Raw genomic sequence first — 72,089 nt, forward strand, 5'->3', positions numbered from 1 at the left:
ATTTCTTCTTTTAATCTTGGGTTTATTTGAATTATGTTCTTTTTACCATAATTTATCTTAAACTTTAATTGTGTTTAAGGGTTTTGATCAAGATTAGTGATTAGTCATGTTTAAGATATATTGTGTAATACTTAATTAAAATATTGCACTAAATAAAGAAAATAAGAAAATAAGAAAATATCTAATGATGTGATTTTTCATCTTTAAACTTGCATTAGTTTGTAAGAGGTCAAAAGGTTTAGGAATGTATCTTTCTGTAATGAAGTGTCTTTTTATTCTTAAAATTTCATTGGTTTTTAAAAGGTTATCAAAATGTCTACGAATGTTTATTTTCATATTAAAATTTTTATAGATTTGTAAAGGGTTATCGAAATATTTAAAGATGCGTCTTTTTATCCTAAAATTTCATAAGTTTATAAGGTTGCCTTGTCATTCATTTTCGTATCGATTTTTATATTTCAAGATCAATTTTTTGATATATGTACAAAAATTAGTGCAGTGCAATATTTTAAAATATTATAAATGTGTTTTTCGAAATATATACTATAAATGTACCTTCAAAATATAATTACCTCAAATGTTGAAAGTCATCACTATTCAAAGTGAGCCTTGAAATAATATAAATAGTAATTTTCCAAAAGACTTTTAAGTGTAAATCTTTCACATTATTATTTAAATGGCTTAAAAAGAAAAAAAAAGTGTGTGCAATTACCTACTTACAGATATTTGTAAGGTATCTAAATGAAACGACTTTCCAGAAGTATTTTAAATCGAAACACTGCAAACTGTAATATATTATTTTTTCTATTTTTTTTTTTTTGAAATTTTGAACTTTGAAACTAGTTCAATAAATTCATATATTACTTAGTCTTCTTTTCATTTTCTGCACAAAAATTCCAGATTTTTGTTTTTTGTGATCTTGAATCAACTCTCATAAGATGACCTATAATTTATCAAAATTAATACAGTGATTAGTATCCTTACCATATAACATTAGCTTCCTTCATATATAATTATAACTTCTTTCATAATGATGTTTAGGGTTTCCGTCAATAAAATAAATATATTTGACACATTTGATAATCCATGTAACTGAACATACATTTGAACTATTACAATATTGTCTAAATTACTAAAATTGTGTTATTATTTCAATTTAATTTTATCTTATGTATGAAAATCTTATAGAAAATCTTGAAGCCCATTTTATCAGATAATTGATCAAAATATGATCAAAATATTATTTAGTATTTTTACATTATGTTTTCGAGATTGGATTCTACATAACACAAATTTTTCAAAATAATGAAAATGCTTGATGGAAATTTTCAGTACCATGTAAATACAGTTGTTCATTACATATAATTTTATGACTAAAATAAAGATGTCTACTGTAAATATAGCACAAACATAAAAAGTTATCAAAAATCCTTTTTTTTTTAATCCATGTAGAGTTGTAAGATGTTTTTTTTTTTGACTAAATAGAGTTGTAAGATGTTGAGTCCGCTGACTAAATCATGTTTCAACTTTCGAATGTTGGAAATAGTTTTGACCTTTCAGTTTGTTCTTTTATTTTGATCAGAGTACAACAACATAAAACTTTTAAAATATAAAACAGGAAAAAATGTTTTTGTTTTGTTATCATGATAGTACAATAGAATAATTAATCATAAAAACAAGACTATAGTTGCTCAAAAAAAAACAAGACTATAAGAAAATAGATTAAGAAATCTGTAGTATATAGAATATGTTTTTTTTTTGTTTTATTATTATCAAATACTGTGGAATAAAAAATTGCAAAAGGAAAAATATAAGAGAAAAGATTTGAAAGAATTTCTAGGTACATTAGGTATGGAAACAAATACAAAAGTTAGCATAGTAAAAAGATATTCAAAAGAAAAAAAATTCAGAGAAGGAAGGAACAAAAAAGAAACATTGAACTTGGCTTGGTGATGATACAGTCTTTAAGTTCATCCTCATCCTCGTAGCTCTCGGGGACTATATATATTCTCTCTGTTTCTGTTTTCTTCTCCAACATATCTTACTCTCTCTGATCAGGTTTCCCTTTTTAAAAGTTGCACCAGCTATAGTTAATTTTTGGCTGAGCTTAGTGCTTCCAGGTCGCATCTTTCTTTTCCTACCTCTAACTGGTTCTTTCTCAAAGAATTCTTCTTTCCTGGTACTGTAACTACCACCACTGGCTTTGGTCTCGCTTTAACACACAGTTCGGCAGTCTCCGCGTACGAACGTTGTGATTTTTTAGACTTTTTCCATAAGTGGGTTTAAGTGTAGGAATTCGCAAGTTCTTATGCGTAGACTGAAGGACCTGCGCAATAAACACGAGACCAAGATCAGTTATGATAGTACCAGTACCAGAGAAAAGAAGAGTCTTCTTCCAAAAAGAATCGCTTAGAGGTAGAGAAAGAAAGGTGTGACCTTGAAACAATAAACTCAGTCGGAAATTAATCAGATGAGTACCCGGTGAAATTGCATATGATTACTAGTACCATCACAGACCGGACGAGCTACAAAAGCAAGGCAAAACTTAAAAGTTATAAAAATATTTTTGAAAGAAAAATCATGTGCATTTTTTTTTTGATAACCGTAGTATGATCCCAAAGGCTTTCTAGGCCGAAGGACTAATCATAGCTATGAGTACCGCCCTGTGTTCGATTCCCCTTGGCCACTCGGAGCGTCTTAAGTGGTAAGAAAACACGGATCCTGCGGACCTCGTAGTGATTAGTCATTGAGCCTAGAAAACCTTTGTGATCACACTACGGTTATCAAAAAAAAAAAAAATTGCACATGATTTTTCTTTCAAAAATATTTTTATATGTTTTTTCTGTGTGTTTAGTATATTTTATTCTTAAATAAATAGTTTTGTTGTTATTTGTTATAATGCGTATATTTATATTTAATCTGGTATTTTATGGCTTCGACTGGTGACATGTTGTATTAGAGTTGATTTACAATAAAAGTTATAATCCGATGTAACTTACAGTAAAAAATATGTGGTAAAAACTGTAGTTTTATGTAGTGAGTTCGCAGTAAAAATATGAGTTATTATTTTTTTTTAAATAACTGACTGGTAACACTTTCGATGTATAAATTGTAGTATTTTTTATTTCACAAAATAACATTTATGGTAGATTTAACAAAATAGACTGAAAATATAATATATAATAAATATTAAAGAAATATACTTCGATATATATATATATATATATATATATATATATATATATATATATATATATATATATATATATATATATTATAGGAAAGGTATTTATATATTTTCATAATTTTGTATATAAAATTTTTAGCTACCAAATATAGTTAACAATTATTTTTTTTAAAATAATAATTAATTTCAAGTAAAAAAATCTAAAAAAAAAATTTAACTAACTAGTGAATAATTACATGATTTTTTACAATGGTTTGGTAAGTGAAGGAAAGTAAACGTGAGAAATGATTACCATGCAATTAATATAGTAAGGGCCTGACTGGTTTCCCCGCTACCACCCGCAAACGCAGCTTTTACGGTTGCTAGCGGTTGACAGCATTTCGAAACAATCATACAAACAGCTACAAATCGCTTCAAACCGTCCCGAACCTTTTAAAATCAAAAGCTGGTTCCAGCTAACGTTTGCGGTTGCAGGCGGTTGCGGGAGGATAATTTTTTTTCAAAAACCATATAAATAGAAAAATAAAAATATTCAATAAAAATTTTAAATTAGAATTATAAAATACTAAACTATATCTATTATATTTTAATTAATATTATAAAATTTTAAAATAAAAATATTTTCTATAATATTAAAAGTTTAAAACTATAACTTTCTAAATATAATTTTCATATTTATTATAATATTAAGATTTTTTTATATTTTTTATAATTATATAAAATATAAATATTGTTAATTTATTATTTAACCACTGCTGTATATGGTAGTTACCCAATCATAAGTATCCCGTAAACGTACGAATTTCTAACTGCATAACCAGTCGTACAAATCTCTTAAAACCGCTAGAAACTGCAACCACCCGCATCCGTAAACTCCCGCCACCGCAACCGCTGCGTTTGAACCAGTCAGACCTTAAATTGTTAAAAAAAATAAAAGTAACCGTAATAATCCGTAGAAAACAAAATAACTACCACATCAACTTCTAATACATACAAAATGGCTTGATGTTGATTAATGATTTGATTTACCAATTTTACAAAAGAGATAACTCAAAATTGTACCTCAATGATAACACTTGATAACTCAAACACAAACTCAAAAAATAAAAAAATAATCATGATTGGTAACATTTTTAAGTCATGGACATAAATCAAATTTAATCATTTGTAACTCATGTCACCAATCAAAGCCTATATTTTACTTTTTATGTTATACACTGGTAAAATATTTTTAACCAAGTGGACTTGGCCTAGCGGTAAAAGGCTCACAGCTGTGAGTACCGCCTTGGGTTCAATTCTCTTTGGCCACCCGGAGCACTTTAAGTAGTAAGAAAATGCGGATCATACGGACTTCGTAGTGATTAATCATTGGACCTAAAAAGCCTTTGGAGTCACACTACGGTTATCAAAAAAAAAAAGAAATTGCACATGATTTTTCTTTCAAAAATATTTTTATTTGTTTTTTCTGTGTGTCTAGTATATTTTATTCTTAAATAAATAGTTAGGTTGTTATTTTGTATAATGCGTATATTTATATTTAATCTGGTATTTTATATTTTACTTTTTATGCTATACACTGGTAAAATATTTTTAATTAGTTTATAAAAATCACCATTATTTTGTATGACATCTATGTTAAAGTATCTGAAGCTTAATATTTTCACTATGCATCATAACCATGTATAATGAACCTTTTAATTAAATTTGCTCTCTTTCACAACTTGAACAACACATCCATACGACTTTGAAGCTCATGTTACAAACAAAAATCTCACAATATATGGTCTCTATTTTCACAAATGACTGTTAAAAGTCCCAGATTTAATTCTCTGTCAATGCGATGGTACTACGGCTCTCCAAAAAAAATTCTAAGGGTTTTCTTGAGTTTGGGATAACGCTTGCGGTAGATCTAGTCACTATAAAAAGCTTACCCAAAACAATTTTTTTTTTCATGCAGTTATATATTTACCGTAGAAGGAAAGAAATGCAAGGATCTTCACATCAACTTCAACAACCGTTCAAGTTAATCTCTTTTCAGTTGACAGGCTCATGCGGGACAGATTCCTTTCTTTTCCGGCTTCATCTCACCGCCAACAGTCGCTGCTGCAATTCTACTTCCTACGCTTTCGCTTCCGGCCTCCTTAATCTCTCGCCATTTTTTTTTTTTTTTTTTTTCTCGCCAGGTATCCAGACCTCTTACTTAGTCCGACTATCCCACCGCGTCCAACCGGAACTGGCAAGGAAGGTCTTGGAGGCCAAACGGAAACCATGTTAAATCCGCTGTGGCTAGAGCTCGAACTCGTGATGGTGGGCACCTCAGCCGAGGTTCCTTTACCACCAGACCACGAGACCCGGTTTCTCTCGCCATATTCTTCTTCTCTCTTTTCTTTATTGGATTGTCTTTGTGTTTATTATATGCTCATAAGTTGTTTTTTTCAACACTGTAAAACATGAAAAAAGGTATGAAATTTAACATGTTACTAAAAAAAATATCTCACAATGAATAGTGTCAATGCGTTGAGCTTAGCACTTTTGCAATTTCACACTTTTGGGAAAGAAATATAATTTCCTTCTTGCAATTTCTTTATGATAATCCCGTCTCTCATTCTCATGATTCAAACATCCTCAAGCTGCGATTTAATTATCTTTGTCAATTCCATAACAAATTATTAGGTCTTTTTTTACTCAGGCCCACTACCGGATGTCTTGGTTATTTAGTTCGTTTCATCATAAAAAATAAATAGCATGTTCATCAAGCCCCAAACTCTTCAATTAGTAAAGCAAGATAATAAAATATGAGCAAGTTTCACTTACAAAAACTGTTCTTCATTATATATACGCAGATGTGCGAGGTGTATATGACAACTGAATTTTCAATGTGATACATCTACAGTCTCATAAGTCTCATGATATATCTTTTTTTTTTTTTTGTAAACTAAGTCTCATGATATATCACTAACAAACCAAACAACTCTGGAGGCTTTCTTGGCTGCTACAATGGCAAGTCTACAGTTACAAACGCAGATATATCTATGTTATTTTATCCAGCATTTCATCTCTTTTGTAACTCTTATTGGCATTACACATGGCAGATGTTTCAGCTTAAACCTCGCAAACATCCATTTTTAATATACTCAATAGGTTTTATAAAAAAAATGCAAACGCCTATAAAGAAAAAAATACATGTATCTGATTATGATTTTACTTTGCATATGAATGTATTTTAATTCACCCGAGCCCCTCTTCAACGTTAGATGCTTTGAGGTTGTAACAATTAGATCACATATGTGAATTAATGGTTAAAAGAATATAGACTAAAATGAACATGACTCGCTAAAGATGTCACTGAATATATACATGTTGATTGATTCTAGCACCTTAAACAGGTAAGTTTTGCAAATTGTAAATGAAATAAACTCTTGGTACAATTTTATGAGTTGAATGAAATGTGTGTGTGTGTATATATATATATATTTGTAACTCCTGTAAATTTCTTAGATTATGGGATATTCTTGCCTTCTTGGACAACAAATCTGAACGATAGCTTGGGCGTAGACAACATAAACATCAGACAGTTAATAGTTACTATTAAAAATATAATTAGCTGTTCTGAATCAATTATATAATGATGCTTTGAAACTGCTAACTTCTATTCTCATGATTTTTTTTTCACAACACTCCGAAGAGACTATGAGTAAGAAAAGATAATATGTTATCAGCAGTAAGTAATGATAAAATCAAAAGGCTGCAAACATCAACGACAAACACAACTTCACAACAAGCTTCCGGTCATTCCCTTGAAAAGTTAGGGCAAACGAACTAGATTAATCGAATACTTCAATAATTTTATTTTATCTGAGAGTTACCGTAAGCTATATACAGTTCACATGACTAAAGGAAAAAGAACACTTACACCATTTTTGTATCATAGAGTGCCTTAATTAGTAAGTTCTTCTGTCTATCTTAAATAAGTATAAAATACAAATCAGTAAATCTGAATTTATTATCTCACAAGAAAACCTAACTATCTTAATTCAATCTTATAGAAAATGGAATCTAAAACCGAATCAGCTTAGATATATCAAACGCTGGAACATACATAAAAATAAAAGGAACACCCACAGATTACCCAGCTATAAGCATTTACGCCAAAGGGCCATTGGAGACAACATCAGCCAAATCATTCTTCAAAACCTTGATCGTAGCAACATTTTCCTTTACAAAACATCAATGTGATGACTGCATCACAAGTACACCATGGCTTGATCCTATCCTGATTTGGGTTTCACATTCCAGATGAACCTACTCGCAAATAGGTAACTCAAAGAGGAATTTGGCATGTTGATGACTGCATTTTATTTGTTTTTGCTTGGAATCCTGCTGGAACTCTAGCACTGCCTGAAATCACCACTATTCCGGTTTGGCTTACCTTGAAAGATATCCCCCCATCATCTTTACTCCAAAAAGGAAATAAGCTGGATAGCCTCAGGTATAGGTGCTCCAATGCTCACAAATAGACCATGGCTTGATCCTATCTTTATGGGAGAAGCAAAAGTACATGTAGAGGTTAGACTAGATCGTCCTTTCCACAACGAGCTGCTCTTGAAGATGAGGATGGATCTGTATTTGTGGTCCCGGTTATATACTCTTGGCTCCCATATATAGGGATGTCAAATGGGCTTAATGATCATGGATTAGCCAAGACCAAATCCAAATGATCCGACCATATTAGACTCAAAAATTAAAGTTGTCTAATTGGACTAAAACCTATTAACACCAAAATTAGTGGACTAAAATCATCATTTGTACGTTAGCGTCCAATAAATCTAAATATAGGGTATTCTAAGTTTAGAAAAAGTTAGAAAACAAAAACATGTTTTTCTCCAATTTGCAAAAGCATGTTTTCCGTTAAAACCGTAAAATCATGTTTTTTCTGCCCAACCCACAAAATCATGTTTTTTACCAAAACTGCAAAATCATGTTTTCTCGCCAAACTCACAAAATCACGTTTTTCCGCCAAAACTGTAAAATTACGTCTTTCCGCCAAAACTATAAAATCATGTTTTCTCGCCAAAACCGTAAAATCACGTTTTTCACCCAAAACTGTAAAATCACATTTTCTCGCCAAAAATGCACCGTCAAATCATGTTTTCTCGTCAAAATTATAAAATCAAGTTTTCCGCCAAATTTGCTAAATCACGTTTTCCGCCAAAACCGCAAAATCATGTTTCCCACCAAAACCGCAAATCGTGTTTTCTGCCAAAACTTCAAAATCACGTTTCGTCAAAACCGCAAAATCACGCTTTCGGCAAATTTGCATAATCGTATTTTCTACCAAAATCGTAAAATCATATTTTTCACGCTGTATATCTATTTTTTATATGCTAAAGAATGATGTTACAATTGGGGTCCATAGATAATCCATTTTGAATAGTCCATTTTGGGATTGATGCAATTTGAGCTTTAAAAAATAATATCCAATAAATTTGGACCATGCCCATTAGACATGGACATGGACAGCTCAATTGACATCGTCCCTAGCTAACTGTCAACCACTCTATATCCTTTAGTTTGTGATGGTTTTAAGCAACGGCCACCACAAGATCTTTTGCACCATGTCAAGACTATTGGAGGAAGCAGCCACAACTTTGGCACCAGATTCATCCTCTGCCAATTCAGAATTAACAACAAGAGCATCTGATAATGAAGATGGTGATGCGAGTTAAAAACAAAAGGTGTGGTGTGATGTCAACAGAGAATGAGACGGGGAGAAAACATCATCTGATGCTAATTCCTCATCCATCAATGCTATATTTTCAAACATGTTTAAGCCTTTTACATCACCCAACGGCTTGCTATTACTCCCAAGACCACCTAGCCTAGATTCACAATTCATATCCACTACAGAGGTAGGGAGAGAGAGTGTACCAGTAACACTGAGGAGCAAAGGAACAGGTGGAACAAATGTTGACGAAGTGAAGGTTTCGATTAAACCAGCAATGGGGCTCAAAACTGCAGTTTTTGGAAAATGTAGTGTTTCAGATGTAGAAGCGGTAACAGATGTGGAGTAATGTGAACTTACAAGTGGGATAGCCTCAGTTTCCACTAAAGCAGGATGTCTCAAGGGGCTTTCGACATTGACCCCAGTGTTGTTTACAAGAGCTTGGGTTGGCATGTTTGATGGCACCAAGTCATTTCCTTCTTTATCTAACAAAATGCAGCCTTGAGAGTCTGAAGGTTTTTGTGCTTCAACTAGTGGAGCTGATTCAGAGTGAACATGATGTAGGTTAGGACTAGTAACATGAAGACATTCGGAGAGGATAGTGAGCTTCTGAAACTCATTAGTTTTTGAGGTCCTTGGATACTGGAACCGGAGGAAGTCCAAAACATCTTGTAGCTTTGTGTCCTAACTGTCCACACTTTGGAATCACAGTAGTGCTAAGAAGGGAAGAGGAGGATGAGGTAATACTAATACTGCCCCTGGTCATCATTCTCACTGGAAATGACCATAATACAGTTTTTTGAAACACAAACGACCGTAATACTTTATATTCGAAATATTTCAAATTTCCGAATTATCTAAACTGTTATCTGAAAATTTTGAAATTTCTAATGTTTAACCCGAATTAACTGAAATATCATAACCAAAACAGATCTGACATCCAAATCGAATATTAATCGGTTCAGTTTTTGTTACCGAACCAAAATTCAAAATAACCAAACCGGAAGAGTCAGACATGAATCAAACCAAGAATCGGATGGTCAGAGCTACTCGAGTTATTTTGGTGATGATTTTGATTCTTGGTTTTATTAAACCCTAAACAGAAATCGAAAATGGTGCAGCAATCAGCAAAGAAGGGTACCATACTGTCTCCCCCCATTTGATCAAATTTCGAACGAAATTGAATTCTCGAATTGGATCTGTTTATGTTTCATGAAACCTTAGAACCTTCATTTTCGTTCAGGTTGCGAAATCTCAGCAGCCTGCAACGGAGAAGAAGATGCTGCTAGTTTGTTCCGGTTATGTACGACTCTGTTTGAATCTCAATCCTACAAAATAGTTTTAGATCAATTATGTCCCACTATTGAAACCGAACCTCAGAGGTTTTATATGGTTTCTTTTTGGTTCTTATGTTCATAGAGAAACCTTCTGGGTTCTTATTTTCATGATGGGTTTGTAGATTAACGCTAAAGTTGTCACCTTTATATGCTTTTATCTAAAAACAATTGTAAATATCTTTCTGGATTCTTATTTTCATGATGGGTTTGTTGAAAAATGCTAAAAGTTGTCACCTTTAATCTGATCATGGACGGTGAACATTCAACCTTCTGTCGTTGCTCATTTGTATAAGATCAATCTTGTTTGTTCATCATGTCTGTTTTACTGTTTCCTAACTCCTACAAATTGTAAATATCTTTCAGCAGTTTCCGTCTTCGTCAGCAAACATGTCAGAACCTACATCAGAAAAGGAGGCATCATCATCATCATCATCAATGGTGCCAGACTGGACTCAGCTCCCTGAAGAGCTACTTCACATTATCACGGGGAAACTAGAGCATTGTTTCAACGTTATTCATGCTCGCTCTGTTTTCACCTCATGGCGATCCACATTTCCCTTTCCTCATTCCCTGCTACGCCCAAGGCACTCTCGAGAAGGTCCCTTTGTTTCTCTTTAGAGTCCAAACTACTCCTGCTGCTTCACCATCGGAGTATTTCTTGGGAGGAGTAGGCCGAGATGAGTGTGTGGATCATATGGAGCTTCAGTATCCTATTCAATTCTCGGTGAAGATCCCAGGATCTGAACCAACCGTGTTGAACATACGCAACAGCCAGGTCTTCCCTCTGGGCCACCAGTACAGGATCATGGGTTGGGATCCTGAATCTTGGACAACCAAGTACAAAGGCGTGGCTTTTCTTCCTCTAAACGAGGAGGGAGAATTTGTAGTGCTCCTCAATTACACTATGGATTTGTTAGTGCTAAGAAGTTCTGAGATGAGGTGGATGCGGCTTAAGGAAACCTCAGATGCTTCATGCTGCCATTTAGTTGCTTTTAGAGGGAGGTTTTATGCAATCTTTCTCAGCGGGGACCTTTACATTTTCGATCCTTATTCGCTGAAACGGACTCCCTTCTCGCCAACGCCGCCTCTGAGGTCAGGCAAATACCTAGTTCAATCTGGTGATGATGAACTTTTACTTGTTGAGAACTTTAACCCGTTTCCTGAAGCTGAGATACTAGATTTTAATCGGTTCACTTGTAGAGTGAGCAGGCTAGACAATGAAGCTGACAAGTGGGTCGAGATCACCGATTTGGGAGACCGTGTGTTGTTTATTAGAGACTCTGGAAATTTTTGCTGCTCGGCTAAGGAGCTTCCCGATGGATGTGGTGTGAGCGGGAACTCAATTGTGTTCACCAATATGGGCTCTATGACATTCGCCTATAAATATGGGGTGCATACGGGGAGGGAAGACGACGAGCTCAATATTTGGAGATTCTCAAGAGAGAATCGTGTGACAATCCTCAACACATCCCCCCATGGTGGCTTTCCAGGTGGAGCCTGAAACCATCTATCTTACTTTGGATAACTGAGAGACATCCGTTGGCATGTAAAGATTTTGTGATCGCTGATGTTATGTTACTACGCTGGAAACTAGATCATTTGTATTGTTTTTAATATATTGAACTTTGAAATGCTTGGAATCGCTTAACTAATTTGATGTATGATCACACCTCTCTATTCACCGTTGGGTTTCAGAGTGTTTACAACATGCTGCAACTAGTGTTCAAGATTTTCCTTTGCTACCAGCTTGTTCGTTTTCTATGGTTGATTGGGAGTGCAGATCATAACTCATCCATTTTAAGATATGTCCTATCAGCACGATCCTCGAAAGATATATGTTTTTTATACATTTTTATATTTTTATGCATAGTAAACCAAAATTATTATATGATTTAATTTTGAAATTTTAACCTGTTTTATTATTTTTGGGGGTGTAAATATTATTATTTTCCGGTTTGGTTCATGTTCTTGCAGATTTGATTTGGAATTGGATACCTATTTGAATTATTTTAAAAATTTTAAAATTCAAATATATTTTAGATTCTCAAATCTAAAAATTAAAAATAATATATAATATTAATTGAATAATGTGTGATAAATATCCAACTGGTTTAGATTGGTTGAAGAAACAATACGTATTTCAGATATTTCAAATATTTTGAGTATTTTTGGTTATTTATTTTTGTTTATTTATGTAATTTGGATAGTTCTATATTTTTCTTATATTTTAAATATTTTTGAATATTAAATTCAAACATAATTAATATATTTAAATATGTAATTGTGATTCAGATAAATATACATCAGTTTGGGTTAGGTTTGGTTTCAATTTTTCAAATAACTTTTTTTTTTGATTAACTTGGACATTTTATTAGTTTCTATTTAGTTTGGTATAATTTTTTGGGTTAGGTTTGATTCGATTAACGGATACATATATGAGCTTTTTGCAGAATTGACCTATAACTTAAAGTCAAACACAAAACTAACCTTCTTTTTTTTGAAAATTAGTTTTGCCCTATTCACCCCACAAGTTCATATAATTCACGAAAATGCCATCAAATTTCTTTTTTTTCTTTTCGAAAATGACATTTTTACTCTCTCACCCTCATCATCTTCAAGTAATTACAAGATTGTCATTGTCATCAATACCCTAACTACCATGAACAACCAATTTGAAGCTCTTAATGCTCCAAAAATCGAGTTATCCTTCTTCTTTTTCCATTCTTATGAACTAAACACAACATATCTCTCAATTTCTCTCCACACTGAGCTACAAAAACCCAAGATTTTGATTTTACATTTTTTATGGTTCATAAAGTCATAGAAGCTAACGATTATGGGTGGGTAACTTTCGTTTGAGATTCGGTGTGCTTGGAGAAGCCTTATGTGTGCTAAGGAAGTTATCTCACCAATTTAAGGTATGAAATCGAATTTTTTTCCAGATCTGTTCGTCAGACGACTTACATGGGAAGTCGTCTGGCAGTAGACGACTTACCTGGAAGTCGTCTGGTCAACGCAGAGGTTATTTTTGCAATTGACTTTGAAATCCGTTTTCTGAGACGACTGAAAGTTAAGTCGTCTGATTTTGTTTGGTTACAAAAAAATCTCCAAAGAACCTAGACGACTTACATTTCAGTGGTCATAGGTTAGTTTTGCATTTGACTGGATTATTTCGGAAGTTTGACTTTCCCGAACGACTTACATTTCAGTCGTCTGGTAAAAATTGAAATATCAATATTTTATTAACACTATACGACTTACAATTAAGTCGTTATAGGTTAGTTTTGCAATTGAAAAAAAAACTTCAATATTTAATTATACCCAGATGACTTATAATTCAGTCATCCGCCCGACGACTTACATATAAGTCGTCCATGATTTTATTCCGAGATTCTGGTCAAACCTCGTAAATCCTGGACGACTTACAAGTAAGTCGTCTGACGGAAGACTGAATTGTAAGTCGTCTATATATAATTAAATATTGAAGTTTTTTTTTCAATTGCAAAACTAACCTATGACGACTTAATTGTATGTCGTCTAGTTTAAAAAAAATATTGATATTTTAATTTTCACGAGACGACTAAAATGTAAGTAGTCCAGGAAAGTCAAACTTCTAAAATAATCTAGTCAAATGCAAAACTAACCTATGACGACTGAAATGTAAGTCGTCTAGCTTTTTTGGAGTTTTTTTTTTAACCAAACAAAAGTAGACGACTTATTTTTCAGTCGTCTCAAATAACAGATTTCAAAGTCAATTGCAAAAATAACCTCTGCGTTGACAAGACGACTCATATTTACAAAATATGTTCTCTCCCTCAGTTTTACTAAATTTGACTAAGTTTTTCAATGCAAACTTATAAAAAATATGATATGCTTTGACTAGTTACTATTGTTTGTTTCCATCTCTTAAGTATTATTGTTATATACAATAATGATGATTATTATTATGAGTTGGAAGAAGGGTTAAAATGCTTCTTAAAATATTGTATCAATATGAAGCTACCAACATTCTTGTTTATTAAGATGAGAAAAAGAACATTGGAGTTTATTATTTCATATGAGAGATCCAAAGATAAGAAAAATGCTACTGAGTTCTATTATTTCATTGATTTGTAAATGTGTAAACACATTGTTAGCATATTTATTACATCTTGGAAAATATTATTACTGATTTTACAAAAAATTCACAACTAAAAGAGTAGACATGCAATTCACAAAACAGACCACAAACAAAACTATTATAGATCATTCTTCTACAAAGACAAGCTTGTACTCCACTTGATATGGAAGAAAACTTTGTCAGAAGACTTCCAGGAGGTCCAGACGACTTTTAGGAAGTCTAGACGACTTTTAGGAAGTCTAGACGACTTCCAGACGACTTTACAGGAAGTCCAGACGACTTTGTCAGACAACTTTTAGGAAGTCCAGACGACTTTGTCAGAAGACTTCCATGAAGTCCACACGACTTCCAGACGACTAACAGGTAAGTCGTCCCAGAAGTCTTCCAGATCTGAAAAACCTGCATATCAAATCTAGATCTAAAAAACCTGCATATCTAAAAACGTTCAAATGGCTTAAAAACAAAAAAAATGAGTGGAAGATTAGATAAATCTACCTTTATAGAACACACAAAAATACATATATAAAAATAATAGATCTACCTTTAAATTAGTGGAAGATGAGTACCATCTGATTAAAAACCTACAAAAAAGATAGATTAGTAAGAAAGACATGAGACAAAATTGAAAAATTCATATAAAGTTTGGTGTTTTCAAGTCAAAGAGATTAGATTGGGTTTGGAGAGTTTTACTTTGGGAAAAAAGTAAGAACTTTATACAACAAGAAGTTACCAAATGAAAAAAAAATCAGACATAAAAACTTACCAAAACGCTCAGATCTATTATGAAAGGGAGACTTTGTCAGAAGACTTCCATGAAGTCCAGACGACTTCCAGGAAGTCCAGCCGACTTCCAGGAAGTCCAGACGACTTCCAGGAAGTCCAGACGACTTCCTGGAAGTCCAGACGACTTCCTAGAAGTCCAGACGAGGAAGTCGTCTGGAAGTCGTCTGGAAGACTTCCTGGAAGTCGTCTGGAAGACTTCCTGGAAGTCGTCTGGAAGACTTCCTGGAAGTCGTCTGGAAGACTTCCTGGAAGTCGTCTGGAAGACTTCCTGGAAGTCGTCTGGACTTCATGGAAGTCATCTGGACTTCAAATCCAGATCTGAAAAACCTGCATATCCAAAAACGTTCAAATGACTTAAAAATAGAGAAAATGAGTGGAAGATTAGATAAATCTACCTTTATAGAACACACAAAAATACATATATAAAATTAATAGATCTACCTTGAAATTAGTGGAAGATGAGTACTATTTGATTAAAAACCTGCAAAAGAGATAGATTAGTAAGAAATACATGAGATAAAACTGAAAAAATTATATAAAGTTTGGTATTTTCAAGTCAAAGAGATTAGAAAGAGGTTGGAGAGTTTTAGAATGATAAACATTACATTTTTGTTGCAGCCATTTGAGAGGAGGAGAGAGAATGTGTAAATTTTTCTTTATATAGAAAGACAAAAAAATCCAATTAGGTTAAATATTTTTGATTCAGACGACTTCCTAGACGACTTACTTGTAAGTTGTCCAGAAGAGTTTAATATTTTTAGCGGGGAATTAAAATATTTTTAGCGGAAAACTAAAATAGAAGACTTTCCAGACGACTTACAAGTAAGTCGTCTGGTTTAAATTATTTAAGCGGGAAAATAATTTTTAAAAAAATTTTAGGCGGGAATAATTGGACGACTTACATGTAAGTCGTCTGTTTTAATTTCTTCATCAGACGACTGAAAGGTAAGTCGTCTAGACCCTAAACATAACCCCTAAACTTAATTAACTAACTAAACACTTCATAAAATCAAATTAAACTTTAAAAGTGTTTACTATACACAAAAATAAACACGTATAGGTAAAAAAATAATTTTTCAAAAATACATTCAAGCTTTCCAAAATCTAACCCTAAGAATACATACAATACTACAACATATGTTGCCAAACCCTAGACCAAAGAATACCATGATTCACTACCTAAACTCATCTATGTTGAAAACAATTCAATGTTGTTATATTTTAATTTATATCACTTAAAACTGTCTATAATTACATGATTTTAATTTTTCGCTTATTAAAATATTTTAAAAAAAATTTATAAATTATTTTTAAGATCAGCTACACCAGAAGACTTACTTTGAAGTTGTCCAGACGACTTTCAACATCTCAGACGACTTATTAGGGCTATATTCGTAAAAATAGCTTTTGTTTTTTGTTTGGTCAAAAAGGACTGAGCTGTAATTTCACAAAGCTTTTAGGTTAGTTTTGCATTTGATTCAAGTTTGGATATATGTTTGGGGTTAAAATCAAGTTGTGGATTAGTTTTGGCAAATTTCCTTACATATATTTTGTGTAAACTTAAAAAGATATTATTTTTAGTTAACTGTTTCGAATAAATTAATTAAAAGATTGATTTTACAAAAGATAAAAAGATTTATAGCACAAACAGATAAATAGTACTGTAGACAAAAAGGTTAATTATATATTATGTTCTTGTTTCAATAAGATACATAAATGACACCCTTCCACTTCATCAAGAAGACCATCAACACTGATTTAACAATACAGACGGTTTACCGGACAAACCCTAGAAGACACCAAACCTGGTTAGGGTAACTGACTCTTTCTCCCCCTTTTTGTTTGGTAATAGTATAACTTAGCAACAAGAAAACAGAAACTTCGATTTGTTTCTCTGTTTGTTTCAGTTCCAGACTGTTGGCGATTAGTCTTCTTCTCTGTTCATATTTCCTTAGACCCAAACAGAGATGCTTAATTTTTCTTTGTTCAGGCTGTGAAATCGAAGCAATCAGTGAAAATGACAGAACCTGCGACATCAACCTCGTCTCTTCCCTCAGATAGTGTAATAACAACTCTTTTCTACTAAATTTTGACAGATTCTTGGTTATTGTTTGTTCTTTGCTGGAATGAAAATTAAATCTCTCTTTCAGGTTTCAAAACTGTCTCTGTCTCCATCAGCAAAAATGACGACAACGAACGAGATCACATTGTCCGTAGTACCGGACTGGTCTCTCCTTCCTGTAGAGCTACTCCACATCATCTCCAAGAATCTGGATGACTGTTTCGATGCTCTTCATGCTCGCTCTGTTTGCACCTTGTGGCGATCCATCTTTCCCTTTCCTTCTCACCTATCACGCCTAAGTTACTCTCTCCCCACGCTTGATAACAAAGGCTCGTGGAGCCTCGAAAGGATCCCTCTGTTCCTCTTTAGACCCCGAGCTCTCGCTGCTTCTGAGTATTTCTTGGGAGGGATAAGGCGATATGAGGAGCCAGAAGAGGAGGAGGAGCTTCCATCTCCTATCCAATGCTCGGTGAAAGTGAAGATTCCAGAATCTGATCCAAAGCTGATGAAGATGAATGATTGTCAGATCTTCCCTCTTGGCCATCAGTACAGAATGATTGGTTGCAATGCTAAAGAGTACAGAAACGTGGTTGTTCTTCCTCTAAACCAGGAGGGAGGAGGAGATTTTGTTGTTCTCCTTAACTTCACTAAAGTTTTGTTGGTGTATAGAAGCACTGAAATGAGGTGGAGGCGGTTACATACACAGCCATTCACAACAGCTACGTGCGAGGAGCTATTCACTTTCAGAGGCAAGTTTTATGCAATCTTTATTAGCGGAGATGTTTTCGCTTTCGATCCTCATTTCCTGGGACTGACTACCCTGAAGCCCTTGGAGCTACCCAACTGTGGTTCATGCAATGATCTGGTTCAATCCGGTGATGATGAGCTTTTCCTTGTTGAGAAAATCATCCCTCGTAATGACGATGTGTTAGACTTCAATCGGCTAGCGCTAAGAGTGTGTAGGCTAGATGTGGAGGCTGGTCAGTGGGTGGTGGTCACCGATATAGGAGACCGTGTGTTTATTATTGGAGAGTTTGGGAGTGTCTCGTGCTCAGCTAAAGAGTTTCCTGAGGGTTGTGGCGTGAGTGGGAACTCAATTTTGTATACTCATAAGCCGTGGAATGAAACATACTTCTACAAATATGGAGTAGACACAGGACGCGAGGAAGACGACCTCAACTGTTGGTGGTATTCAAGAGAGAATCTAGTCACTATCCTCAGCACTTATCCTGTGGTGGCTCTGCGTGTCGAGCGGTACGTTTACTTTTTTTATTTGCAACACATTTTTTTCTGTTGATAACAGAGTCGTGTGTGTTTTGACCAAATTTCTTCTTATACTAGCGAAGCAATGAACCGAACATAAAGGACATGGGGCTACGTCTGTGAGGACAACATTATCATTACTCATGGTTCGTTATGCAGATCCGCTCAAATTATTCTCTAGTTTTTTTTCTTACTTTGTTTTCATGTCTTGCAATGTTGGTGAAGACGCAAGTAATGTTAAATTCTGTTCTATAAGAATGTTAACTCAAGCATGGACTTGATTCCATTGTTAGTTCTTCTTTTGGTTTGCAGATGTAGAAATGTTTCTTGGCTTTTGGTAGATTTTGGTCATTGTGCACCTGTAGGTTTTTATGCTTTAATTTTTCCTTGGGATTGCTTATCGTAAACAATTTATGCCCTTTTTCAAAAAAAAAAAAAACAATTTCTTTAATACGTTCGAGTTTTAGTTAATATATACATTCATCATGAGGTAAATATACTATCTAAAAACACTATTATTTTTTTTTATAAAAATATAACTAAATTATTAATACAATTCCACATGTAGTACTGATTTTTTCTTAAAAAAACTACTACTTTTATTTCAAAAAATGTAAATTTTAAAATTCTCACACAAAAAATTGAAAAATATTAATTATTAATAATTTTTTTTTGTATTTAGTTATATCCACAACTTTTAATTGATAGAATTTTGATAAACACAATTATCTTTTTGAAATTAATAACTTACCACTAAATAGTGCATAGAAAATATAAATGTATTTTTTAAATATTTGTTATCTAAACGTGAATCAACGAGAAATAATTTTTTTATACTAATTAATTTTGCTAACCGTGATCTTACAATAACTCTTATATTGTCATGAATCATGAAGTGGACGGTGCATAACCTAGACCATACAAGTTCAACATTAGAGTCCATTGGGGGTTTACATCCATCCACATGGAAGACCTATTCAACTTTACTCTTTATGAATTTGACCATGTCATTACGTAGAGTATCTTTGTGATCAATTCTCCCTTTGACTCCACCTTGTATGAACCACAATATATAGTGGTGTAAGCAATAAGAAATATACAACATATTTCTCACAAATCTTCTCTCAAATCTTAACACGTTATCAGCACGAGACTCTCTCCACCTGAGCAATCCCATCCGCCGGCGATCATCTCTTTTCCGGCCATCTCTTTCGGCCCTCAGCCTTGCTCCGCCGGCCAAGTCTATCCCTCTCACGGTTTTCGGGCCAGCTCCTCCACCTCTCTCTCAACCACCTCAATCCGCGGATCACTCCCTCTCTCTCACGGTGGTCCATTCAGAATCCTTGTGGTGTAAAAGATAAACTAATCAAAACCTAAAGATCTAAGAACATCATATATCTGAATCTTGGATCTATATGAATCCTAAAACTTATAAAAAATCTATAGATCTAAAATTATCTCAAATATTAATCTTGAATCTAAGATCTATATGAATTTTGATTCTAAAATTATTTGAATCCTAAAAACTTATAAATCTCTAAAGATCTAAGTATCTCTAAAAAAAAAAAAACTTATAAAACTTATTAATCATCTAAAGATCTATATAAATCTTGATTCTAAGAACTATTTGAATCATAAAAAATATTAGAGAAAATCATAAAATCACAAGCCTTTAAATCGGCTCTCCTTTTTTTTCCTATTTGATCTGACCTTAAATCCGGATTGTCTAAAGGATCAAAACCCATAATCAAACCCTTTGATCATCCGCATCACCAGCTATTCTAGCAGGATGAATAAGCCGGCCATCAAAAACCTCACCATCAAAATCCTTAAATCTAAATATGTATCTTCATGGCCATTATACATATCAATCCCCTAAATCCTTCTTGCTTGGTTTTCTCAACCAGCAAATCCAAAATTCAAAACAATCAAAAACATCCTGAGCCATATTCGGCCAGATTCTTTGAAAATCAGTCAAACCAAATAAAATCGAAATAAATCCTAATCAATGCATATCTTTGACCATTGATGTTTGTTTTTGTAACTGATAAAATTTTAAATTTTTTTCTGATTTTATAAATGCATATTTAATTTTTATAAATGCATATTTGATTTTAATAGATGCATGCATATCTTTGACTAGGTAGTATTTTAAATATTATAACCTATAGTCTTGATTTAAATTAATATGTCATAAGATAAAATAAATTCTGGTTTGATATCATTTAATCACATTATTGTTTGTCAAAATTTATCTATATCTTAACCGGCCTTGAAATCGGTTCATTATAGTTTGAACAAATGATATAAATTTATCTTGATCTAATACCAACCTTAAAACCGAATTTTGTGATGATTAAATCATATACTGAACATTGATCACATAGTTGCTTGTTAAATTAATCTTGATCTAAAACCATCCTTGAAGACTGATTTTGTGATGATTGAATTATATACTGATCTTATATGCATACCTGATAGCATCTATTAGATTAGTAAATCATTAGATCAAACTTGGATTATTTTGAACCAACCTTTTTCCATGCATCCGATTGTCATTTTGTTAAAACCGATCATGCATGCTTGCATATCATTGACTATTCTGATCATGGTGCATTTAAATTAAAATTTAATTGATTCATATTGCTTGCATCTAATTGATTCATATTGCTTGCATCTAATTAGATTAAATCGGTTATTGTTTAAACTAAGCATGTTTGCTTTAATTGAAATAATAAACTTGCCTTGAAACCAAATTGATTGAAAATCTAATTGAATTTGGTTTAGACATATTCTGAAAATTATAAAAAAATTTTGTTTTGGTTTACCCTGTAAAAGGGGGAAGGAATCGGTTTTTGCTTTATGATCTTTGAAAACCAAATATCCTCATGCATTAGGAATCACATATAGATTGTTTAAGTCCAATGCTTAGTTGTGAACATGCATTCAACTATTTCTTGATCATGCATTTGCTTGATTTCATCCATCTTCCTTGATCTCATTTAATAAAATGATGATTGATCCTTATTCAAATTCTAAAGGGCCTTAATACCCTATATATATAATCAATCCAATTTGAATTATAATTAAAAGGATTACTAGATGCAATGATCAATTGATCATTCTCATACTAAGATTGCTTAAGAAAATAGATTATATGATTTGTGGGAAAGCCTTATTGAAATCATATACATTGATTTATTCTATTGCTTACATAGAATTCTGAGTGCTTGAATTACTCGTTAAATATTCAGATGTCGAGATTTGAACCCTCAGATTACTCTGCCCTAAATCTCTCTGGAGATAATTACCTAGAATGGGTAAAGAATACTCTTGTTGCCCTGAGATCCAGAGGACTCGGACAATGCATCAATGAGTACAATGATATCATTGACAGTGAAAGGCATAGAGCTATAACGATTATTCGTTATCATCTCACTGAGGAATTAAGAGACCTGTATCTCCATGTTGAGGATCCTTGTGACCTTTGGTTACAGTTAAGGAAAATGTTCAAACCGGTATCGTGGCAAAAGGCCAACCATGAATGGGAGATCCTCAGATTCCAGGATTTTGAATCCGTGGACAAATATAATTCTGCTCTGATGGATATTGCTTATAGTCTTGAACTATGTGGTGAAAGGATAACACATTATTCTTTATTATATAAGACCTACTCCACATTCCATCCAAAGGATGTGCTGTTGCTACACACGGCTAAGAAGTTCACCACTTATAATGACCTTTTGTCATATCTTTTGGCTTCTGAACAAAGAAAGCAGAAAATCAAAGATACCATCAACAGATTTGACAAGCTTCAGAAAAGATACATTGAGCTAAAGAATAATGAGATGAGGCCTCCTATAGCTGATGAAGCTGAAGTTGAGCGCCATATGGCAACACATGCATTGTGAAGGCCATATTATATAATTGTCTTTTGACATTCTCATTTTCATGTTTCCTGAGTTTATGTTTCATGAATTGCTTTGATACTTTGCTTTATACACGACTTCATTAATAAAATGAATTACTTTGAGTTCATCATTATCTTATTCAAACTGTTGTTTGATAAGAAACTATATCTATATGCCTTTATTGTGCCAAGATAAATATGATTGAGGATTAATACCCCAACTCACTTTTCCAAAGAGTTCAAAGAAGCCTTTGACAAATGGCACGACATGCTCTGCCATCCAGGCTCAGTTATAAAATACTCTTGAACTCAACTGGACATTCCTTGAAAGAAAGGAAAAGAAGCTCGACCAAGGCTTTGCCTAAATGGCATTATATTCACCCTATAAGGTCCATTGAATTAAGAAGAAAAATGGTTTCCAACAATGGACAAAAGGGAATAAGAGTACCTAAATTAAAATCGCCTAAGTGGTCGAGACTACATTCTCTATTGATCTAGTGATCAATATGATATTAGGCAAATAGCCAGGGCAATCATGTTTGATTAACCCACAAAATTTATCACTTAGATGGCATTACCATACTTAGCCATTCGGATTATGATGCAAATATTTAAAAGGCACAAATGTTATCCCATAAGATCTGACGTATGTGCAATATATCTATGCACAAGGGAATTTATTGTCCCAAGCACCACGAATTTGAGTATGTTCTTGAGGGGGAGTGAGGACAAATCCCATGATACATGACCATACTATAATCCGTGAAACATGGTCCACAACCATATTACATATTGGTTGAATTTGATATAAAGACCATTACCTATAAGGTTCAAATTCTAAAAGTCCATATGTTTGGGGACACCATGAGTTATAAAAGGATGAACCTGCATGAGGCCATAGTAATTACATCAGGCCATATAAGTGATCATAGATATTCCCACCTCAGACTGATACGAGTCATGAGTCCAGACATATATCATCTAAGATATTATGAAAGAATCCACCACAAATATATGTGCCATCTAAGATCATGTGATCTTAGAATCTCATAAAGAGGATTGGGAATATATGTTGGATATATATTATGAATATACTTTCTCCATAAGTTTAAAAGAAACCTTGAGCCAAAATGGGTGATCTAATTATAAACCAAGGAACAAGGATTACATAAGGTTTATGAATCCGAATATCCAACAATGAAAGGAGAAAAGTAATAAGCTGGTATAAAGAATGATAAAGAATGGTATCTACCATCTGGTATCAACCATCAATGTCTTGGCAAAGATCCTCGGACTAGAAAATAATTTATAGACGTCCATATGCTACAATGATAGCAAAATAAAATGCCAGACACATTGACCCGAGAGAAAGAATGACTATGTCATCCCAGCTTAGCACCACACGGTTTTGATGTCTTAAAGACACAACCAAGTTGCTACAAAGTCTATATAAGATAGACCAAATAAATGTTCCAAATAAAGTTCCATAAATTCTAAGGAACCTCGGAAAGAAAGAAAGGTGCATGAGATAAAATCCGAGTTTTATTAAAGGAAACCATTCCAGACATTGAGATATAAGGCTGGCCAGCTGAACAACTAGGTACCATACCATATAGCTTGGGACGCCAAGTTATAAGGTTATTAAGGTCCTAGATAATGAAATCTCAAATTGATTTATACCATGTCTGGAACTAAAAGGAACTATATATATATATATAAGTGTGTCGACACATACATTCATAGAAAATGCGCAAGTATGTAGCACATGAATACAAAGATATGTATCGAGGATCATAAACCCACACAAGAGTACTCATAATGAATAATGAAAGAAACGTGGGGTTTAAAGTGATATATAAAAGGCGTATTGTATTGGCCATGAATATGTAAACGCCATATGATGCCCAGTGAATATATAAATCCTGAAAGAAGGATAAATCGTGAGACAGACCGGGAAAGGTCTATATAATCCAATGTGGTGGATACTACTACATATTTCACTACATATGATGTCTGGAAGAAATTCAAAAGATGTAGTATGCTATATATGACTCACTGGATGATGATGATAATATTATTGGTACCAAAAGGTTTACCAAACGGTATTGAGCTCAGAATCAAAAGATGAGAAAAGAAGTTCTCTTGAACAGCATTTTCCTAAAGTTGTTCATGGACTGAATTAAATTACTACATGTAAGCAAGTGAAGAGTTCTATAAGAACAATTCAAATCAGTCCATAGAGGAATTTTAAATTCCTTGTGTTTTATACTAACCAGCCTAAGATAGGTTAAATGGTTATTCATTAAACCTTAGAAAAGGTTATAGACCATCACCACAAATTAGCCAAATTTTGGTAATACTTATGGTTGGTCGAATTCTCAGCATGAACCAACCAAGCTGTGGTATGAATGAATAAGCTATCATAAAGATAAGCTATAAGATCGAAGTTCATCTTTGAACAAAAGGTATAGGACCACATTATGCGTCCATATGCGACCCAACGGGTCCGACCATCATATATGAAGATAATGCAGCTTGCATTGCTCAACTCAAAGACGGGTATATCAAAGGTGACCGAACCAAACATATTCTACCCAAGTTCTTCTTTACCCATGAGTTGCAGAAAGCTGGAGAGGTCAACGTCCTTCAGATCCGGTCTAGTGAAAACTCAGCCGACCTCTTCACCAAATCATTGCCCTCTTGCACATTCAGGAAGTTCACGCAACAAGATTGGCACGCGTAGACTCAATGACCTTCAGTGATGTCCAAATCAGGGGGAGTAATGTGTGTTGTACTCTTTTTCCTTTCTCTGGTTTCCTTTTTTACCACATTGGGTTTTGAGTTTTCCGGGAGAGGTTTTAATGAGGCAACATTAGCATGTTACAACCCCTATATGGTTATGGCATCCAAGGGGGAGTGTTATGAATCATGAAGTGGATGGTCCATAACCTAAACCATACAAGTTCAAGACTAGAGTCCATTGGGGGTTTACATCCAGCCATATGGAAGACTCATTCAACCTTAGTCTTTATGAGTTTGACCATGTCATTATGTAGAGTATCTTTGTAATCAATTCTCCATTTTTCTCCACCTTGTATGAACTACTATATATAGTAGTGTAATCAATAAGAAATATACAACACATTTCTCACAAATCTTCTCTCAAATCTTAACATATATCTATATTTTAAATATAAATAATACTAAAACGGTTTTGGGTGAATCACAGTGAAAAGCTAACAAAAATCAACTCACATTAAACCAAAAGTGGTCTGAAGTTAAGCCGATTTGGAGAAAATGAAAGATAATCGACTATTTAAAGACATGCCGAAGACTGATAATAAGCATCCACAAATTTATAGAGCTTTCAGCATAAAACTAGGATTTTCTTAATTAACTCTGTTTTTGTCGAAAGCTCATCTTCTCATAAGATTTTCTCCCTTGTCTTCATCTTCTGATCTACTCATCTTTGGAGACTGCTTGTACCATGGGAAAGTCAATCTTCCTAGTTTTGACCTAATTTTTTACCCATTTATATGTGGGCCGACTAAGAGTTGGCGGAGTCAGAAAATTTGCCTATCGAGGTCAAATTTATATTAAAAATATTAAATTAAAAATGCATAAATAATATTTTGGATTCTCATTAAATCTGGTTTTTAAAATTAAAATGTTTTTACTATTACTGAAAAATTAAAACTGGTTTGGAGTTAAATATTATAATTAGAGGTTGTAATTTAATTTAAATTAATCGATATTAAAATATAATAGATATTTATATAAGTTATTATTTTACCCAATTTTTACTAGTATTAAAATCTGAATCAAAGGATAGTTTTTAATGTATTTGAAAACATCAAAACTATGATAATGTTATCTAAAATGGACAAATATATACCATTAGTTTTAATTTTAGTCGGTTAAACATTTCTTTAAATTTTGGTATTCTCTATAATTCAAACAAGGGAAATGAATACAAATAAATTAAATTTAATTTTATTAGAAACCAATTTGTGTAGCTAAAATTAGTTATATGGGTTTATTTTAAATAAGATGATATATTAGTTTTAAACAGTGTTTTTAAAACCGGACCGGAAGCTGAACCGGAAATATTTTGGATCACGGTTCAATATGGTTCAACCGGGTAAAACCTAGTTCAATAATATGGTTTAATATTTTTTTAGTATGTAAATATAAAAGTAATATTAGTAAACATGATGCATCGTTAAAATATAAATCAATTTTGAACATAAAATATTATAAATATAAATTAGTTTCTTGTTTATATGAATGGTTTATAGATTTTCGATAGTTTAGTGGTTTTTATTGGTTTAATAACTTTGAAATATAATCCGGCTATGTGGCCGGTTCATGGTCGAACCAATTACTAGACCAACCCGGCTATATAACCGGTTCACGGTCGAATCCGGTCCAACCATCGGGTCGATCCGGTTTTAAAAACACTGGTTTTAAAGTTGGAGTAGTGTGGATTTCACAAAATATAGGGATCAGTTAAAAATTGGTATTGGGGTCAATGCTATAAATTTCGGCAAACACTGGATAATTAAAATCAAGTGGGGTCAGCGACCCCCCTCCCTTCAACAGGTCTTGGTTGTAGAGTTGACCTAGTTCGGCTTTCAAGGCCTTATAAATACATTTTAGATAAAAATCCATAGATATATCTCATTTTTTTTTTTTTTTTTTTTTAGATATATCTCATTTTTTCTTAAAAGATTGTCTACTTTTGCGAAAGATTATTCATTTTTCATCTTTTGAAGAAATTTCTTCTTTGAATCCTGGGTTTATCTGAATTATGTTCTTTTTACCATAATTTATCTTAAACTTTAATTGTGTTTAAGGGTTTTCACGAAGATTAGTGGTTAGTTACGTTTAAGAGCTATTCTATAATACTTAACTAAAATGTTGCACTAAATAAAGAGAATAAGAAAATATCTAATGATGTGATTTTTCATCTTTAAACTTGCATTAGTTTTTCAGAGGTCTAAATATAGGAATGTATCTTTTCGTCATGAAGTGTCTTTTTATTATTAAAATTGCAATATTTTAAAATAGTATAAATGTGCTTTTTGAAATATATATTGTAAATGTACCTTCAAGATATAATTACCTCAAATGTTGAAAGTAGTCACTATTCGAAGTGAGCCTTGAAATATTATAAATTAATAATTTTCCAAAAGATTATTTAAATGGCTTAAAAAAAAAGGTGTGCAGTTACCTACTTACAAATATTTGTAAGGTATCTAAGTAAAACGACTTTCTAGAAGTATTTTAAATAGAAACATTGCAAATTGCAATATATTATTTTTTTCTATTTTTAATTTTTTGATATTTGAACATTGAAACTAGTGCAATAAATTCAAATATTTTTTAGTTGTTATAAATCATGGAGTGGATTGCCATTAACCAGACCCAAACCAAAACTGGTCCAATACCTAGAAGATGGAGAGATGGCCGGAGCCTAGAGAGATGAGAGAGAGAGCCGACTTCAGGAGAGAGACTTCAGGAGAGAGAGAGGCGGCCACAAAACTTGGAGAAAAGGAAACCCTTTCTTTTTCCTATTAGATGTAATCTTTTCATTATTATGTATTAGTAGTTTTCTTAATTCTAGTGTGTTTAGGTTTTGGATACTTTCCATTTATCTTCATCTTGTAATCCTTATATAAAAGAATCTCCTTGATCATTAATAAGAACACAGAAATATTCAGTCTCTAAACTCTCTAATTACAACACGTTATCAGCACGATAGACTCCAAAACTCTGAGACAAAACATAAACTAAAATCCGTCACACATAAACCCTAAATCAGGCGCAACTTAAAATCGATCTATATCTCAAACCCTGAGGAACCAGACGACGAGCCACATATCAAATTGAAGCTCTTGACGAGAAGAATCCATCAGCGCAAACCGTTCGTTGATAAGATCTCAGACGCCCCCACACTCGCAGAAACAATACTTGGCACCGTCTTTGTCTTTTGGAACCCTAATCCCGAAGAACCCTAAATTGTTCTTGCTTACATTCCGGCTTGCAAACTCCGATCAAGCTCAACTCCGATCAAGCTCAACTCCGATCAAGCTCAGCTTCAGACATTCCCTGTCTGTGATCAACGTCCTCAAGCCTCAGCTCAGCTTGCGTCCAGCTCAGACCAAATCCCCGACCAGACGCAACCGTCCGCGAGAAGAAACAAGCTCGCAATAGCCCTCGGCAACGTGACCCGACAAGAGCCATCCCGCGTCCGTTCGTCTCAGCTCGTCTATGATCTTTGGAGGTCCGGTTTCTACAATCTGCAAAACAAAGGTAATCCTAATTCCGAGAACATGAATCGAACCTGGTTGTTTTGTAAAGATTGAAACCCTAAAAGATAATCTCTAAAACGAAAAGCCGTAGGTTAAATAGATCAATCCCCTATGAGTAAATCGAAGCTCTATAAGTTCGATCTAAACCTAAAAACGAGATTGATCCATTGATCAATAAAAATCAGAATCTTAAAGGTTTTTGAATCTCAAATCAAATCCCCTTGATCAAAGATCAAAGTTTTTCGAAATCCCCTAAAACCCTAATTTTGAAAAATCGGTTGTAATTTTGATTTGAAACTTGAGTGTTTGATTGATCGCCTAGAGCTATGATTAGGATTGTTTTTAAAACTCGAATCTGAATTGCTTGAAATGTTTAAATATTTAAGAACACTTAATCTCGATTTATATTCCTAAAGGCCTTGAAACCTTAATCTTAAAATCGAATCCTACTAATGTTTAAACCGAAACCCTAGAATTGATTAAGATTATTTGCATACATATGAATCTGAATATGGATTGCATTCATACTGTTTAAAAGAAATCGACCAGCATGTAGTTTATAAAATCTTGAAACCGTTTGCATTAAGTAGAACTACTTGGCCGTGTGGCTTAATGATTGTTTCGCACCATGGTCGATTAGATTGCTTGATTTTCATAAATGCGTAAGACATGTTTATGGCCGAGCTTGTTGATTATCTTGCGGCCACATGATCATATTGTGAGACTTAATTTTGAATGATGATGTGATTCAGATGTCGAAAATCTCAAACAGAGACTATGCAGCCCTTAATCTCTCCGGAGATAACTACTTGCAGTGGGCGCTAGATACAAAGATCAGTCTAAGGTCAAAGGGACTTGGTGATACTATCATCAAGGACAACAATGAGACCGATAAGAATCAGTACATGGCTATAGGTATTATACGCCATCACTTCATTGAAGGTCTAAAAGATCAGTACATCACGATGGAAAATCCACTCGACCTTTGGGATGCTTTACAACATAGTTATGATCACCAGAAAACGGTGTTACTTCCAAAGGCTAGAAACGACTGGAAGAATCTTAGATTCTTGGATTATAAGTCGGTGGATGAGTACAATTCAGTCTTATTTAAGACGGTCTCGATGCTGAGACTTTGTGGTGAAGTAGTAACCGAAGAAGAGTTACTTGAGAAGACTTACTCTACATTCCATTCATCAAATGTGATACTGCAACAGCAGTACAAAATGAAAGGCTTCGCCACATATACTGATCTGATCTCGTGCCTGCTTCTGGCCGAGGCAAACAATGAGCTCCTGATGAAGAACAGTGAAGCTAGACCTGTTGGAACAGCACCATTACCGGAAGCTAATGAGATTGAAAAGAAAGAACCCAACGAGTGCAATTACGTCCAAAACAATAAGAGATCACACGGCAATGGCCGTGGTGGTTACAAGGGGCGTGGCAGTGACAATTACTCGAACAGCCGAGACAACTACTCGACCGGCCGGAAAGGAAACCACAATAACCGTGGTCGTGGTTCCAATTATGGCCGTGGCCGAGGTAGTTATGGCCGTGGTCGAGGCGGCATATCCAAACCGTCTTACTCGACCAAATCCGTTTGTCACAGATGTGGAATGGGAAACCATTGGGCCAAGAACTGTAGAACCCCTAAGCACTTATGTGAGCTCTACCAAGAAAGTCTGAAGAACAAGAACCCGGAGGCTCACATGGTTCACGATTCCGGATATGAGGCTGATAATGATTCCAACATTGCTAAAGATGACCAGATGGACTTTGAGACTTCTGATTGTCTCAAGGACTAAATTTTGATACGACTTGTCTTATTGCTTTATGTTTTGCTTTGATGTTTCACGATTTTATATATATATATATATAATAAGAATTGATTTTGAATTCATTATCTTGCCTGATCTTACTTGAACATATAAATGATTTTAAAGAGTTGCCTAAAGGGCATAAAACCAAGTAAAAAATCATGAATGGGTATAGTAAGCATAGTAAAGAAACTATGGCTAAGGCATTGCCTTAAAAGGCATTGCCTTAAAAGGCATTGCCTTAAAAGGCATTATACACACCCAAAGGAACATGTGACCCATTGAAGTTATAATGTATGGTTTCCAAGTAGAAACAATGGGTAAGAAAGGAAATAAGTTCCTTTAGATTTTAAGATGAAAAACGCCTAAGACCTTGACAGAAAGTGGTCGAGACTATACCTATGATCTCTACTGATAAAAAAAAACTATGCTACAGATCAGTATGATAAAGAGGCAAGAGATGTGGTAACCATATTGAGATAACACCACGAAATTTTACACTATATGGCATGATAGGATTAGCCATCCTAAAGTCTAAACCTGATGCAAAGATTGAAAAGGCACATAGTTATCCCATAAAAGATCTCACGTTGTGAAACATGTACACAAAGGGAAACTCATTAGGCTTAATTGTCCCAAGCACCACGACCTTATAGTATGGTCATGAGGGGGAGAGAGGATAAAACCATGATCAATACTACAAGTTCGTATACCACTATGGTCTAAGATACCATGTTATATGGCTCGGTCATTACTCGGCCATAAAGGACCATTCCTCGGCCGTAGAGGCCATGATACAAACGGCCAAACCAAAGAGGACATTACCCGGCTGAAGATACCATGAGAATAAACGGCTCGGCCGTGAGTTGGCCGCATAGTGCAGGCTTGGCCGCACACAATCCATTACCTATAAAGATTCGGCCAAGTAAGCCATTACCTATAAAAGGTTCGGCCATGTAAGCCATTATCTATAAGATTAAGATTCTAAAGTCTATAAGCTTGGAGACATTATGTTTTACATGTATAGAATGATAATATGATCATATGCATCAGGCCATATAAGTGAGCATAGATATTCCCATCTCATATTGAATACGGGTCATAAAACCAGACATACACCATCTTAAGAGATTTTGAATAAACCACCACATACATACATGTGCCGTCTAAGATGGAACCTCAGAAGAGGATTGTGAATATATAAGAATAAGATCTTCTCCACGAATTCAAAAGGACCGAGAGCCAAAACATGGGTGATCAAATAGTGGCCAGGTACGGAACGCATGAAACAAATGAATCCGAATATTAAAGGAGAAAGATTATAAGCTGGATAAAGAATGTTAAAAGTACGAATGTTTTTAACCATTATTGTCTTGGCAAAGATCCTCGGACTAGAGGTTATAATTTAAGACGTCCAAAGAAAGATTATATAAAGCTAGCTAATTGAGAAGCTAATCGAAATGCCAGACACTGACCCGAGAAATGACTAACCAGCTTAGCACCAAATGAATTTCCTAGAAGAGACATAATCAAGTTGCTATAGAGTCTATACAAGATAGACCAAGTGTTCCATAAGATAAAGGAATCTCGGATAGAAAAAATGGTGCAAAGAATACAGATCCGAGATTATAAGAGAAACCATACCAGACATTGAGAAAAGGCTGCGCAGCTACACATCTAAGGTACCAAACCATGTAGTCTTAGGACGCCAAGCTACTAGGTAATAAAGGTCCTGAATAATAAGATTTCAAATCTATAGATTATGTCTGGAACATAATGGAACCACATGAAAGTGTCGACACACACACACACATTTGTATAAAGATACATAAAGTTATAGCACTTGAACATAAAGAGATGAACGAGGATCATGAACCCACGAAAGAGTACTCATACAATCATAAAAGATCATAGAGATTAGAAAATATAAAACGTGGAGGTTCAAAGTATCTAAAAGAGAGATGAGCGTATTGGCCATATACATATACAGAAACGCCATCTGATCAACCAGTGAAATAGATAGATCTTGTGAGAAGTAAAGAAACCGTGAGAGACGTACATGATGTAAAGGTGTTCATGTTTTCCTACTAACAACATTCGATTACAGCTTGTTACACAAGGTACTCACAGAGATCAAATGAACAGATTATAAGGAGATAAACTCCTATGTGGTGGATGCTGCTACAGATTTTCGAAATTAACAATGGTCTGGTCATAAGAAAGAAATTAGATACAATGATGTAGTAAGCAGCATATGGATCACTGGATAAGATGAAAGAACAGCTTCGTTCCTAAGCTGATTCATGGACTGAAACATAAAACAGCTGCATATAGTATGTAAAAAGAAATTGATCACGCATGATCATTGATCTTGGAGTTGTATAAAGGACAATCCAATACAGTCCATATATTTGAAATTCCTTGTGATTATACTAAACCTAAAAGAGGTTAGTAGACATAGAATAAATCTATGTGGGTGTCCGACCAAAAGCGTATGGCCCCGACCCTTCAAACTAAAGATGTCCGACTCTGTCCGTCTAAGGGCGTCCGGCTCTTCAGCAAAGGACGTCTGGCTCATCTACTAGACGCGTCCGGCTTTTAAGACTAAAAGGCGTCTGGCCCTTCTTCTTGATCACGGGCTAGTAGAGACAAAAGATCAACCGGATACAAATGTATTGTAGTCCATAAGCTTGTGAGAGCCGAGATCTATGACCTAATAATATATATTTCAGTGTGTGATATAATCCACAGCAACAGAGGTCATGAGACACCATCAAGAGATGGATAAAGGACTACAATGTCCGAGATAGATATGGTACTGCTTAAAGCAAGAAAGATCGATGTCCACATGAGAGATACATGAGAGTGTTCGGCCACAGAGCCATAATGAGAGATTATAAAACTCACATAAATGATCATTGATCTTGAACACTCATGAGACAAGTAGTGGACATGTATAGACGAGGTCTATGACCCATACATGGATCGGCCACATCAAGACATAGGTTCATGATAACCATGTCTAGTACATTGTCCATAAGTACTTAGTTTGTCCGATCAAAGTAAAGTAAAGAGTTAACAGTAGACGATCACGTCTAGACTATGGACACATGCAAACACGATTTGCAAAGACCCAATAGTGATCCCCGAGAACAATATGGTTCACATTATTTAGCACACATGCTTTACCGGGACACTCGATGTCAAGAGACATGAGAAACGACTTAAAAGGTCAAAGTGGTCTAGATACGGCTTAGTAATGAACTTGGCCGATTACTCCCTTCCTACATATACAGGAAAGATCACACATCAGATGCGTAGAATGTAGAACCTACAGTGAGGTTCACATCAGGGGGAGTAGTGCGTGTTGTACTATTTTTCCTTCATCATGGTTTTGTCCCACTGAGTTTTCCTGATAAGGTTTTAATGAGGCAACATGAAGCGTACTACAAATCATGTATGGTTATGGCATCCAAGGGGGAGTGTTATAAATCATGGAGTGGATTGCCATTAACCAGGCCCGAACCGAGACCGGCCCAATACCTAGAAGATGGAGAGATGGCCGAAGCCTAGAGAGAGGAGAGAGAGAGCCGACTTCAGGAGAGAGAGAGGCGGCCACAAAGCTTGGAGAAAAGGAAACCCTTTCTTTTTCCTATTAGATGTAATCTTTCCATTATTATGTATTAGTAGTTTTCCTAATTCTAGTGTGTTTAGGTTTTGGATACTTTCCATTTATCTTCATCTTGTAATCCTTATATAAAGGAACCCCCTTGATCATTAATAATAACACAAAAATATTCAGTCTCTAAACTCTCTAATTACAACATTATTCTTCTTTTCATTTTTCTTCGCAAAAAATTCCAGATATTTTTTTGTGATCTTGGATCAACTCTCATAAGATGACCTATAATTTATCAAAATTAATATAGTGCTTAATATCTTTAACATCTAACATTAGCTTCCTTCATAAGAAAAATTAGAACTTTATTATAATGATATTTAGGGTTTCAATCAATAAGATAAAGATATTTGACACATTTTCATAATCCATGTAACTGAACATACATTCAACTATTACAATATTTTTATAAATTACTAAAATTGTGTTCTTATTTCAATTAAATTTTATCTTATGTATGCAAATCTTATAGAAAATGTTGAAGCCCATTTTATTTAATAATTGATAAAAACTTGATCAAAATATTATTTAGTATTTTTAAATTATGTTTTTGAGATTGGATTCCACGTACATAACACAAAATTTTAATTCAAAATAATGAAAAAGCTCGACTGAAATTTTCAGTACGATGTAAATACAGTTGTTCATTACATATAATTTTGGGATTAAAATAAAGATGTATACTGTCATATAGTACAAACAGAAAAGGTTATAAAAAATCTTTTTTTACATTCATGTAGAGGTAAGATTTTTTTTTACTAAATAGAGTTGTAAGATGTTGAGTCCACTATCTAAATCATGTTTCAACTTTCGAATGTTGGAAATAGTTTTTACCTTTCAGTTTGTTATTTTGTTTTGATCAAAGTACAACAACAAAAAACTTATAAAATATAGTACAGGAAATATTTGTTTTGTTATCATGATAGTACAATAGAATAATTAATCATAAAAGCAAAAATATAAGAAAATGGGTTAAGAAAAATCTGTAGTATATAGAAAATATGTTTTTTGTTTTTTTATTATCAAATACTGTGAAATATAAATTGCAAAAGGAAAAATATAAGAGAAAAGACTTGAAAGAATTCCTAGGTACATTAGGTATGTGCATACAGAGGAAACAAATAAAAAAGTTAGCATAATAAAAAGATATTCAAAAGAAAAAAAAAATCAGAGAAGGAAGGAACAAAAAGAAACATTGAACTTGACTTGGTGATAAACTGATAATACACAGTCTTTAAATTCATCCTCATCCTCCTAGCTCTTGGGGACTATATATATTCTCTCTCTTTCTCTTTTCTTCTCCAACATATCTTACTACTCTCTCTGATCAGGTTTCCCATTTTACAAGTTGCACCAGATGTGATTAATTTTTCGTTGAGTTTACTGTTTCCTAGTCGCGCCTTTTTTTTTGACCTCTAACCGGTGCTTTCTCAAAGAATTCTTCTTTTCTGGTACTGTAACTACCACCACTGGCTTTGGTCTCGCTTTAACACAGAGGCCGGCAGTCGCCGCGTATGAACGTTGGGATTTTTTCTGACTTTTTCCATAAGTGGGTTAAATGTAGGAAAATTGGCAAGTTCTTATGCATCGATTGAAGGACCTGTGTAAATCCGAGACCAAAATCAGTGGTGATAGTACCAGTGCCAGAGAAAAGAAGAATCTTCTTTGAAAATCTTTGAAAAAACAACGGTTAGAGATTGAAAACAAAATGTGTGACCTTGAAACAATAAACTCAGTCGGAAACTAACCAGATGAGTACCTGTGAATTTGCACATGATTTTTCTTTCACAAATATTTTAATGTTTTTCCTGTGTGTTTAGTATATTTATATTCTTAAAATAAATAGTTTTGTTGTTATTTTTGTATTATATAATTTGTTATGCGTATATTGATATTTAATCTGGTATTTTATAATTTACTTTTTAAGTTATACAATGGTAAAAGATTTTAAATTAGTTTATAAATATCACCATTATTTTGTATACATCTATGTTAAAGTATCTGAAGCTTAAAATTTACACTATGCGTCATAACCATGTATAATGAACCTTTTAATTAAAATTCGCTCCCTTCCACAACTCGAACAACACATCCATACGACTTTGAAGCTCATGCTACAAACAAAAATCTCAAAATATGGTATTATAACTCTCCGAAAGATTATAAGGGTTTTGTTGCGGTAAATATAGTCACTATAAAAAATTTACCCCAAACAATTTTCTTTTCCAGACAGTAACCTAGTTACTGTGGAAGGAAAGAAATGCAAGGATCTTCACATCAACTTCAACAACCTTTCAGGTTATTCTCTCTTCCGTCGACATGCTCATGTGGGGCATACTCCTTTCTTTCCGGCTTCATCTCACCGCCAACAGTCGCTGCTGCAGTTCTACTTCCTATGTTTTCGCCTTATTCTTCTTCTCTCTTTTCTTTATTTGGCCGTCTTTGTGTTTATTATATGCTTCATAAGTTGTTTCTTTTCAACATTGTAAAACATTAAATTAAAAATGTATGTAATTTAACATGATTACCAAAAAAAATATCTCACAATGAATAGTGTCAATGCATTGAGCTTAGCACTTTTGGGAAAGAAATATAATGTCGTCCCTCTTGCAATTTCTTTATGATAATTCCATCTCTCATATTCAAACGTCGTCAAGCTGAAATTTAATTATCTTTGTCAATTCCATAACAAATTATTAGGTAATTTTTACTCAGGCCCACTACACGGATGTCCTTAGTTATTCAGTTCGTTTCATCATCAAAAATAAATAGCATGTTCATCAAAATACATGTATCTGGTTATGATTTTTAAATCGCATATATGAATGTTTTTTAATTCATCCGAGCCCCTCTTCAACGTTAGATGCTTTGAAGTAGGCATGGGCATATTTCCCGGATCCGAAGATCCGAACCGGTACCGATCCGAAAAATCGGGTTTCGGATCGGATACGAATAATTAAAAATACCCGATTGGATAGGGATGTTAAACTAAACCGGGTACCGGGTCATATCGGATTATACCCGGGATCTGTATAAGTATCCGAACAGATCCGGTATACATATTAGTAAAGTTACTTTGTAACCCTAAATGCTATTTAATTTCTATTCCCAATTACTCCTAGATTATCGTCACCAACGCTTCCACTTCCGACTATTACGATTTCAAAGGCTTGATTCATGCGGGTATAACAAGTAGATGCCATGAAAGCGCTGAAGCAGTTCCAGTCCGGCTCTTGCTTCACTTTCTGAGACTTCGATCTATATATATAAACCCCAAAATGAGTATTCGCTTCTATCAAGTTTTGTATTAAGTTTTGTTGCTTTTTTTCACGTTTGTTAACAACACGTGGCCAATAGAAACATATCTCAATTAAGAATCATTTTCATATTTTTGTTTCAGTTTCTGTTTTTTTTTGTTTGATCTTTGATTTTGTTACAGTTTTGTTCTTGTTAAGTTGGGTTTTGTTATGTTAAGAATCTTAAGATGATTCAGCTTCGTTTGATGTGTTGTATAATTTGGTATTTGTTTGACTTTTGATGCTGTTATTTTGTGTAAGTCTGTTTTTAAAGTCGGATATGTCGGGTATGTACGGATTCTATTGGATTAATTTTTTTTGTTAATACTTAAGGAACCGAACCAAAATCGTTAATATTTCGGTTATTTCCGATATAACCGGATCCGACAGGTACCGAACCGTATCCGATCCGGAATTTTAAAATATCCGATCGGTACCATTTTTCCTAGTTCCGAAATACCCGAAACTCGAAATACCCGCCCCGAATCCGATCCGGTAACCTAAATGCCCAGCCCTACTTTGAAGGTTGTAACAATAATTAGATAACATATGTGAATGGTTAAAAGAATATAGACTAAAATGAACATGACTAGCTAAAGATGTCACTGAGTATATAAATGTTGATTGATTCCAGCACCTTAGACAGGTAAGTTTTGCAAATTGTAAATGAAATAAACTCTTGGTACACTTTTATGAGTTTAATTGGTATATATATATATATATATATAGATATTTTTTTTTTTTTAACTAGTGTAAATTTCTTGGATCATGGAATATTCTTGTGGATAGCAAATCTAAACTATAACTTGGGGCCTTGGGCTAATTTATATAATTTATTCATTAAGGGTATAAACGATATTAAATGTTCTAACTTTCAACGTGAGAGCTTCGTTGCGAAAAATCACTTCGCAAATAATAGTATATAGATATAATAAGTTGTTCTGAATCCATTATACACTATATTTATATTGTGCTTTGAATCCATTATACACTACTCTCATGATTTTTTTTTCACAACACTCAGAAGAGACTATATGAGTAAGAAAAGATAATATATTATCAACAGTAATGACAAAATCAAAAGGCTGCAAACATCAACGACAAACACAGCTTCACAACAATCTTCCGGTCATTCCCTTGAAAAGTCAGGGCAAACGAACTAAACCATGTTTCCACCTAGATTAATCGAATACTTCAATAATTTTATTTTATTTGAGTGTTACAGTAAGCTAAATACAGTTCACATAACTGAAGAAAAAAGAACACGTACTTACACCATTTTGTATCATAGAGTGCCGCTTGATCGAAGTCAAAATCATGTAGATGCCTTAGTTATAGGAAGTTCTTATGTCTATCTTAAATAAGTATAAAATATAAATTAGTAAATCTGAATCTATTATCTCTCAGGAAAACCTAACTATTTTAATTCAATCTTATAGAAAACGGAATCTAAAACCGAATCAGCTAGATAAATCAAACGCTCGAACATACATAAAAATAAAAGGAGCACCCACAGATTACCCTGATATAAGCATTTACGCCAAGCCCCTTGGAGACAACATTAGCCAAGTCAGTCTTCAAAACCTTGATCGTAGCACCATCTTCCTTTACAAAACATCAATGTGATGACTGCATCACAAGTAGACTATGGCTTGATCCTATCCTTATGGGAGAAGCAAAAATACTTGTAGAGGTTAAACTAGGTCGTCCTTTTCTACAACGGGTTGCTCTTGAAGAAGAGGATGGGTCCGTATCTATGGTCACGTCATTAATTCGTGCGTTCTGAATGTGACACCTGTCCGCATTAGTTAAACGGTGTGTTTTGATGTAGTTACGGTGTGCATGTTTGTTGGGCTTCAGTTTGTCTTTCAAGAAAGTTAACCCATTTTACGTGAATCAGTAATCTTACGATATTAAAAGGAGAATAAGCTCAAAGGAGAGCTATGCCCCATAAGATTAAAAAATCGACCAATTATGAAGCTATATTATGCCATGTCACTCATTTTGCAGTCGAAATAGAATGTTAACTCTCACACTACAAGAAAACACAAGATAAACGACGAAAATTTACGAGGAAAATTTTCCCTCGTAAATTTACGTCGATTTTACGAGAATCTTACGAGGAAATTTACAATCAACGTCAGTTCGTCGTAAAATAACAAGGAAACGATTTCCTCGTAAAAACCACGTAAGGTAACTTCGTTTTTACGAGGAAAAACTGTTTCCTCGTAAGCTCGACGTAAAAGTAGCGTCTTCTTTACGAGGAAATATTTTACGTTTACTTAACGAGGAATTTTCGAGTCCACCCACTTTGTAATTGTAACACATTTTTTGTTTCGGCTACCTTACTAAATTCCGCATAATCATGAGTAATGAAAATGATGATGTTTCTGGTGATGACGAGAATGTCGATGTATCTGATTGATGTATTTGTGTTTTAATATGATTGATTTTTAGACTTAATGCATGTGATTTGATGAATTTAATCATGGAAATCTATTTTATATAATTTGATTTTAAGTAATGGGGTTTGAATTAGAAAGAAGAGAATGAGATTATTAGTTAAGGAATTGTGGTTTTAGAATTTGGGGTTTGGAATGGAAAGAAGAGATTGAGGTTAAAGGGAAGATGGGGTAGGGGTTTGGAATATATGAAGTAGAAGATAAGGAAGATAAGGAAGATGGGGTTTGGGGTTTCGGATTTTAGGGATTTAAACATAAACGTAGTTATTTCCTCGTAAATTAACGAGAAACTTACGACGATTCTTAAAAATAAAGAACGCGGCACTCGTTAATTCTACGTAAGCAGAAATCGTCGTAAAAACCTCGTAATAAAAAAATGCGGGCCTCGTTCATTCCTCGTAAAAATAAAAGCGGGCCTCGCTAATTCCTCGTAAATTAACGACGATGTTACGAGGAAACAAAACGGGAATAAATTGGTTTGCCGTGATCCAAGTTACACCTCGTGGACGAATCATCAGTGGAGAAGAACCACCATTGCAAGAAGAACATATAGATGAAATCGAGGTACCTGAACAACAAATTGATGACATCCTTCTCATTGATCCGCATAATCATGAGTACAGACATATTACCGACGATGCCACGGACGAAACTGTTAAAGATGAGTTTAATGAAAATGATGATGTTTCTAGTGATTACGAGAATGTCGATGTATCCGATTGATGTATTTATGTTTTAATATGATTGATTTTCAGACTTAAGGCATGTGATTTGATGGATTTAATCATGGAAATCTATTTTATATAATTTGATTTTGAGTAATGGGGTTTGAATTAGAAAGAAGAGTTTGAGATTATTAGTTAAGGAATTGTGGTTTTAGAATCTGGGACTTGGAATGGATAGAAGAGATTGAGGTTAAAGGGAGGATGGGGTTGGAGTTTGGAATATATGAAGTAGAAGATAAGGAAGATAAGGAAGATGGAGTTTGGGGTTTCGGATTTTAGGGATTTAAACATAAACATAGTTATTTCCTCGTAAATTAACGAGGAACTTACGATGATTCTTAAAATAAAGAACGCGGCACTCGTTAATTCTACGTAAGCAGAAATCGTCGTAAAGACCTCGTAATAAAAAAATGCGGGCCTCGTTCATTCCTCATAAAAATAAAAGCGGACCTCGCTAATTCCTCGTAAATTAACGACGATGTTACGAGGAAACGAAACACGGGCCTCCCGAGTTCCTCGTAAATAAAAACACGGGCCTCGCTAGTTCCTCGTAACTTTAAGAGGAATTTACGACGTTTCATAATTTCCTATATATACACGGGAGTTCTCACTTCCCATTTTGTCTCAACTTCCTCTCCCTTTCCTAGCTATGGTACGCTCTCTATTTCCTCTCTAATTTGATTAGTTTAGGTAGATTAGGTGGTTAGTGTAGGGAATTTAGATAGTTTTACGGATTTTATGTTAGTTAGTATTGATTAGGTGGTTAATGTAGGGAACTTAGTTAGATTTATAGAATTTATTAATTATAGAATTTGTTAATTATTGTTGATGTTAATTTTAGACGAGTCACCATCCGACACACATGCCGATGCGAATGTAGAGAGGAGGAGTGAGGAATTCTACCGGGGGATGAACGACCCTTAGTTTTTTTTTCTTTTCGTTGGTTGTATTATAAATTCAAAAATTATTTATGTATAAATTATTTTCGTATTTAATATTCTTTTTAAATTAGATTTTTACTAAATAATTAAATAATTTTTTTAAATTTGGAAAATATAAAGTCGAAGTAAATTCGTAGCTAAATTACGACAACCTTACGTTGAAATTTTACGAGGAATTAACGAGTAAAAGATTTACGTCAACACTACGAGGAAAGATTAACGAGTATTTGACGTGGAAACATTTACGTGTTATTTACGAGGAAATGTTTTCGAGGTATTTACGAGGAAATGTAGCGTCCCCCTTACGTGGAAGGGTTACGTGGTTTTTACGACGAATACTTTGCTTCGTCTTTACGAGGAAACATTTTCTCGCTAGTTTACGACGAATTAGCGAGGAAATATGCATTACGACGAACAAATAACGACGAAACGTATTTCCTCGTTAATTCCTCGTAAAGCTGATTTTACGACGAACTTACTACGAATTTCGCCGTCGTTAATGTTGTGTTTTGTTGTAGTGTCATATGGGCTGATAATAATGAAAATTAACTCTCATATGGGCTGATAATAATGAAAATTGGCCCATCACTAAAGAGTCCAGCTCTCCATTCAATTTCAATTTCCATCACCGTAGTCTCTGGCTCTTACAATTCATGGGCGACGTTTCCAATCGCTGCAATTAACCGTTTAATTACGACCCATTCGATGTCATTCAGTTACATTGTTTAATCCTGCCTTCATGACTCACTCGCTCTCATTCTGATTTTTCTCTTCATCTCCCCAGAGTGCTTTCAGTGAGAGATGAAATATAAATATCAAAACTCTTCTGCTTACAAAATAAAAATAAAAGTCGCATCCAAGAGAAAGAAATAAAGAAGTTCGAGTTTTAGGTCTTTTAGTTCTTAGATTCTTCTACTCTTCTGATTTTATTATTTTTCCATTCTTTGATTCTTTATTTCAATTAGGTTCTTTGAGAGGCTTTCAGGTGATTCTAAGACGAGGGATATGCTCTTATATCTTTGAGATCCTCTTCACCTACTCAAAAATCTCTTCCCCTACAGGTATGGATCTCCTTGGTCGTTTATTTTCGTATTTAGCTATCACTGCTACCACAAAGATTGAAAATATATGTTCTCTCTGTGTGTCATAGATCATTTGATTTGATGTGTAATTTGAAATTGCTCAGACTTTTCTCAGTTTACACTATTGCGAGGGAATTTCAAGACTCAGCAGATTACTCAAGTGTAAGCTTAATAATAATAATAATAAAAAATATTACCCTGTTTGATGTGTGTTTTGCTTCTCTGATCCAACTATGGTTTTTATGATGATGTTTCAGGAAGTACGAGAATGCACCTGGACCTTTTCGATTATCTTCCCCTCATCAGACGTAATTTTGAACTACACCATTTATCACCTTCTCCATTTTCCTGCCCAGGTCCTTAGTTCGGACTGAATTTGAATATGAGTTTTTGATGGGTCTCTCCCTCCTTCCGCTCTCAAGGTTCAAGTGCTAACTTCCAAATTACTATTAGGTTGTTTTCTCAAAGAGCAAAATAATAACTTATTGGTTAACTATTTGGAGTATGTCTAGGTGCAACACGAAGGACCAATTTGTGATTTATGGTCTGGTCCCCTTGATCGATGTTGGTTATCTCCACTTGGTGATGGCTATTATTTGGACATCTCAATTTCAGTGACAACAATGGACGCAGTCTCATAACAAGAGCACATCAGCTTCTCATGGAAGGATTTAACTGGTGGCATGTCATGTATGCTCATCTCAATTGCTCAAGGCTCTGTCAAAGGCATGATTGGTCAGTCTATCTTATCATAACTGTGGATTGAATCACTGATCTTTCAAAAAATTTATGGTAACAGGAAAAGAATGTGGTGAAAGTGTTTAGTGCACCAAATTATTGCTACCGGTGTGGAAACTAAGCAACGATTCTAGAGATATGAGGAGCAGATTTCCTCCAGTTTGATCCAGCTCCTCGACAAGCCGAGATACCGCTGATCCTAAAACCTACACAACGGCAACTGATCAGCATGGAAAAGAGAATCAGGCTGGGTTACTAAACACAACCGAGAGCTTTCCTTTATTTCCATCTGGTATGTTTCTAACATCAATATTCTCCAAGCGAACTAACATATGAAACCCTGAAAAAACTAACTCAACAACTTCCACCTTTTGAAATTGAATTAGATGTAAGGAATTTTCTTTTGCGGTTGATTCTTTGGCAAAACATTAGAAGCATAAGGCAAAGTTGTGCCATGTGCAGGTATATTGCACCGGCTTTCCAGTAACTTCTACCAAATGTTTCCTCCTATTGTGCAGTTGTATTAAAAACTAAGTATCGAGGTTGTTACCTTTTCCTCGGTCAGAATCTTTGTATCATGCTTCTCCAAATTATTACAGTAAGCTACCGGGTGGAGCTGATGTGTGTGCCAAATAAGATCAACATCATAAGTCGGAATGCAAAACCACTTCAAAAAATGTTCCTTAGTCTATATAGAACCGTTCTCAGTTTTTTACATATAGAAACATCGTGGATTGTTTCCTTAGTCTCGCTTATTTTAAAACAGAACCAAAACTGGAGAAAACAATAAGTGATCAAAGCTCTGAGCTTTATTCAAAATGTCTCAATAAATTTACCATATTGAACTTAAATTTGATTTTTTCCCGAAAATGAGAATTTTTTATACAAGAGGAACTTCAGGGTTTGGCTTCATTAATCTTTTGGTCTTTTTCTGTGCTGAGAAAACATAAGACCAGACAGCAAAGAATAAGGACATATTGGCTTCTTGGGATGATGATGATGATGTGTAGGTCTGCCATTGCCATGAGGAGCACGATAAAGAGATCTAATAACCAAAATTCCTAAAACTCTGATTAGTCTTAAAATTAGGCTAAATTGTTTTCACTGCGAGAAAAAGAAACCACAAGAAACAGAGAAGGAGAACAAAGGAAGTATAGTAATAGAGAGGCTATATTCTACCGTGAACTGAACCAGCATTCATGAGTAAAGTGTTAGTTCTTCTGTGTTTTGTTGTCTGACTTGGGTTGCCTAAATCATCTTCAGTGACAACCTGAATATTTTGCGTTGTACCTGCAAGAGTAGCAGGGAAAAAGATTCAGGTATTCGTTTCATGTATACAAACAAGGTTTTCGTCAAATACGAGAAAACACATAAATGATTAATTTAATTACATTGGAAGTGCATAACACAAAGGAAACGCGTCGTTACATCTAAATGTAGTTCCCTTTGTTAAATCAGTGTCTCGTGAAAGATTATATGTTCATATAAATAATTGTACTATACTTTTTTTTGAGCAAATTGTATTGTACTTTTAGAATAAGAAATAGAAATAACATGAAACCTTTTTCAAAAAAAAAAAAAGGAAATAACCATTAAAAATAATCTTAGTGACATGTTTCGTTTGATGATGTGCAAAAGAAATTTACATCTGAAAACTGTTTAGAAATCCAAACAATTATAAAAAATGGGCAAATCTCCAAAATATCATCTTTCTAAGTTTATGTCACAAAAATAGCCCTCAAAAACTAAAATGACCAAAATAGCATTTTATCTTTTGAAAAATTTAATTTTTTTTTATTTTTCAAAATTAGAAATCTTATCTCAAAACCTCACTCCCCAACTCTAAACCCTAAACCCTAAACCCTAAAATCTAAACCCTAAACCCTAAACTCTAAACCCTAAACCCTAAATCCTAAACCCTAAACCCTAAATCCTAAACCCCACCCTTTAACTATAAAGCCTAAACCCTAAACCCCACCCTAAACTCTAAACCCTAAACTCTAAACTCTAAACCCTAAATCCTAAACCATAAATCCTAAACCCCACCCCTTAACTCTAAACCCTAATGTCTAAATTAATTTACCATTGGGGTATAAGTATATATTTATCTCTTTTGATAAAATATTAAGTGCTATTTTGGTCATTTTTATTCTTAAATGCTATATTTGTGACAAAAACTTTTTTAGTGCTATGCTGGTTATTTTCTCAATAAAAAATCTGCACGTAAAAGGTAGTTAAAGTAATTTTCACGAGGTTTTGGTTTAAATAATAATAAAAAACTATATGCAATATATTGTAAGTAAAGTGTTAAAATAATTTTTGATGTAATATTATTGCCAATAATGTAATCTACAGTATGTTTCTATCAATATTTCATTTTTGCATTCCCATAATTTATTTTTTCGTTTTATAATTGTTTTTATAAAATACATAACATATGTATTATACATTCAAATACATAATTGGCAGTTTTAAAGTTAAAATACATTCATATAATCATAAAGTAATATAATCGAAGCTACCTTTGTAATAGTTGAATCTAGATAGCAATGAGCTCCAACAAACTGGTTAGGGTGTGGCTTTACGTGGTCTAGAAACCACTGAAGCTCACATTGGGTGATTTTAAAATTTGTTTTTTTATTATTATTGGAGACTATGTATAACATGACGATGAGGAAGCTGAATAAAAATAAATAAATCTTAGTTACCATCTAAATATAGATATGTTATCTTCTTATCTAGATGTTTATGTAAAACATATGTTAAATTAAGAATTAATCTTTGTTTTAGTATAAAAATCATTAAATTCTCTTTTTTAGTTTGTATTGGCTTACGTCTTCAAAACAAAATACAAACAAACGTGTAAGCATAATTTTTTTGGTTTAATTTAACTGATTGATTAGGTTCATCAATTTCACAAACGTGTAAGCATAATTTTTTTGGTTTGATATACACAACAGAACTATATTATTAGCTTAACCAAATAAACTAAAAATAATTCTAGCTAGATTATTACAATAAAAATTAGTTAAACCAAAATTTTGGTTTAATATAGATACCAAAATTCTCTTACAGTCAGTTTCAAAAACAATTCTCTTACAGTTAATGAAAATGAAGTTCTAATGAATTAATTACTCACTGATTCACAAATATGCTAATATTTATATGGGATGAACTAGCAACTTCTTTCAAATTATTATCAAAGCAACAACCAAAAAAATTATAAATGTAAAAAATATTTCATTAACCATGTAAGTTATATTTAAAACTAATCAAAAGAATACAACAACTTCATAAAAATTATTCAAAGCTTCAAAGAAAAAATTAAAACTAAATAGAAAACAAAAAAACATCAAACTACATTATTCATGTTTACGGTGTTAGATGTGTTATTCTTTCTTATTTCAAAAATTATGAACCTACTTTATGCTAACAAAAACTTTGTGATGAAAAAGTAAAAAATTAAAAGTCATAGTAAAAATTTAGAAAAATTAAAATAATGTACAAATATTCAGTTAATACTAGTAAAAATACAATTATAAATATTTTTAAAATAAATAAAAATAACACATGTCACCTATTGATTACAAATATAAAAGCAATAAATTTAAATATATTATCCGCGCGTGACGGCGCCACGATTCTAGTGTTATTAATAGGGTTACACCGTATCAAGTACGTCAGATGTCCAATAACATAATAATTTTTATATGTTCCCTAGTGGAATAAAAATTATATTTTTAAAAACTCAACTCCCGATTTTATTTAAAATTCTGTTTGCTAATATGACGAAACTATCAACTGGTTTCACTTACAAATTTGTTTAAATATCACGTACTAGTGGTGTGTCCGCGCGTCGCGCGGATTGTTTTTCATTTGTGCTATTGACATTTGTATATTATTCTGCAGAAATCTTGTTATATTTGTAATGTATTAGATGTATTTGATATTGGGATGAATGCGACAGTATTGTATTAGTGTGATATGATATATTCATATAAATAGTTGAAACTATAATCATTTTCGACATGCGTTTAGTTTTTTCTTGACCTGTTAACTAATGTATTGTATAAATATTCAGAGTATGAAATAAAATCGTTTGAGTAAGAAGAGATATGTAAATAGATTTCGTGGAGGTGTGAAAATATTTTATAATTATCTTTGTCTTAGATGAATAGAATAATTGTTTTTGGGTAGTATATAGTAGGTGTTGGGCTTTGGGTAGTATATGGCTCTTGGTCTTTCACCATGTTAGTAAGGGATCTGTTCTCTCAGTGCCCTCCTCCAACTCACTGGTGTTCCGAGGCTGTTGCCAGCCGCCCCCGTTGAAACAATATGGAGCCATTTCCAGTGAGTGTTCGTCTGAACTGTCATGCTTTGATATTCTCTTGATTCATCTCGGTGATTGAGAAGCGATTTGTAGGGACACTAGATGTTGTTTTGTACTCTAGCCTATGTATTATTTCCACAGCTAGACTTTCCTGTTTAGCTTTGAAATTAATTTTAGTTTCTTATGGGCTTTTAAAAAAACTTTTTTCCAGTCCTTAAGAACCTAATGGCTTTATAGCAAATTATAGTAAAATTATAGTGTCACACTAAAATAGTGCAATTTTTAGTGTTCGGTTTGAGATGGTTAAATTAATTAAGTTTATAAAAAAGGATTATCTTAATTAGTAAACACTCAGTGTTTTTGTTTAAGTTTAGATAATTTCCCGTTCGAATTTGAGATATATGTTAAACTATTACTAAGAATGGATGGATCCGCAAGTATGTCCTAATAGTTGGTCGACCTTATGAGATCAATAGCCGTATACAGTAGTAGATCTACACGAAGACTTGGATCATATTACCATAAATGAAGTTTCATGGAATCATCAAATTAGTTCTGAAACATTTAAGTATACCCAGTGGCGGAGCCACATTGATATCATTTGGGTCAATTGGCATATATGAATTTATGAATAATTTTTTTTACATGTATATCTCTTTGGTAAATTTGAAAATAAGAGTGAAATTTAGTTCCCCTATGATAAATGTTAACTATGAATTGATCCCCTTGACATTTTTTCCAAGCTCCGCCACTGAGTATACCTACCAATCCAAATATACTTTTTGTTAAAAGTTGTGTCAATTGTGTTTGGTAAGGCACATGAAATGCAGGAAGGATGAGTTTTTTTTGTTATACTATAGTAATGGACCAAAGCATGAAATATAAGTGACGATTAATGTGTGAAATATAACATAAACCTTGATATGTGTTGTTGTTGCATTTAAATCTCAAGCTGTTAACATAGTATTAGTGAATCGTCATGACCTTATCTAGCTTTTTTGTTTGTTGGTCCTATTGAAAGATTAGAAGAATGTCAGTGTTGCCGACTGAGAAATAGTGACTTTTGATTAAATATCTTCAAAATTGATGAAGGCTTTACATTAGAAGTGTTTTCCATTAAAAAACAAACTGAAAATATTAAACTGTTTTCGATTGGTACAATAGATAATCTATTAAGTTCAACCAGATATACACCAGAACCTCTATAAATTAATATTGTTGGAACTCTTAAATTTTATTAATTTATAGTGATATTAATTTACAAAAAAAATTTTATTTAGATTTTTTATTTTAAGATAAAGTATATATTTGATTCTAGTGTATATACATTAATTTTTTTCTTAATTTGACATTTATATTAATTATATTATATTATTTGGTGTATATAATATATATTGCATAGAACTTAAATGTGGTTTAAGATATAATATTATTAAATCTCATCAAAAATATATTAACTGTTAAGAAAATATAAAGATAATTTCATTGTGAATATAAAAAAAACAATTTAATAATAGGTTTTTACTTATATAAAATATGTATACATATAAATTATTAATTTATAATTTTAATGGAACCATATATTTACATAGAATTTTATAAAAAATTATTATTTTATTATTTTATCGATTTGTGTCAAGTTTTGAACAGGTCCAAGTTGGGACCTAAAAAATTTATTAGTTTATGGAGATTATTATTTTATCGAGTATTGACTTATAGAGGTTCTACTGTAATAAACTATTAAACTACAAATTATTCATGTCGAAAATTATGGTTATTCAAAAAATTGAAATTGATGTGTCTTTTATTTTGCGCCTTTTTTACGCCTTTTTATATATGTGAAATTACTTTTTATTAATGTTTTTTACATATATGATTTAGAACTTTAAGATATTTTTATTATTTAAACTTTTTCTTTTTGAAAGAATTTATTTATTTTATTCTAAAAACTATTCTAACAGAGAAAACTAAATAAATAAGTACACCGTTTTTTTTTAACATCATTGAGATGTTCTTTCCAAAATTCTCTAATTGGTTTCTTAATACAATGCAAAAATCTACATAGTCCCCATATTATGAAAATTATCCAAAGTATAAAGAAGTTTCTACAACATTCAATTGATGTAGTTGTTTTGGATCCTGAGTTGTTAGATGCACACATAAGTACACCTTTTTTTTACGAACAGAGAGAACCAGTAAAAATATATTTACCTTAATGACAAATACTATTTGCTCAAACCGGTTCATGATCAGAAACACATTACATATGAAAAATAAGACCTAAACCAAATAACCAATTTTTTTAAGCCAATCACCCTCCAAAACTTGAGATCTCATATAAACCACACCCTGACTATGCAACTTGATATATCATATAAAATGTTTACGCACTGTTTCTTGCACTCCAGTGGCCTCTCACCTTGTTGACCTTACGCAGGTTGACTGCTTCCAGACTTGTTAACAGAGAAAAAAACTTAAGTTATAAACAGCCCTTGAATAATTAAGAAGAAATAGAACTTACGGTCGAGGTTGAGTAATTGATAAAACCGTATGCCCAACTGATGACTGCAACAAAACAAAGGGAAACCACCAATATCAGTTTCTGAGGCTTGAGTTTTATGTAAAACCACCAATAATTAGTAAATATTAACATACAGTTTCTTATGTGTAAGATTCTTAACCATAAAGTTAGAATCAGTTTTTCAAGAAATATATCGTTGTGTGTTCCCATCTGAACCATTCGTTCAACTTGATTCACCAATAGAATCAAGGGAATCTTGAAGACCAACATTGCTAGTCATGTTAACATCCAAGCTCATTTCCTGTAACTATCACAACTTTCTAAATAGATTTGAAGACATTTTTGACGTCTTAGACAGTAAAGAAAGACATATATCAAAGGATATTAAGATGTGAGTAAAGCAACTCGTGTATTTGTAGTTAATGACCTTTGTTCTTCGTCGCGAAGAAGTTGGTGAGGCTAAAGAGGTGGAGCTCAGCTTGAGAAATGCTTCATAATGGCGTACACGATTAGGTGTGATAAATCCTTGCATAAAAAAAGGCATGTGGATGTTTTAATTGATAGGATTATGAGTATAAGCGGTGGACAAACTGAGGGGATTTTAAAGCTATTGTATCATCCTCTTCTGTTGGAAGTAGAACTATTTCCCTTGAATGAAATATGTGTTTTATTAAAAAAAAAACTGAGAGGATTTCAAAGCTCATGCCGCATACCTTCTCGTCGATCAGGAGAAGCTCAAGAGCAATTAGCATCCCAACTTCTGCTGGATTCCAAGCTTCCTGAAACTGAATGAGCTTGAAAATCAACCTCGCCTCAGCCACTCTGGAAACAACATCTTCAAAGAACACGATTAGAGTTAGCAAAAAAAAAAAAACAACCAGAGAGACAGCAACACTGGATTTACATGTTTATGAAACATTTATGCAAATGAAATTGCGTTGATGGACTGGTAATATGGTGGTCTGTAATTCGGAGTGAAATTTTATATAGAGGTGAAGGAGTACCTGAGAAGTCGCTTGTTAAAAATTAGGGTTTGGCAAACCTTGGTGGGAAGGTATAAAGGTGGAGAGATGGCTGGAGTTAATAGCGTTACCCAAACGTTGCAACACCGGCTCAACAAAATAAGAGAATGGAGAAGACCGTCTTTGTAAGGAGAGTTGGGCCTTAAGTGGGCTACGAAGATAATTACGGAGAGTGGATTACGGTTCTTAACTTTGCAATGCTTTTAATTTTAGTGGGCTAATTTGTTGGTTTGTTTTTGCTACCGGAAGTGTGGTATTTAGCAGATAAGTGTCGAGATTTGCCCTCTCCTACCTGATGATGTGGCTTAATGAGGAGAAAGACAAGTCTGTTTTATTGTATAAGAGATAATGTACGAGGTCTCTTACACACAACACAACTATTATGTTCCAAAGGTTAAATTGATCTATAAAATACATATATCACATTCAATTGAAAAATAAAGCTATAACTCAATATATACACTTTCATAGTAAACATTAAAGACGAGAAAAAACAATTTAACGTACATATTTGTGTATGCTTCAAAAGAAGCTTAAGTGCACAATAATTAATTGCGGCACAAAAAAAAATTAAATTACATAAATATTCTAAATTAAATTTATATAAATATCTGTATACATGTACTCCCAGAAACATTAAAGTAGAACTATACTGAAATGTTTAATATATAATTCAATTAAAAAATATTATGATAAATATATTCCTAGATTAATACCTTAGCTTTCTAGATTAATTATGTACATATATATTTATTACCAAAACAAAATTTTGAAAAAACCCAAAATAATTGAAATAATAATATACAGAAATGTTAAAAATTCATTTATAATTAAAATTATCATGATAAAAGTAAAGCAGATGAGCACATTTATAACCTCATAAATTGAAACCGTTATAAATCTATATTATTAAAACTGAATTACCTTTTGGTACTGTTTGGAAACTTAGATAGTAGATTAAATGAAAGTTGTTTGGAAACAAGGATAGCAGATTAAATATTTTTTTATTTACATATTTAGTCACTGTATTTCTTTCTCATTTACAGATTATGTCGTTTGGAAACTTGGATAGCAGATTAAATGAGAATTGTTCGGAAACACGGATAGCAGATTAAATATATTTTTTTATTTACATATTTAGCCATTTCATTTCTTTCTTATTTACAAATCTGCCACTTCACTTAAAATCAAAAATTTAAATTAATTAATTACAAGGAATTGTTATTTCTTTTTGCTGAAAATAAAAACACAAACTGTAATATATAGTATATATTAATCTGCTACAATAAAATTTTCAAGAAAATCAAATATCATAAAATTAATAATAATTCATAAAAACCTACTGTAATAAATTAAATCATTTTTAAATAAATAAATATAAAAATCAATAGGTTAATATATGAATATTACAATTACATCAAATTGCATCAAATTATAAAATTATAAATATAATATTATGTACAGATAAAAAATTATTATCAAACATCTATATTATAATATAATATATTCTACTCTAAATATATTTTACAAAACATAAAAATATAAATGGACATTTTATAAAATCAATGGTTTATAAATTTACATTGAACGCAAGTTAAATCCAACATCCGCGCATGGGCGCGGATCAATATCTAGTAATGGGTTATAACTTGCATCTTTATTGTGCATGTTAAATTAAACGCATACAATATTGTAAAAAAATTTAGTAGATACGTACAAAACCATTGAGTTAAAACCATTGAAGGTCTAAACCATTGAGTTAAGCACAAACCATTCCATCAAAAACATAACTTTCACATCCTTTACCACACAAATATACTAAGAAGATTCACACATGCTAAAAATGTTAATGTTAATAAACCGTTTGAGCTCAATATAAAAGCTTGATAACTACAAATACATTTATCACACTTATAATTATAACGTAGTGACAAAAAAAATTATAACGTAACCGACCACACTCATGAGAATTTTAAAAGAGCCATTAAACCACTTCAATACATAATAACACTAACAGTAGCTAAGCATCTGAAAGGCCATGTCTATAGTGAAACTAAACTCCTCGACCTCAACCTTCTATATAAAGAGTCTTCTCTTCCACATTAATCATCAACTTACAGAAAACAAAAGCACCCAAAATAATGTCGGCTCAGCGAAGAACTTCTCCACGTCTCACCGTCAAGCCAAAAAGCCACAACCCCTACGCGAAGAAGGCCAGACATGCTGCTGAATTTTCCATCTCAGATGTTACCGCCTGTGTCTACGCTCCTCGCCGTTTTTTTGAGCAAAAAACATATAGTACTGTGTGCAAAAATGCAAAGCTTCGCCTACTAACAAGAAATCCTTTCCTTACGCTCCATTGCTACAAGCTAGAGATGGAAGCTTGACTCGACTCTGGCAGTGCTGATGCGCACTTTATAGAGGGAGTGAAGCAATAGTTTGCATTGAACCAGCCTAAAAAAGGGCTTGAACATCTCAAGTTCTCGGCCAAGAACAAACATGATTTAGGTACCAACACTTAGCAGTTGACAAGTGTTGGAGAAAACTCAAACGTTCGTTGCGGGATGTCCCAATCTTGAAGAGGGATTCTTATGGAACCAACATGATTCTTATAATGCCACCAAGAATCTGCATGCCCCAAGAACTGGAGGATAGGTGCACTGAATGTTTTAACTACAAGCAAATTGAAATGTTCTTATAGATCCGTTTACGTCTGCGTTTTCAATTTCAGAATCTCTTTTCTTATTATCTCTTTTTTTGTTTTACTTTCAATGTTTCCAGTATCTTTTTTTAGCAAACGGATCTTCACTTGGTTATCTAAACAACTTTGGTCATACAAACTCAAACCGCTGACTGAATTTGCTGAAATAATAATATTACAAAGAACATAAATTAAACGATATTAGTAGCACATATATCTTCCAGTAACAATCTCAAATAACAAACAATAGATCAAAGCAATGGCTAGATGGGTCAGGGAGAAAAAGCTGGTTAAGGAGGAGTTTTAGAAAGAAATTTCTGAACAAACCAGGAGTATCAAGATCTCGGAAAATATGCCTATGGAAAAATCAAGCTGCAAAGAATCCATAGAAAGATACTGTGTTCAAATCAAATGTAAACTTTATCCATAAATTTATTCGAAACTTGATGGAAATTTTTATGTTTCAGTGATCCAGAAATCTGCAGTTTTATCTTTTAAATTCAGTGTGTGTGTAAGCTACATTTAAGGTGATTTCCAGCCAGATATAAGGAAACTGGATCACGTTAAAATCATACATGGAAAGATCCCATTGCAGGGAGTCCATTGGATCAACCAAATTATAAGTATAAGTTTAAACAATTCATATATCACCTTCAAAGTTGGCCCATAATCATATGTATCTGCAGAAACAGAAAAAACTGTTCTGTAACAGCATTTTTATTAAGATTGTTTGTCAAGGTAAATAGATGCTGATAGCATTGAATTTTGTATACATATTCATGGGATGTCAAACTTCACAATCAATGGTGGGATTTAGGAGTGAACGGGTTCGTTTGTTAATTATTAATGTCTTCTTAATCCTTTTTGATACAATATAACATTGTGACATGTATGAAAAAAATTTGATGTTTGGTTAGTAAACAACTTTTTGGTTTGAGCTAAAAAAATTGACAGATAAAACTGATCCATATGGATCCATCTATGGGCTTGGTGTGGCAGATAAATTGATGAAGTTGTTTTCGTGGGTTTCAAGTGGAAGATGACAACTAACTAACATTAGAGCTGCTTATGCTTGGCATCTTTTGGTTAGACTGAACACTGAACACGTTTTTATCAACATCTAACTTCTGCAAATTAGATAATTAGTATTGGTTGTCTCAGTTTAAACTGATAAACTGCAGGTGTTAAGAACCGTGTAGACAGCCAACTCCCCTTGTTCATTGTCGCCATTGTGGAGAAAACTTACTTTTCCAGTTGAGGTTGTCTCAATTAACCGTGAAATAACAGCCGACAGTCATCTGAAAAATACTCATTTTTGACAAAAAAAAGTATTGATCATATCTATATAAATAATCGTTTCAAAATAAGTAAAAATACGATAAAATTAGCTTATAAGTTGACGAATTAGAATATTATCTCCACGTCAAATTTTCAAAGAAACCAGCTAAATTTAATAAAATTATTAAAATCTTAAAAATAAACTAAATAATAAAATAACATATTTATACATTTCTGTTTCAAAAGCTGAACAGAACACACTCAAAAATAAGACACAATTATATAGCTTCATACATCTCACAGAAATCATATCCCGCGCGTAGCGCGGACCAACCCTAGTTTAAATAAAAAACAGAAAACTAAAGCTAAAAGCAGTATTTTTAAAACCGGACCGATATGTTGGTTGAACCAGGTTCGACCATGACCCGGTCATGTAGTCGGATTGGGTCTAGTAATTGGTTCGACCATGAACCAGTCAAGTAATCGGATTGGATTTCAAAGTTATTGAACTTAATTAACACTACTAAGACTATCAAAAATCTATAAACCAACCATATGAACAAAAAATAATATCAATTTTAATTATGTATCATATTTATTCACTTTACTTTTAAATTTATATATTTAAAATATATGAAACCAAATTATCAAACCAGGTTTGACCGAGTCCAACTATATTGAACCGTGATTCAAATAATTAAACTCCGGTTCAGCTTCTGGTTCGGTTTTAAAAACATTGGTTAAAAGAGTGTAGGGTGCGATGGTGGTGGTGGTGCAAGGAGGTGATAATACACTACGGTTTTGACGAGTTTTTTGATGAGATTTACGACGAATCACTAAGAAAAAATGTGCCATCGTTGAGTTCCAAAAGATTTTCGACGAAAAATAAGATTAAATACCAATGATTTATGTTTCTCGGAAGTTTTTGCCTTTACCGACAAAATGCTGAGAAACTTTCAGAGGACATACTGAGTCAACGGTTTTGTCGGAAATCTCTGAGAAGATACCGAGATTAAGTACAATGCTTTCCTCAGTAGTTGTCGGTGTGCCTTTCCGACAACCTCTGTTCTCAGAAATGGTGGTGGGCTTTCACCCATATTTCTTGTAGTGATATTGATGGACAGATGCAATAACGGAGGTATGTTGATTTTTGGACATACCTCCGTTGGGTTTGTTGTATGTTGATGGACACACAACTTTACCTCTATTCACCGTTGGGTTTCAGAGTGTTTACAAAATGCTGCAACTAGTGTTCAGGATTTTCTTTCACTGTGTTCTTGTTCGTTTTTTATGCTTGAATGGGCCCCTGCAGATAATAACTCATCCCTATAAAGATATGTCCGAATTATCTAAATTATAGTTATGCGTATAGCCATTTGAGGATCATGGGTATAGCCATTTAGATATAGTTGTATTAAATTTAAAATTTGTACACGTTTAAATTACTTTAAAATGTTCAAAAATTTAAATTATACTAAATTCTCAAAATCTAAAGATAAAATAATATACAAATATAAATATGAATTTTTATAATGTATGCCAAAGTATCTAATTGATTTAGATTGGGTGAAAACTATAGATATATTATATATTACAAATGTTTTGAGTATTTTTGGCTATTTATTTTTGAATATTTAGGACAATTTCCATTTTTCATGCATTTGGACAATTTTATATTTTATATATTTTTGGATATCACAGCTAGAAATAACTAATATATTTAAATATATAATTATGGCTCATGTAAATATTTCAATGTAGGTTGGGTTCAGTTTCTTCGAATGACAAAAAAATTGGATCCATTTTAATATTTTACCAGTTACGGTTCTAATTTAGTATAACTTTTTGGATTGGGTTTGATTTGGTTTTCGGATCCGTATATTTTTCCTAAAGTTAAAAAGGTTAGTTAGTTAAATGTTTTGAACTAATTAATTAAAAATGTACTTTACAACATAAACAGAATAATTAAAAAAAATAATAGCAAAATTATCTATACTATACTAAAAGGGATATATGAGCCTTAGCTAGGCTATCCACGTCATTAGATTAAATCAACCAATTAGAGAGCAGTACGATGCCACATCACTCCAGCTTTGTTGAAACCTTATGTCTCATCGTCTTCACCTTCTATGTTTCTATGTGTTTCTAACTTCTCTGATTCTCATCTATAAGGTCGGGGACAACCTCATAAAACCCTTTATTTACTGCAACAATCGAGACCAAGAAACTGTTGAGAATCCCTCTGCTTTTCACTTATTTATACTCATATTCGCATTCTCTTCCCCTCGCGCCGCATCCAGGGCGACGCGTACAACCACAACCGCTCGACGAACCTCTGGAAGATCGGAGGGTTCCTGACGAACAGCTACAGCCCCAAGAAGTTTCGATCCAGGCACAAGAAGCTCTGCTTTGGGCCCACGACGATGCCTGATTGCGTCGTGGTGTTTGATGCCGAGAGGAAGAGCTCGGTGATTCTGGAGGCGGCGAAGCTTCAGATTCCCGTGGTGGCGATCGTGGATCCGAATGTGCCGTTGGAGTTCTTTGAGAAGATTATGTATCCTGTGCCGGCGCGTGACTCAGGTGAAGTTTGTGTATTTGTTTTGTAATGTGATTACGAAGTGCTTTGTGGCGGAGCAGATGAAGATGGGGATCGAAGATGGGGGCATGGTCAAGGACTCAGCTACTTGATTGATTTGGTTATGATGAGTAACAAAGTTTGAAACTTTTTTTTTTAGTATTGAATAATTGTTCTTCAGAATTTGAAGTTCTGAGTGTTTATTTTGCACATTTGGATGATTTTGCTGAAAGGTTGTTCATTTCTTGGAAATGCTATATAGGATATTTGTAAGAAACATGTTAGGTTTTATGTCTAGCTAAATGCCTTGGCTATTCCAGTGTTAGACAATGTAACCTGAGATATGGTTAATACTTGGGATAAGAACTCCTCCTGTGTAGACCCTCTTTACCATATATGTTCTATATATCCTTGACATTGTTAATGAAGCAATGAGCTTGATGTAGATAACCAACTGTATTGAATAATTGTTCATCAAAATTTGAAAATCTGAGTGTTATTTTGCAATTAGGAAGTTTTGTATGAGTCTTTTGTTCTTTGTCAAGTACAAACTTCTTAGACCAATCCTTACATGTCTAGATCTTTGTATGAGTCTTTTGTGATCTTTGTATGAGAAAGTTCTTTGTATGAGAAAGTTCAAGAACATGTATAGATTATTTGTAAGATCTTTGTATGAGAAAGTTCTTTGTATGTCTAGATCTTTGAATGTCTAGATCTTTGTATGAGAACATTAGTCTAGACATGTCCACTGGATTAATTAATGAATTCAAATTTTATATACACTCAGGTTTTCTTTCTCCAAAATTTGTTTTAGGGTTCTTCGAAATTGGCTTTTCTAGGAAAAGCTCCATTGACTTTGCAGAATTCCTTACAGAAGCAGACCCATTAATTGTATCTCTTCCTCTCAAGTTTTCCAACTCTGGTGCTGTCTTGAATGTAATCTATCTTCTCTTTTACTTTTATAGCATTAGTAAGAAGAAATAGTTCTTCATTGTTGTGTGCAGGTTACGATTGAGAAGATCCAAATAGGCATTGATTTAAGGTAAAATAGTTTCTATATAAGTTATGTGTGCCTGCTGTTATTGTATTGCTTTCAATCCTGTTATGAGATTCTTAATTTCAAGTTATTGCAGATTTTTTAAGATGAAAATAAGGTCAATACTTTCCAAAAAGGATAGCTTCAGATCAGCCTACCGAGCAATGATTATTTATAGGGATATAACGAAGACGTAAGGTTCTTGGTTTAGAGAGTTAAAACTAGCTCAAACGTCCACTGAGAAATTGTATTGATCTTTGTGTTTTTTCGCAGGAATTGAGCTTAGATGCTAACATGGCTTAGACTGTTGGTTTAGGAGGTTCAACTGATTCCATTGATGAATCACGTGGATGGATGGTTCGGAAGGGAATGCACACTCGCCAGTTCCTGCATCAATAACGCATTATTGTTTTTTGACCCCACTAATATTCAATCCTGGATACAAATCAAAATGGAAGAATAAAGTCCAAACCTCTCTAGGTGCCCAAAGGAGTTGGAACTGATTCCAATGAAGGGTTCGACCTCAGTAGAATGAAACGTCCCATGCTTCGTCTCCACAATCCTCATCTCAAAAACAAGATCCGTGGACGTAGCAGATATTGGAAAGAACTGGTGCTGACAAAAGGTAATTAGCAATGATTATTATTATATTTTGAGTCTTTGACAAGTAACACAACCAGACACCAATAGACTAACAAATTTGGTTATGTTGTTATAAACAATTATAGGTTCATATATTGTATTTGGATAAAAGAACATGATGATTATGAGTTTGTCACGGAATCTCATTGTCAGATGTAGTCAACTTCTTGGATGGTATGTGAGAATAGTTTTTTCTTTTCCAAGTTTATATTAATGTCTCAGTTGTTACTGTTTGTTGTTCCCATGATTATATTAAAGAGGATGCTCATGATTCAATGGTGTACAGTTACTAAAATGGCTTCTCAGGTTTTGGGGAAAAGCTTACGAAGTCCCAAGCTAAGCAAATAGCAGGTACTTTGTCTTAAGTCTCATTTTTCTTGGGTTTCTTATTAAATAAGGTTTTTATTTACTTAAACTGCATAGCAAACCATCTCTTCAACTTTCTTTAACTGATCACCCACGTCATATGCATGTCTTTTATTCCTTAACACCACATCTAGCGACCCATGTCTACTTTGACAAACATACAGCAGCTGGCAAGAGCTTTTTCAGAGGCATGTATATTTGACATCATCCATTTTGTAGTTGAGAAGCTATACCAGACTTTTAAACATTTTATCAGTTCGAAATACCAATGTACAATGCATTAGGTTGGAGTCTAATGCCAACACTAACCCAGGAGCTGCTCCATTCAGTCGTGTTTTTGCAAAGATATATTGGGAATGTGTTATCACCTATGCACCTCTGGTATACTATTGAGCTCTCTCGATTAATACCTTTGCAGCTTTCCGAAATTTATTTAAAATGCTGACATATTTACAAAACTCCAGCCTTATTAGTTGACCATAAAGATAACCACAATGGTTCTGTCATAAAAGGGAGGCAATGGTGAATCTGGTGACGATATGCCTGGAGTGGCGTCAGTGACTTCCAAACCCCACGTTGGTTACTGACAAGGCAGCTGACTCGACTGGTGGCCCAAGTGTAGGTGGTAAATCACCCACCAAGATGTTGCTCTCACCTGGCTCCAATGCAACCAAGAAAGTCCCGCATGGCTTAAAATCCGAGAGGATTCACTTTTTTCCCCAACCCCAGCTTCTAAAATAATGCAACAGCAGCTGGTTTTCTTTTTTCTATTTCGTCCCCACACAGCTTAAACGTATTTTCACATTTCAGTTAACTTTAGTATAATTTTATTTCAAGCTCATAAACTTCTGGTCCTTCAAATGTGTTCAATCTAGCAACTATTGGGTTTGTTAGGCTCCGACTTGAATCCATGTTAGGCTCTGACTTCAATATTCAATATGTCATGCATTAAAAATATGTGTATATATATATTAACATATTGAATCACCAAGCGGGCTTATTATAACTTGGCTAAATTATGATCTTACAAATTTGACAGTGTGGTATGCTTCTCTCTGGACAGCAATTTAGTACAGAAGCTGCTAACACAACACAAATTCCAGAATTAGGAAAAAAGGCAATTTCCCCTGCATTCTTAAAGAAAAAAATGAATATGTAAATTTATACGCATACAATACTTACATCTTATGTTTAAACCGGCTTCCCTCAAACTTTGATCATCCACCAAAATATCATTCTACAAAATGTATTACACACTTCAAGAGCTTATTGTAAACCACCAGAGCGAGCATGGTATGTGAGGGTAACATGAATGCCCGCTAGGCTCAGAATGAGGTATTTTTAATCCCAATCAACATGATGCGATTAATTTCTTCAAGAAACAATACAATTATTTACAAAACATAATTAGTAAAACACTCAAAATTAAAGAAAATTTCACTATAAATTGAAAACTGAATATATACTGAAACAAACATATATTATAAAACATCAATTGATGTTACATAATATATACTAATTATTATTTATGAAATTATTGAAACTAATAATATATTACTTTAAAATATAACTTTTTTAATTTTATCATATTACAGTTGATTTAGCTTGGAAGTGGGTGTATTAATTTATTATCGTGAGAAAATTAGTTATTGAAATAAAATTAAAATCTGATACTCTTAGAAATATAAAAAATATTAGTTATTTTTACTTTCTATTTTCTTCACCCCCCCCCCCTATATCAAATTGAAATAGAAATCAAATAGGAAAAATATAAATCATTACATTTTTCATTTTTGTTAATTTCAAAATTGTGTGTTCTCTAATAAAAAACAATGTTAGTTTTTTTTTTTTAAATCAAACCAACAAAATTTAATAAAATTTACAATTTGAACTTAGAATAAAACATATTATATTTATTATTTCAATATAAAGTACATTTTCAAAATTTTTATAAATTAAAATATATTTTCAACTTCTGATAGGAAGCATCGACTGTATATTAAAACTAGCTCAATTAGATTTTTCAAGACTCTCTTTGTAGTTTAAATATATTTGTATTATTTTCTTTAAAATTTTCACATTTTTATTATTACAAATATAATACAAAGGGAACCACTTTTACATTCTTGATATATTTTTTAGTGAAATATATTATTTATATAAATATAATTATATTTTTATTTACATAATAGTTTGTAAAGAAATATGTAGTGTAAATAATGTCATAATTTTATAAAATACTAAAATAAATTGGGCTGGTTTTCAACTTTCACAAATAAAAACTATTTTTTGTAAACTTAGAAAAAAATATATCAAGAATGTTTTTTTTTTATGAGAGAAAATAGAAAAAATACATCGGAGACAAATCCATCTCTATTATGAAATTCATCTATTTTAGAGAAAAAAAATAGAGGAATACATTGGAGATGGTCTAAGGCATGACCGACGTAAATGATTGACGTTGAGATTTCATCTTTTCTAATTCTTACTATTTTAATGTTTCAATATAATTTGAATATTCCCTTTGTTTTATAATATAATGGTTTAAAAGTATTTTTTGTTTAACTATATAAATTGTTTTTATATTTCAACGTAACTTTATATTTATTGGATATTGTGTGGCCAATTAAATTATGTAAATTACTGTGTATTTGATTAAATTTATATATTAAATGACAGTTTTCTAAAGTAATAACTTTTAAATATTACAGATTTTAATTAAAACTGATTACATTTTGAAACATATAGAGTAATTTATAAACTAACTCCATATAGATATGAAGACAAAAATGTAAAGTGGTCTCACTTTCAATTTCTCCCATTCTGTGCATTCCTAATGCGAAGAAGATAATCTACATCTAATATTATGTTACTCTCAGTATATTAGAAATGGTCGAACCGTAAACCAATTAAAGATAATGTAAGGAATAAAGAAAGATGTATTTCCACTTATCATAAATGTAGAATCAATTGACAACAACTTAATTATGTCCAGCATATGACAACAGAGAAGAGTTTCTATACCTTCTAGTATTATAATATCTCACTATATTAGAAGCTAAATCAGTTTTTTTCTAGCCCAAATACTCACTCCATTCTTGGAGTTTAAACTTTTCTACTGATAATATTTAGTAGTTTGATCTAAAAAAAAGAAACGGCCGAACTGTACATTGTAATTGGAGAAAAAACAAACAAAAATCAACCTAAAACTTTTAAGGTATATGAAACAAAAATTGGAAGTAGCAATTCTCTTCAATTAAAGAATAAGACAATAAAATTGTAAAAAAACAAAATAAAACAAAAAATATGCACATAAAGAAAGATTTAGTAAAATAAAATCATAATATAATTTCAATAATTGACTTCGTTTCATTGTATACATGTAACTATCTTTCAATACACATTGACTTCGTTTCTTTACTTTTCTACTATATTTTGACAGATTCTTGTTATTGTTGTTAATTAAATCTCTTTCAGGTTTCATCAGAGAAGACTGTGTCCTACCGGACTGGTCTCTTCTCCCTGTAGAGCTACTCCACATCATCTCCAAGAATCTGGATGACTGTTTCGATGCTCTTCATGCTCGCTCTGTTTGCGCCCTGTGGCGATCCATCTTTCCCTTTCCTTCTCACCTATCACGCCCAAGTTACATTCTTCCAACGCTCGATAACAAAGGCTCGTGGAGCCTCGAAAGGATCCCTCTGTTCCTCTTTAGACCCCGAGCTCTTGCTGCTTCTGAGTATTTCTTGGGAGGGATAAGGCGAGATGAGGAGCCAGGGGAGGAGGAGGAACTTCCATCTCCTATGCAATGCACAGTGAAAGTGGAGATTCCAGGATCATCTGATCGGAGGTTGATGAATATGAAAGACTGCCAGATCCTCCCTCTTGGCCATCAGTACAGAATGATTGGTTGCAATGCTAGAGAGTACAGAAACGTGGCTGTTCTTCCTCTAAACCAGGAGGGAGGAGGAGGAGATTTTGTTGTTCTCCTTAACTTCACTAGAGTTATGTTTGTGTTTAGAAGTGCTGAAATGAGGTGGAGGCGGTTACAGCCATTCACAGATGCTACTTGCGAGGAATTATTCACTTTTACAGGCAAGTTTTGTGCAATCTTTATCAGCGGAGAGGTTTTCGCTTTCGATCCTCATTTCCTGGAACTGACTCCCCTGAAGCCCTTGGAGCTACCGAACTGTGGTTCAAGCAATGATCTGGTTCAATCTGGCGACGATGAACTTTTCCTTGTTGAGACAATCATCCCTCGTAATGATTATGTGTTAGACTTCAATCGGTTAACGCTAAGAGTGTGTAGGCTAGATGTGGAGGCTGGTCAATGGGTGGTGGTCACCGATATTGTTGTAGGCACAGGGGGGTAACCCACGAATTGATAAAAATGGTGGAACCAAGGTTTAAACCTGAAAACAACACTACAAGAAAACATAATCTTAACGAGGGCGGTTTTCCTCGTTAGTTCGTCATAAAAGAGGCTTTAAGACGAATTAGCGAGGAAGCGCGTTTGCTCATTACTCATCTGTCGTAACACATATTTCCTCGCTAATTCGTCGTAAAGACGAAGTAGAGCTTTTCGTCGTAAAGACCACGTCAATATTCCACGTAAGGACGTCGCTATATTTCCTCGTAAATACCTCGAAACGAGTTCCTCGTAATCTACACGTAAATACCTTGAAAGTGTTTCCTCGCAAAATACACGTAACAACCACGAAAGGATTTCCTCGTACAATACTCGTTTATCTTTCCTCGTTATTTTCTCGTAAATGTTTCCTCGTAAAATACTCGTTTACTATTTCTCGTCATTTCCTCGTAAAGTTTCCACGTAAAGAGGTCGTACATTAGCTACGAATTTACTTCGTTTTTATTATTTTACAGAATTTAAAAATATAATTAAAAAATAATTAAAATTATTTAATTTAATAATAAATTAAAATTTAAAATAAAAATAAATCAATATGAAAATATTTTATATATAAATAAGTTTTGAATTTATATAATACAACAACCGAAAAAAAAACTAAGGGTCGTTCATCGCCTGGTAGAATTCATCACTCCTCCTCGTAACATCCGCCTCGTTATGTACGTCGGATGACTCGCCTTGAATGGGATGTTGTTGTCGCATGTTCCTCAACATGGACTCCCATTCCGGATTTGTGGCCGCAATAACGTCCAAGAAGCCCTCGACTCCACCCATACGAGATTTTGTCGCGGTCAACTCGTTACGCAGCTGAGCGGACTCTCTACGCAGCTCAGTGACTTCATCATCCCGTCGCTGACCATAAGACGATGTCGCTCTCGGAACATCGCTGACGGAACCAATCCCCAACGTCCGTCCCTTTTTTTAGGGACAACCTTAAAAACAAAAAATAAATATTGTAAGTAAAAATTTAAAGTTATATTAAATGAATAATAAAAAATTAATTTTTTTTGAAAATTTACCTCCTCGTAAATCTTATCCACTTCAAGTGTGGATAAGGTGACGGGTAATCCGTCGGTAGACTGCTGGGTCAGCTGAGTCTGGCGGTCTTCAACCCGAGCAACTACGTCGTTGTAGATTTGCTCGGACTTGCCATCTACAAATACGTCCGCCTTGCTCTTGTGGGTCCTCTCGTAAAGTTCCATAAGAGACGGGAGATGTCCCGTCTCTTTGGCCTAAAAACATTTAAGAAAGTTAGAATAAAATATATATATATATTAAAAAAAATATTTAATAAAATATTTAATTACCATTTCCAAACGGACACCGGCGTGGGGTTTTTGGCCCGTAGTGTGAAGCATCGGCCCGTTTCCGTGCTCATCGACCGTGTTACGGGAGTTAGAGCAAGCCTGGGCGATTCTAATGGAATCAGGAAGGCGCCAATAACGGATGAGGCCATCTCACACATCCGTGGTGAGCTCAGCGGGTTTGCCACGCTCATACCCCTTCACGATCCAGTCACCCTTCCAGTTGGAGACCGTGTCCAACAAGCGAGCTTTCGCCTTCGCGTTAAACTTCTTTCTCACCCTCTCAGTGATCCCCAAGGCCCAATTATATTTTTGCTGTTGGAAAAAATAAATTAACAATTAGTTTTTTAGAAAGTATATATATAAATCATGAAAAAATTAAAGTATATATAATTAATTAATAGAAACTTACAGCGTAAATTTTGAACCACGTCTTTCTGACGTAGTGAGGCGTTTTACTCCAGTTTGGATGTGGCATGGAGAAGTAACCCTTGATCGTGTTGGTTACGTCCGATGCAAGACATCCGTCAACCCCCCCACATGGAAAATACAAATTTAAAATATAAATTATTTTTTAATGTTATAAAAGAAATTTAAACGAATTAAAAAAAAAATTAATGCAACATACCACAAAGTTCCGTCCGGTCGGTCTGGGTCGATGACTGGTAAACCTTCGCTGCCTGGCAGACTGAGAATGTCCTCTACAGTGTACTGCGAGTAAGGAGCACTCGGAGGCACCATCAAATCAGGATGAATATCGGCGGCCATCGGAGGTGCCATCGGAGGAGGCACGGGAGGAGGCATCGTCGGATGAGCCATCGAGGAAGGCACATGAGGAGCCGATGGTGCACTAGAATAAGTAGAACCAGAGACTCTCTGAGTGTACTGAGTCTCGGGGACAGTCTCCTGACCCGAAGAACCGGGAGCGGAAGAAGAGGCCGGGTCTAAACGACTACCCGGCTAACCGAAGATCTCTCTGTAATGGGCAGTAAGTCTTCCTTTTCGAACCTGGGAAAAAAAATTAAATTTTTAAAATTAACATCAACAATATATTTCCCAACATTATCCACCTAATCAACACTAAATAAAATAAAATCCGCAAACCTATCTAAATTCCCTATACTAACCACCTAATCTATCCTAAACTAACCAAATTAGAGAGGAATCAGAGAGGCTTACCATTGCTACGAAATGGAGAGGAAGTAGAGAGGAAGTAGAGAGGAAGTAGAGAGGAAAGAAAGAGTGAGCGCTCGGGTGTATATATAAGATTACATATCGTCGCAAATTCCTCGTAAGTTTACGACGAAATCGCGAGTAGTTACAAAGGCCCGTGTTTTTTTTACGGGGAAATTGCGAGGAATCACAAAGGTCCGTGTTTTTTTATACGAGGTATTAACGACGATTTAGCTTACGAGGAATTAACGAGGCTTGCTTTCCTATAAATATACCCACAACTCTCATTCTCAAACCACACACAAACTCCCAAATCACACCTTATCTCAAATCACATTCCTCAGCAAAATCCTATTCAAATTATAAATATTTGAAAAAAATAGGAAAAGGAGAAGATATTAGAATTAATGTGGGCGAGACTTACGTATTATAATTGATGGAAGTCTTGCCACATGTTAATCTGGTATTTCTCTCATTTTCCTTTTTTTCTTGTTTTTACACTACGAGATATTTACGACGATTTGTACTTACGTGGAATTAACGGGTTTTATGTTTAAATCCTTTTACGTGGTGTTTACAACGATTTCTGCTTACGTAGAATTAACAAGTGTTTTGTTTAAATCCTTTTACGTGGTATTTACGACGATTTCATCCTACGTGGTATTTACGACGATTTCATCATACGAGAACTTTACGACGATTTGTGCTTACGTGGAATTAACGAGTGTTATGTTTAAATCCCTAGAATCCGAAACCCGAAACCCTAAACCCCAAACCCCAAACCCGAAACCCAAAACCCCAAACCCGAAACCCGAAACCCCAAACCCCAAACCCAAAACCCCAAACCCCAAACCCCTAAACCCCAACCCCCAAACCCGAAACCCCAAACCCGAACCCGAAACCCGAAACCCCAAATCCGAAACCCCATATTCCTTATTTTCTATTTCATATATTCCAAACCCCATCTTTATTTTATATAATGAAGTGTTGATCTTTCCTTTTGTCTACGTCACTTGTGGATATACCAGGAAATGTTTCTTCGACTTGAGAAACAAATAGGCTGTAAAATCACATTTTATAGGAATGAATCTCTCGCAATTATACAATTAATTATACTTATATGTGTTTCGAAGTGTCAATATATGTTACCTTTCAAAATAACGCATCAATGGATCTTCGCAATTGAGTAGAATATAGGTGTGTGCACTATGAGCGTCTTGTTCACTCGACCACCAAACCTCTTTAGACTTCCTACCGAGTCACCCAATCTGGCTAAAGATGTCTGGAACACCAGCAACTGCATATGTTGGCGCAACACCACCATCATCATATCTTCTTGGAGCTCTTCTCCGGGTACGTACTTTTGACGCAAAGTAGTACGATGTGAAGTGAGAAACTTCTTCCGTCAAACTTCCAGCAATTATAGAACCTTCAACTTTGGCGAGGTTCTTTGCTTTTCCCTTCAAATATTTCATGGCTCGCTCATACTGATACATCCATCCGTAATGTACAGGTCCACGAAGCAATGCCTCATATGGGAGGTGGACAGCTAGATGCTCCATGATGTCAAAAAATCCGGAAGGAAATATCTTCTCCAAGTTGCACAATAAGATGGGAATGTTCTCCTGAAGCTGTTCCACAACTTCTTCTTTAAGAGTGCGTGTGCTCAGATCCCTGAAAAATGCTCCAATGCTTTTTATATTCAAAAATAAAATTAAACACATTGTTAGTCATATATTATTTTGTAAATTATTGTGATATAATACACTACGTACCTGCAAGTGCTTCATGTACGTTTGTTGGAAGTAGCTCCGCAAATGCAAAGGGCAGTAGTCGTTGCATAAAGACATGAAAATCATGACTCTTCATCCCGGAGAACTTTTGACCCTTTTCAACACATCTAGAGAGATTCGAAACATACCCATCGGGGAACTTCACTTCTGATGCCACCCAGTTGAACAACACCGACTTTTTTTCTGAAGATAATCTGAATATCGGAACGGGAACTTGTCCATTGCTTTTAATATGTAACTCGCTTCTTGAGCAAATATCCGGCAAGTCCAACCTCGATTTTATGTTGTCTTTTGTCTTCCCTAGGACATTCAATATTGTATTCATGATGTTTTCAAAGAAATTCTTCTCTATATGCGTCACATCGAGGTTGTGGCGCAGAAGAAGATCCTTCCAATATGGCAACTCCCAAAATATACTCTTCTTGTGCCAGTTGTGATGAACACCGTAAGAATCTGGCATATTACGAGGGACATGCCAATTACCACCCCAACGAACTGTTTCGTTAGCTCTGTAGTAGTCGATTTGCGCTTCAATTTGTTCTTCAATTAGATATGGAGGAGGAGTGTCTCTCACAACCCTTTTGTGCCTAAACAAATTCTTGTTTCTTCGGTAAGGATGGCCAATGGGAAGAAATCGAGGGTGACAATCAAACCAACTTGTCTTCCTACCATTCTTCAGTTGAAACGCATCTGTCGTTCCATTACAATATGGACAAGCTTATCTCCCATGTGTAGTCCGTCCAGACAACATCCCATAGGTAGGAAAATCACTTATGGTCCACAAAAGCGTCGCTCGCATCGTAAAATTCGTCTTCGTTGAACAGTCATACGTTCTCACCCCTGTTGACCACAAATCCTTCAACTCTTTTATCAGTGGTTGTAGGAAAACATCCAGGGACCTTTTTGGATGGTTCGGACCAGGTATTAATATGGTCAAGAATAGTAACTTCCGTTGCATGCACATCTCCGGTGGCAGGTTGTATGGAGTAAGAAAGACTGGCCACAATGAATATTGTCTCCCTGACATTCCGAACGGACTAAATCCATCTGTGCATAATCCGAGATACACATTCTGGATATTGCTAGCGAAATCCGGATGTACTTTGTTGAAATGTTTCCAGACTCTTGCATCTGATGGATGAGTCATCTCACCATCCGTCTGAGTATGCTCGGCATGCCATCTCATCTTTCCAGCAGTCTGCTCTGATTGATACAATCTTTTCAATCTGTCTTTAATTGGTAGGTACCACATCCTTTGGTACGGTACCTTATTACGTCCCCGTCCTTGCGGCTTGAATCGTGGCTTCTTGCAGAATCGACATTCTTCTAGCTTCTCATCATCTCCCCAATAGATCATGCAGTTGTCGATGCAAACATCTATCATCTCCGAAGGCAACCCAAGACTATAAACCAGTTTCTGAATCTCATAATAAGAATCAGCAGACACATTGTCTTCCGGCAAATACTCTTTAAACAAGTCCGCTGATTCGTTCATGCAACTTTCAGGTAGATTGTGATCAGTTTTAATATTCATCATTCTAGCAGCTAACGACAATTTAGAGAGACCTTCTCTACAACCACTGTAAAGTGGTTGATTCGCCGCGTTTAACATTTCGTAAAACTTTTTTGCATCTATATTAGGTTCTTCATCTTCATCATGAGCTACGAATGCATCAGCTACCATATCATGAACCCTATCATAATCTACCATCTCCTCCTGATGGTAACTATGTTCATTATGCAAATGATGATCAACCGGTTCTTTTTCCTGAAAATTGCTATTACTACTACTAGCTTCGTTCTGATCATAATTAAAACATTCTCCATGTTGAAACTAGATATAGTAATTTGGCGTGAAACCTCTATTTATTAAATGCTTCCAAACATTTTCACGGTTTGCCAGTTTTGAATTGTTGTATTTCCGACAAGGACAGAACATCTTACCACTTTCTTGGGCGAGCGGTGTTGAATCTGCTTGATGCATAAATGTCTCCAGACCCGCAAGGTATTCTTTCGTCACTCTCCCGTTAGCATCTCTATGCATATACATCCACTTCCGCAACTCGTAAATAGTCCCGGAGCCAGCCATTTTTTTTCTTTCACGTTTTTTGTTGTTGGTGTGTTTAAAATGATGTTCAAACATCCATATTTATAGGAAATTTCAAATCTGGTAGTTGCAAGTTTCCTATGAATTTACGACGAAAATTAATTAGGTGGCCAAAAAAAACGTGTAACACCTACAAAGTTGGTGGGTTCAAAAATTTCCTCGCTAAATACACGTAAACTATTTCTTCGTAAATAACACGCAAAGTTTACGTCGTATTTACGAGGAAATAGTTTTTCCTCGTAAAATACTCGTAAAATTACATCCACTTTACGACGAAACACTTTTGTCGTTACGTTACGAGGAAATAACGATGACTTTAGTTTTTCACTTAAATTCTTCGTAAACTTGACGTAAATTTACAAGGATTGTTTTTCTTCGTTAAATTTCGTCGTTAAGCATGTGTTTTCTTGTAGTGCAAAGAGAACCGATTTTTATGAGTTTAGAGTTTTTATGATGCAAACAGAAACAAATATGAAAACGAATGAAATGATGATGATAATGATAATAAACAAGATAAATAAACAAAGGATATGATGGAATCAAGCTGCTGGATGTGTATCACTCTCAGTTTGATTAGATGATGAACTGAAGTGGATTTGCGGAGGAAGGTTTGATTGAATCTCTCAATCTGATGGAATGATGGATCGAAGTGATTGACTCTCTCAATCTGTGTACTGAGCTTGTTTGATTTGCACAAACAAACTAGACTCACGAAATCAATAAGACAGCAAAGAATCTCTCTTTGAATCCTAAAGACCGTTATTTTATACAAAGAACAACTTTGATAAAACTGAATAAACTTTCTATTAACTTGGTGATTAAGGGTGCTCTTTACAATGGACGCCTAGGAGCTTATATAAGGCTCAGAGACAATGGTCCTAACGTTCTAAAACAAATAGAAAAGGAAACAAATCAAGCAAAGTAACAAAATCGAAAAACTAGCCGTTGGAGCCTTTTATGGGATTTTGGCTCCAAGTGAGAAACTTGATTCTTCTTGAACCTGGACGGTTTTAATGGATAAGAGAGCTTCCTTGGGACCTTCCTGGGTGCTTGATAGGTTCTGATCTCGTGCCTGATCTGAAGAGAAAAGAGCTGTTGGACATTAATGTCGGTTTGCTCCAAATAAGGCAGATTTGAGTAAATGAGGATCCTCCTGATCCAATGGTTGCTGGTGCATGGTATGAACTTGCAAAACTCCTCCTGGACTCCTAGAATATCTCCTGATTTTTTGAAATGATCTCCTGGTCGCCAATGTCTGGTTTGAAGCTGATTGAACCGGTTAGCTTCCAATTGAGGCAAGTGTAGAACTGGATTGACCGGTTTTGAAGATTGGATCATAACTTCATAATTCCGTAGCCATTTCTCCTGATCTAG

General features: G+C 34.0%; 4 protein-coding genes, 1 long non-coding RNA gene and 1 pseudogene across 23 annotated transcripts; 5 read left to right on the forward strand and 1 right to left on the reverse strand.

The window, feature by feature from the left end:
- Positions 1–9,655: 9,655 nt before the first annotated feature.
- Positions 9,656–11,954, forward strand: LOC125586366 (annotated as a pseudogene).
- A 4,896-nt stretch (positions 11,955–16,850) lies between these two features.
- LOC106392086 (F-box/kelch-repeat protein At1g64840) lies at positions 16,851–18,816 on the forward strand. Of its 3 annotated transcripts, none has more exons than XM_013832858.3 (4): positions 16,851–16,963; positions 17,140–17,211; positions 17,300–18,465; positions 18,558–18,816. In XM_013832858.3, the coding sequence occupies exons 2-4, from the start codon at positions 17,167–17,169 to the stop codon at positions 18,595–18,597; spliced, it is 1,251 nt and encodes a 416-aa protein (XP_013688312.2). In that variant the 5' UTR covers positions 16,851–16,963; positions 17,140–17,166; the 3' UTR covers positions 18,598–18,816. The 3 variants fall into 3 exon arrangements, with proteins under 3 accessions (XP_013688312.2, XP_048612361.1, XP_048612360.1); XM_048756404.1 differs by having other exon boundaries at positions 16,852–16,963; positions 18,553–18,816; XM_048756403.1 differs by having other exon boundaries at positions 16,873–16,957.
- Positions 18,817–28,205: 9,389 nt separating this feature from the next.
- LOC125586367 lies at positions 28,206–30,503 on the forward strand. Its single transcript, XM_048756405.1, has one exon. It carries the CDS (start codon positions 29,451–29,453, stop codon positions 30,501–30,503), a length of 1,053 nt encoding a protein of 350 aa, XP_048612362.1. The 5' UTR covers positions 28,206–29,450.
- A 19,455-nt stretch (positions 30,504–49,958) lies between these two features.
- Positions 49,959–52,165, reverse strand: LOC125586368. 3 transcript variants are annotated; one of them, XR_007322861.1, is made up of 6 exons: positions 51,294–52,159; positions 51,003–51,124; positions 50,717–50,814; positions 50,424–50,590; positions 50,290–50,333; positions 49,959–50,221 (listed from the first exon to the last, which is right to left on the reverse strand). It is a non-coding gene; the product is annotated as an uncharacterized LOC125586368 (long non-coding RNA). The 3 variants fall into 3 exon arrangements; XR_007322860.1 differs by having other exon boundaries at positions 50,424–50,814; positions 51,003–51,111; positions 51,294–52,165; XR_007322859.1 differs by having other exon boundaries at positions 50,424–50,814; positions 51,294–52,162.
- Positions 52,166–57,365: 5,200 nt separating this feature from the next.
- LOC125586369 lies at positions 57,366–60,841 on the forward strand. Of its 15 annotated transcripts, none has more exons than XR_007322865.1 (8): positions 57,366–58,787; positions 58,870–58,907; positions 58,999–59,094; positions 59,175–59,526; positions 59,630–59,717; positions 59,830–59,894; positions 60,044–60,290; positions 60,374–60,841. XR_007322865.1 is itself a non-coding variant. In XM_048756406.1 (7 exons), exons 1-5 carry the CDS (start codon positions 57,714–57,716, stop codon positions 59,179–59,181), a joined length of 429 nt encoding a protein of 142 aa, XP_048612363.1. In that variant the 5' UTR covers positions 57,366–57,713; the 3' UTR covers positions 59,182–59,526; positions 59,630–60,290; positions 60,374–60,841. The 15 variants fall into 15 exon arrangements, 4 of the variants coding, with proteins under 4 accessions (XP_048612363.1, XP_048612365.1, XP_048612364.1 ...); XR_007322872.1 differs by having other exon boundaries at positions 60,194–60,290; XR_007322867.1 differs by having other exon boundaries at positions 59,850–59,894.
- Positions 60,842–61,153: 312 nt separating this feature from the next.
- LOC106393910 (F-box/kelch-repeat protein At2g24250-like) lies at positions 61,154–64,282 on the forward strand. Its single transcript, XM_048755985.1, has 2 exons — positions 61,154–61,202; positions 63,387–64,282. Exons 1-2 carry the CDS (start codon positions 61,154–61,156, stop codon positions 64,280–64,282), a joined length of 945 nt encoding a protein of 314 aa, XP_048611942.1.
- The last annotated feature ends 7,807 nt before the right edge of the window (positions 64,283–72,089 follow it).

Source organism: Brassica napus, chromosome C4 (genome assembly GCF_020379485.1).
Source record: "Brassica napus cultivar Da-Ae chromosome C4, Da-Ae, whole genome shotgun sequence".
Taxonomy (NCBI): domain Eukaryota; kingdom Viridiplantae; phylum Streptophyta; class Magnoliopsida; order Brassicales; family Brassicaceae; genus Brassica; species Brassica napus.

Coding starts and splice junctions, on each gene's coding strand:
- LOC106392086 (XM_013832858.3), top strand. CDS start 17,167: ATGACAGAACCTGCGACATCAACCTCGTCTCTTCCCTCAGATAGT. Junction 17,212..17,299: donor CGTCTCTTCCCTCAGATAGT/GTAATAACAACT, acceptor TCTCTCTTTCAG/GTTTCAAAACTGTCTCTGTC. Junction 18,466..18,557: donor GTGGCTCTGCGTGTCGAGCG/GTACGTTTACTT, acceptor ATACTAGCGAAG/CAATGAACCGAACATAAAGG.
- LOC125586367 (XM_048756405.1), top strand. CDS start 29,451: ATGTCGAAAATCTCAAACAGAGACTATGCAGCCCTTAATCTCTCCGGA.
- LOC125586369 (XM_048756406.1), top strand. CDS start 57,714: ATGCCTGATTGCGTCGTGGTGTTTGATGCCGAGAGGAAGAGCTCGGTG. Junction 57,871..58,679: donor TGTGCCGGCGCGTGACTCAG/GTGAAGTTTGTG, acceptor AATTTGTTTTAG/GGTTCTTCGAAATTGGCTTT. Junction 58,908..58,989: donor CAAATAGGCATTGATTTAAG/GTAAAATAGTTT, acceptor CTTAATTTCAAG/TTATTGCAGATTTTTTAAGA.
- LOC106393910 (XM_048755985.1), top strand. CDS start 61,154: ATGTATTACACACTTCAAGAGCTTATTGTAAACCACCAGAGCGAGCAT. Junction 61,203..63,386: donor AAACCACCAGAGCGAGCATG/GTATGTGAGGGT, acceptor AATCTCTTTCAG/GTTTCATCAGAGAAGACTGT.